The sequence below is a fragment of the Rhinolophus sinicus genome, chromosome 17 (genome assembly GCF_057876585.1).
Source record: "Rhinolophus sinicus isolate RSI-liver-muscle chromosome 17, RSI-T2T, whole genome shotgun sequence".
Taxonomy (NCBI): domain Eukaryota; kingdom Metazoa; phylum Chordata; class Mammalia; order Chiroptera; family Rhinolophidae; genus Rhinolophus; species Rhinolophus sinicus.
The window spans coordinates 197,053,870-197,123,932 of record NC_142517.1 but is presented as its reverse complement, the minus strand read 5'-3'; the positions used below and the strand labels follow the sequence as shown (position 1 = coordinate 197,123,932).

The 70,063-nt window shown below is 47.3% G+C and overlaps 3 protein-coding genes and 1 long non-coding RNA gene across 10 annotated transcripts in view; 1 reads left to right on the top strand and 3 right to left on the bottom strand.

Annotated features, from left to right (window-relative positions):
- The window catches only part of WNT6 (Wnt family member 6), a 13,128-nt gene extending 9,216 nt beyond the window's left edge, over positions 1 to 3,912 (bottom strand). The window contains exon 1 of one of the 2 annotated variants that reach the window (XM_074313451.2): positions 3,586 to 3,912. In XM_074313451.2, the coding sequence (XP_074169552.2) occupies positions 3,586 to 3,665 (80 nt within the window). In that variant the 5' untranslated portion in view covers positions 3,666 to 3,912. The remainder of the gene's footprint in view (positions 1 to 3,585) is intronic. The other variant, XM_074313441.2, reaches the window with a different exon arrangement.
- Positions 3,913 to 18,133: 14,221 nt separating this feature from the next.
- Positions 18,134 to 25,811, bottom strand: LOC109452652 (uncharacterized). The gene is made up of 4 exons (XR_016019829.1): positions 24,979 to 25,811; positions 24,263 to 24,351; positions 23,844 to 23,953; positions 18,134 to 23,721 (listed from the first exon to the last, which is right to left on the bottom strand). It is a non-coding gene; the product is annotated as an uncharacterized LOC109452652 (long non-coding RNA).
- Positions 25,812 to 25,892: 81 nt separating this feature from the next.
- PRKAG3 (protein kinase AMP-activated non-catalytic subunit gamma 3) lies at positions 25,893 to 34,716 on the top strand. Of its 5 annotated transcripts, none has more exons than XM_088794530.1 (14): positions 25,893 to 25,952; positions 26,344 to 26,383; positions 26,832 to 27,009; positions 27,407 to 27,810; positions 28,819 to 28,900; positions 29,302 to 29,360; positions 29,478 to 29,523; positions 29,700 to 29,754; positions 29,891 to 30,017; positions 30,156 to 30,321; positions 31,657 to 31,694; positions 31,869 to 32,015; positions 32,358 to 32,589; positions 33,173 to 33,820. In XM_088794530.1, the coding sequence occupies exons 3-13, from the start codon at positions 26,853 to 26,855 to the stop codon at positions 32,472 to 32,474; spliced, it is 1,398 nt and encodes a 465-aa protein (XP_088650656.1). In that variant the 5' UTR covers positions 25,893 to 25,952; positions 26,344 to 26,383; positions 26,832 to 26,852; the 3' UTR covers positions 32,475 to 32,589; positions 33,173 to 33,820. The 5 variants fall into 5 exon arrangements, with proteins under 5 accessions (XP_088650656.1, XP_019597351.3, XP_088650655.1 ...); XM_019741792.3 differs by having other exon boundaries at positions 25,896 to 25,952; positions 26,851 to 27,009; positions 33,173 to 34,716; XM_088794529.1 differs by having other exon boundaries at positions 25,918 to 26,021; positions 26,851 to 27,009; positions 33,173 to 33,846.
- Positions 34,717 to 38,614: 3,898 nt separating this feature from the next.
- On the bottom strand, positions 38,615 to 68,851 carry CYP27A1 (cytochrome P450 family 27 subfamily A member 1). Of its 2 annotated transcripts, XM_088794526.1 has the most exons (10): positions 68,007 to 68,146; positions 61,329 to 61,466; positions 44,529 to 44,719; positions 41,469 to 41,668; positions 41,146 to 41,343; positions 40,807 to 40,979; positions 39,717 to 39,883; positions 39,442 to 39,523; positions 39,149 to 39,361; positions 38,615 to 38,995 (listed from the first exon to the last, which is right to left on the bottom strand). In XM_088794526.1, the coding sequence occupies exons 3-10, from the start codon at positions 44,621 to 44,623 to the stop codon at positions 38,876 to 38,878; spliced, it is 1,248 nt and encodes a 415-aa protein (XP_088650652.1). In that variant the 5' UTR covers positions 44,624 to 44,719; positions 61,329 to 61,466; positions 68,007 to 68,146; the 3' UTR covers positions 38,615 to 38,875. The 2 variants fall into 2 exon arrangements, with proteins under 2 accessions (XP_088650652.1, XP_019597352.1); XM_019741793.3 differs by lacking the exon at positions 61,329 to 61,466 and having other exon boundaries at positions 68,007 to 68,851.
- Between the last annotated feature and the right edge of the window lie 1,212 nt (positions 68,852 to 70,063).

Here is a 70,063-nt window from a genome sequence, read left to right as displayed (position 1 = left end):
CCAGAGGCCTGGAGGGTGGGACGGCATGGACGCCCCACCCCCACCCCCACTCCACCCCAAGCCTGGCCAGGGCCGTCAACAGGACTGCCCACGAAGGGTCAGGGGCCCCAGATAAAAATGGGATGGGAAGGGTGGACAGGCCCAGCCTGGGGTGGGGGTCACAGCTGGAAAGCTTGGGTATCAGAAAGAAGTCTGGTCCTTTCTCTGACTCCCTGTGGGGCCAGAGATGAGGCTGTCCTAGGCCTCTGGCTCCTGTTTCTATAAGGGAAGGTAGGGTGGGGGTGGGGGTGAAAATCAAAATGAGATGGGGGAAGAGAGAGAGCCTGGGTGGTGTTTTTCCGAGTGGAACATTGGGAGGGTTAGTTCCCTTCATAGAAAATACAAAACAGAAAGAGGAACATGGAAGAAGGGAGATTGATTTGGCTATGCTGTGAGTGTGAGCTATTTCCTCCATCCAGTAATTGAAGGTATAAAGATGGGTCAGACATTGAGAAGAACTTCCTGGAGGAGGGCAGGGAGCAGGTAGAAGGGGTGGAGCTGGTGACCAGGAAGCCATAGCCTTTCCCTTTCTGTCTCATTCTTAAGATGGGATCTGTCCGGGCCAGAGGTAGGCTAGACGGCCTGAAGGCAGTGGGCTAGACAAGATGGACTCAAGACTGCCTGGCCAATGTCCTGGAATCTGGAATTCTGCGATTCACAAGGCTAGGGTTACAGATGGCAGAAAGAGAGGCTGGAGGCAGAGTTTAGAAAGCACAAACTGCAACAGGGGAAGGAGGAAGAGTGGGAAAGGAGTGAAAAGGAAACTTCTGGAACCTGGAGTCAGGTTCTTGAGACTATTCCAGGGCCCCAGGCCACTGCCCTCCAGGACCGTCCTTTCCTACCAGGACAGGCCTGTCACTCAGAGTTCCTGGGGTCCTCTTGGGCTCCCAGACTGGCTGCTGCCAGGATGTCAGAGGAGACTGCAGTGAATTGCAGGTCTTGCTGCTTTCCTGTCTGCCCCGGAGCCCTGACCTGGCCAGCATTCTCTGGGGAGCAGAGAAGAGGGCCAGCAAGCAGGTCCTAGACATCAGGGAACAGCCTGGAAGTTCCTGGCCTGAAAAAGCTCCTAGCTGAAGTGAAGCGGGGTGGGGTGGGTTGGGGTGGGGGAGTGACGATGGGGGGTGGGAGAGTGGGACAAAGAGTGGCAGGAGCCTCAGGCCACCTGGGATGTTGGGTCTGGCCCACCCGCCCAAACCTGATCTTGCAGGGCAATGATGGGGTATGGAGGGGCCAGGAGTGTAAGCAAGCAGAATCAGAGTTTCTGAGAAAGGGAATGTGGGCTCAGACCAAAGGAATGAAGTATCAGAAACAGGCAGAGGAAAGTGAGGGGGCCGAGGCAGGGGGGAGAGGCAGGTTCTCTCTGAGAAGCATCTGAGAGAGGCAGTCTCTAGACACCTTATCACCCCAGCCCCTCACTCTTCACCCTGCTCACCCTGCAGCTGTGGCCATGAAGGCCTTTGTGTTCTCCCACACCTGCCCTCCTCACCTCCTCCCCCACTCCTTGCTCCCCAGCTTCAGGGTCAGTCTCCACTGGACCAGGTCTCCCTCCCTCAGGTTTGGCTCTCACCCAGCAGCCCTTCCTGAACAAAGGAACCCCCCACAGATACAAACCCCAGAAAGATGAATCAACAAATTCAGCAATACTCCACAGAACTGTCCCCAGCACCTTTAGCCTCCAGGGCCCCAAAGACCAAGGCTCTGCCTTCCAGGAGCAGGGAAGAAAGACCCAAGAGGAGATGGTTGTCAGTGAAATGCAGTAACTGGCACAGCTCCGCAATGCATGGGCTGCATTGGGAGCTCAGAGAAGGCAAGGGAGGGAAGACAGAGGGACAGCTTCATGGAGAAAGTATCATTTTAACTGGAAGGAGGAGAATATTTTGGACAAATGGAGGAGGGGAGGGAAGGCGATGACCATCAGGGAGAGAGAGAGAACCTTGTCCACATACCTTGAGAAAGGGCAAAGTTAGGAAAGGTGTGTTTTGCTTGAGACCCTGGACTTTAAATTTAAATGAATCCCCCTTTGCACCCATGAGGTCTCTGGCCAGGAAAACCTGGGATGTGGGGGAGGGGACTTACTTTTATGGAACACCTCCCAATGTCAGATCATTTTGTAAATCATCCCACCGAATCCTCCTATCAGACTGCCAGGTAGGGGGGCTGTTTGACTATTTTACAGTTGAGACGTTGGGGGGCAATGAGAAGTGACTTGCCCAAGGTCACAGACTTAACAAGTGGCCAAGATTAGATCTCAGGTCTATGTCAAAGCTGCTACTGCATTATGCTAAGCCATGATCAAAGAACGCATGTTCCCTAGCCCGGACCTGGGTCGTCCTCGATTTGCCCCCTCACTGACACCCCCAAGGGACGTCTCTCCCTCATCTCGGAAGAGGGATCTCGGCCAGCAGCTCCCTGTGTGGGCATCCAGCTCTTTTTCTCTCTGGAAGAGAGGGATCTATCTGCCTGCTCCACCCCTCCTTCCAAATCCGGCAGTGGGGGAGGAGTGGAGTGTAGAGAATCCAGCCAATGACAAGGCGATATGTAAATAGCAAGGCCCTGCCTTCTTAGGATTGGCTGATACATCAGCGGTATTGTCCAAATCCCTCCTCTCTAAACACTGAACTATTCCGGGCGGGTCTTTGCAGCTCAGGAGACTGGGAAGGGAAAAAAGTCTGCGGGATCCAGATATCCTGGCGGTCCCGACTGGGCACCCACTTTCTCAGCCCCTGCCCAGTCCCACCAAACTCAAAGTTTCAGCAACCTTCACTGCCTTGGTGTCTGCTCTTAGTTAGGGCCAGTTCCGGAAAGACATCCTCATCTCTTGGCTGTCCAGGCCTCCCTCCCTTTCACGAGTACTCCCCCCGGTTCCCAGTACCTCCTGAGCTGCACATTTACTTTATCTTTGACCCCACATCTGGAAGGCCTAGGTGCCTGGGTCCCTTTCCTGCCTTCCCTCCTCTTCTTTGCTCAGGGAGGAGGAAATAAAGAAAGCCAAGGTCCTGACTCAGTTTCCCCTTTCCATCCCTTCCCCGCCACTGCCGCCCGCTCTGAAGGAACCCAGAGAGAAGCTGGTGGATTGGGGGGCAAAGTGGGGCGGGGAAGAGGCAGCTGTTTGACTCTACCTGACTGTGGCTTCCCACCTTGTTCCTCTCTTTTCCCCAAATCCAGCCCTCCTCGCACACTCTCTTCTTCGGATCTCTGACTACAGATCTTTCCCCCTGTCTCCCCCGTAGCTCTTTCCTACCCACCCGCCAATTCCTCGGTGACCTGGATTGAGCGCATAACCAAGGAGGGAGATGGTATGTAGGACACGGGAGGAAGAAATACAGTAGAATGTTCGGGGGTGGGGGTAGGTTAGAGCCGCCCAAGTGGCAGTTCAAAAGTGCCCCTGGCGGAGGCCGGCAGGAGAGCGGTACGCACCTCCCCCGCACCTCCCCTGCGCGCAGGTAGAGCCCGGAGGCAGCGGGACCACGGTTCGGTGCAATCTGTCGCGAGGTCCCCACCCTCCAGCGTCCGGAGCCGCACCGGGACAGCCGATGCAGCACTCACCACCACAGTCCGCCGACGTGCGCCGGACACAGGAGCAGCAGCAGCAGCAGCCCGAGGCGGGAGGGCACCGGCGGCAGCATCGTGACCGCTCTACTGCCGGCCGGTGCGGGCAGGGGGCGAGGCTGCGGAGCCAGCCGGTGGGCGCCGGGGCCCGGGCTTCAGGGCGAGCGCGGCGACGGCGGCGGCGGCCTGGAGGCGATGGCTCTGGCGGCGGTGGGGGGGCCCATCTCGGGCGAGGAGGGCGCGGCGGAGGCGGAGAGCGGACCGGGCAGCCAGCGCCTGTGTCTCCTGCCGAGCTCGCTCGGGAAAAGAAATCAGAGCTGGGGGCGGGGGTGGGAGGGGAGCGGGGCCGGGGCGGGGGCGGGGGGCAGGGAGGCCGTGGGGGTGGCAGTTGCGACAGTCAGGCGGCGGGACTCTCGGGAGGGAGCCGCGCGCCCCGGGGCGGCAGGCGCAGAGCTCGGCGGAAGGCGGGAGCTCGGGCCCGGGGCGGGGCCCGAGCGCGCTCGTGGCTGCGGGACCCGCCTGCCTCGCCCCCTCACCTCGCCTCTCCGGGAATGGGAGCCCCCCGCCGCCGCGCGGAGTCGGGGGCAAGGAGGGGCGGGAAAGTAGGGTGGAGCGGGGTGAAGGGGGAAGGAAGAAGAGCTGAGGAATGGGGGACGGGCTGGAAGGGAGACGTTTGACAGGTTTGTTGACTGTAAAGAGAGAAAACTTCCCAGGAATGAGGGAGTTGGGGGGGTAGCGGTGCGGAGGGCGATGCTGGAGCGGGGGCCAAGAGAGGAAGTCCGCCTGGGGCGCTGGGTGCTCCCGGGAGTGGTGTCTGTCGAACTCTATGGTCGTACGGGCGGACTCTGGAGGGGGTCACCTCTTACCGGGCCCCGCCTCCGCGCCGCACGCCCCTGTCTCAGTCTTTCCTTGAGAAAAGGAGGAAGCCCTAGGCCTCCACTCTTGCTCCCCAGCCACCCCGCCTCTTCAAGCCCGTGTTGAGCGGAGGCGGGTGCGGAGGGGAGATTAGGCAGCAAGAGAAACCTCTTGATGGCCTGCGCTCAAGCGCTCACACGTGTAAACGAGAGATAGAGTCGAGGCTGCAGACTTACAAGAGATTGAGGGGTGAGAACTCGCTGCAGCCGGGCCTCACGTATCCGTGGGTACCTGCCTCACCTTGCTTCCCCAACTTGGCGGGGCCAGAACGGGTGGGAGAGCCAGCTGCAGGTGAGATGGCGTTTATCTGATTCTCTAATGCCACAAAAATGTCTTTGATGCCCCTGGCGCCCTCCCCACGGGGCGGGGGGAGATCAAAGGCTCCGTGGGAAGGAGGGACAGCTCCATTCATCACCGCAAGCGGACTGGCAGTCCCTGCTCCTTCCCTCCAGCCTCACTTGACCCAGGGGTGCTGAGGGACAGGTGGCGTAGGACATTTCACAGCAAGGGCCTGTCTCTGCAGCATCATCATCTAGAGGGGCCATCAACCTTTAGGGTGTACTGGGCTGGGGAGGACAGATCGAGGGACTCACGCCGGAGGTGCAGATACCTCAGGCTCCCAGAGGAAAACTCCTGGTGGTTTGAATGGGGGAGCCCCTTAACTTGGGGAGTAAGGCCATTTCCAAGAAAGATAACCTCTCCTGGTGAGCAGAGAGAAGGCAAGATTCTGATTCCCCCAGAGAGTAGAGACGAGTGGATCAGGATGAGACTGGGGAGCAAGGGGAGGTGAGAAAAGACCATGGGTATCTACCCCACAGGAGGAGGCAGATTGGGAAAGGAAGGGTGAGCAAGCGGAGAAGAGAAAAGAAGTGCAGATATGTTAGTCTGGGCGCTTAGGGAAGCCCCCGGGTTTTCTGGGAGCCCCACACCAGGGCTTTGGTGTCCAAGATGTGTCAGTCTAATCCCTGGGTACAGAGGGGTCTGGTGAGGGGCTGGGATGCTCTAGAGAAGCGGAAGGGACTGTGGGATGGGGTGCTGGTGGCTGAAGGAGATAGTGAGGAGAGCAAGTGATGGCCCAAGTGCTGTCCCTTTTAGTTCTAACTATTCATAGCATCAAGATGCCACCCATATCCTGGCACCTATTAATTTTGTACACAGTTGCTATTTCTGCAGGGCAATGTCAACTCCAGGCACTGCACAAAGACATGCCCAGGGTGGGCACACACTCAGGCCAGATGGTGCTGAACAGGAGGCTGGGGGCTCTGTGGGGGTCCCTGGAGGCTGCAGGTGGCTAATGACCAGCCCCTCCTCCCAGCCACTGCCTGGGTTCCGAACCCCCTGCCCCCACCCTGCTACTGTTATTGCAGATTATGAAATGCTCTCCCTATCCTGCATTCTTCTCCGAGGCAAGAATTTTAATGTATTTGTCTTTGTCATCAGGGGACCAGGGCTCTGGGACCGCCCTGCCTTTGCCTGAGGAGGGAGCGCCCCAAGTCTAGTCCTGGCTGCCTCCAGACCCCAGCCTCTCTCCATTACCACCCCCTCATGCCCTGGCCCTACCCCTCACCTCCCCCTCCTAAGACATAGTCTCTCGGTGGGGTGAATAAAAATGATGTTATTGAAACAACAGAATTGGGAGCAGTGGCAGGGAGCAGGGATCAGCTCAGGAAACTGGGGAGTTTGCCAAGAAGCCTTCTCCCCCGCAGGCGGCCTTTCTGCCCCCACCCCCCACCTTTCCTAAAAACACACACAGATGGCCCCACCCCTCCCACAGTACTCTCTCTGGTCAGATCTTGCAGAATATTTGGCCATCCCTGGACTCCCCAATTCCTTGTTCTCTCCTCCCATCCCAGAGTCCCGTTCCAGAATCAGTTAGCCCAGTGGTGCCTGCAGAAGCTCTGGGGCAGGGGAGGTGTGGCCTGTCATCTGTGATAGACAGGCCTCCTGAACCTTCCATTCCCAGGGCCTGGGTTCCAAGGGCAACGTTGCCTCTGTTCACTCCCCTTTGCCTTCTCTGCACCCCCATCTAGGAGTTGGCTGGCATCTGGGCAGAGCCAGAGCAATGACTTCTGCCCTTATGCCCTCTGAACCTTCAGAGAGATGAGTTTAGAAATTCCTGAGGACTCAGTGCACCGCTATCACCTTAGAAAACTCTGCAAGGAGCAGGACTGCGGGACCAGGAGAGAGACAGAGGCACACAAAGACAGTCCAAGGTACATGCACACACATGCACACTCACCCCTCCACACACACACAGCTTGGCACAGGCTTCCAATTAACCCCACAGAAACCACAGGACACCCTCCCCTCCTCCAACAATGCTGAAGAACCTTCACCCACAGGTATGGATGGACACACAGATGGGGTGGCTCAGGATGAGACTCATGCCTGCCTCCGTGCAGACCCAACGCACACACATGCACACCACCTCTGCATAGGCGCGCATGTAGAGGAACAGTCACAGAAGACTGGAACGGAAACACTGCCGCCCAGACAGAGGCATCGTGAATGGAGGGGTGCCACTCTGATCCCTAGCTCTCTGTTCTCTGGGCACTGAGCCCCCTCCACTCTTCCCCCATCTCTCTGCCTTAAGTCCCGAGAACCTGTTAACTCCACTTCTAGGCCCTGGCTCAAAAGAGAGGTGAGAAGCAGAGACATGGGTGTCTGGCTGTGGGGTTGGAGAGGAAGGAGGGGCAGAGATGGGGACTGCGGAGGGGGAGAGAGAGGCAGCTGGAGAAAGATAACATCAGAATCGCTGCAGGCACAAGCAGAGCCCTCTGTTTCTGTCGGATTCTCTCTCTCTCTCTCTCTCTCTCTCTCTCTCTCTCTCTCTTTCTGTCTCTGTCTCTCTGTCTCTCTCTCTCTGTCTCTCTCTCTCTCCAAGTCTTTCCCATGTCTTTTCCTGTCTCTCTATAATTTGTTCTCTATTTGTGTCTGTCTCTAAATCAATTTCTCTGTTTCTTTGCTTCTCAGAATGACTGAAACTGCAGGAGCCCAGGAATTTGGGCCTGTGACCCTTTCCGTCCCTCTCTCCCTCCCTCCCCACTGCCCTCCCACCCTCCTTCCCCAGCAATGGAACCTAATTCTTAGTCCTTTAGGATGGTGACAGGACTTGAGAATTCCTAAGGGCCTTGGGTCTCTGGGTCCCAGTAGAACAGAGGAAAGGCCAACCCTCTAGAGCAGGGGTGTCCAAACTTTTTTCAACGTTTTTTACCAAGGGCCATATGTGGTAACATACACAAACAGCCAGGCCACTCACTCGAGGTGAAGTACGTATTGCCTCACCTGGTTTATTTAAGTAAACTAAATATATTTTTGGAATTTGCTGCAGGCCAATAAAAAATGGATTGCAGGTCGCAGTTGGCCCATGGGCCGCAGTTTGGAAACCCCTGCTCTAGAGAGATGGAGGGGAGGAAAAAAAGAAAAAAGAGAAAACTCACTTTCCTCTCCCTTCTGTACCCCAGATGCCTCTACTTCAGCTTTGCCCCGGCCCACCTGAAGTCATGAGACTGTGCCTTCCCAGCTGAGACAGTGGGAACTCCAATGTCCCAGTTTCAGCCAGCCTAGTCCCTGCCTCACAGGCCAAATTTTCTGAGACTCCCTCTGGGCTTTTGTCTAAGGGAACCCCCACCCATGCCCCAGTTCCCTACAGAGCCCACCTGCCTCCCATCTTCCAATCAACCTTCTCCATGCCCCCAATGTTCCAATCACCCCATCAGTCAAAGGGAGAAAGAACGGGGGTGCAGGGAGAGCTCAAATGAGGGCATGGGGAAGAAGGGGCTGAGAGGGTGGGGCTGCTGGCCCACTAGGACTGGGCTGGAAAAAGCCAGCGAACATTTGTTTTCACTTAGCTCAGCCCCAGTGGCCCCAAATGGAAATGGTAGGGCCCAGGAGCCTCTCCAGCTTTCCCAGTCCGGGCCCAGCTCCTGCCTTATGGATGGTATGTGGGCAGAAGGACCCTGCCATGTCCTTGGCTGTTCTGGGCGGAGCCCCTACCCTCTTCTCACCGCTCCATTTATGATACCACCTCTCCCTGCTGTGTCGTCTCTCACCTCGGAGGGATCCGGACTCAGACTCTCTCCTAATCATGTTGGTGCTGCTGGCTATCTCTCCCGGAGTAACAGTCAGCACATTTTTAATCAAACACCTACTACATGCCCGGCACCCTGCTAGATAGTGGAGAAAAAACCGTGGTGAGCAAAAGCAGACATAACTTTTATCCTCATGGAGCTGACGGTCATTAATCATGTCATCTCACAAACAAATGGAAAACCACAACCTTGACCTGTGCTGTGGACAAGGGATGGAGGGCACAATGAAAGCCTCTGGTGGGGGGACTGGCCAAGTCAGGAAAAGTGAGAAGTCTTCTCTGAGAAGGGAATGTTCCAACTGAGGTACAAAAATAAGTTGGGGTTAACTGGGAGACACAAGGCAGGGAAGAGCATTATCAGGCAGAGGGAACGGCCTTGGTGAAAGCCCTGTGGGCATATGGAGAAGGTGTGTGGGCACCAAATCAGTATTGGCACGGGGTTGAAAAGAGAGTGAAAAGCAGCTTGGTTGGAGCTGAGGTAGGAGGTATTTGGGTGATAGTCCAAGTAAAGCCTTACAGGCATGGAAGGAAATTTTTTTCTTATTTTGAAAGCAATGGGAATTCTACAAGACAAGTATATTGCAAGAGGGAAGAAAAAGAGATGGAAGGGGACTTCTTGATTAAAGGAGAACTAACAGACATATAAATAAAAAACAAATGCAGGCAAAGGTGAATTATAGTATTTAGAGATGCATGCTTGGATGACAAAAATAACTAGACGCTTACCATGAAAGTCAGAACGGTACGTGATCTGGAGGTGACGGGAGGAGGCAGCTCTATTTTGAGGGGTGCATGAGTGGGACGGCTGGCAAGTTTCTGTCGCCTTTCATGGCAGTTAATTTCCAGGCTCTTCAACAGTACATTTGTTCTGTTCTCTTTTCTATATTAATCAAAGGGTTTTTTAAAAAAAGCAATAGGAAGTCACTGTGGAGATTTTATTGGGACAGTGAGTGACACGGTCAGTTTTACATTTTGAAAAGATGGTTCTGATCACAGTGTGAAGGGTGGATTGGAAAGGAGCCAGCGTGGAAGCAGGAAGACCAGTTAGGAGGCTCCACAGTGGCCCAGGCGAAAAGCCATTGTAGCTTCAGTCTGGGTGAATGGTGGAGGAGATGGAAAGCAGCAGACAGTTCTGACTGGTGTGGAGGAAGTAGGGTCGAGTGGACTTGGGCAGAGGCTGGAAATAGGAATCAGGAAGAAGGAGGTGGCAAATCCTTGGGAGGTGGATGCCTCTGAGATTTTTAACTGGCATAACAGGATGAATGGTGGCATGTCTACTCAGCTAAGGAACACCGGAAGAAGACAAGCATAGGTGAGGTTGGATGGGGGTGTTTGGGACATGAATTAAAGACGCTTCTGAAATATTAACAAGAGCTGTCGAGTAGGCAGTTGGATATATGGGACTGGAGCTCAGAGGGGAGGCCTGGGTGAGTCATCTCGGTGGAGGGTGTAATTAAGCCAAGAGCATGGCTGAGCTCAGCCAGGGAGAGTGCAGTGAGAGGAGCTTTGATGAAGTACAGTGTTTAATGGCTGCATGAAGGGGAAGAGCCTGCAAAAGAGACTGAGGAGGGGCTCCAGAGGCAGGAGGGTACAAAGAGCATTGTGGCTTCACAGGAGCCAAGGAAAGACAACATTTGGAGAAGAGGGCAGTGGGCAGCCATATCAACCACTTCTGAGAGGCAGATGAGGAGGAAAGCGTGTTCGTAGAACACACAAGGGAAATCACTGAATCAGTTAAATCTCAGGCTAATTTTCCCAAAGCACAAATACGACTCTGTGATTTTCTTTCTTCGGCACACCTTCACTTACAAAATCATGCTTCTTAGCTTGGCATTCACATCCCGCCCCAATTTGTCTCTTTGTCTGTCATCCCAGCCTCAACTTCCCTATTGTCTCCACCTGAGCTCCAGGCTCACAGTGGCTCTTGGTCAGGCCTCCAAACTCTGGCGGTCACTCCTTCCCCCTCCACGTTCTGCTCACACTCCACTCCCCAGCAGGCCTAGCTCAGCTCCCACTGCCTCCAAGATCCCGCATACCTAGAGTTGGAAGAAATCTCTCCAATTCCCAATAACTCACAGCATTTTTTTTTAAAACTTTTACTTATTTAAGTGTGTTTTTCCAAGTCCAGTAGTTGTTTCAACCTAGTTGGGGAGGGCGCAGCTCTCACTGGCCCATGCAGGCATCAAACCGGCAACCCTGGTGTTATGAGCATTGTGCTCTAACCAACTGAGCTAACCAGCCACCCCATAACTCGTAGCATTTTTAAACTTCTCTTATAGGAAATACTGCCTTTAGAGTTGATTTTGTTTGTATATTTTTCCTCCACTTGCTTATGAGTTTTCGGAGGGGGTGAACTATGTCTGGCCTGCCGTGGACACTTCATAAACTTGTCTTGTGTTGAACTTCAGGAGAATGGAAGATATGTTGCTGGGCAGGAAAAGGCTAACTCAGCAGGTATGGTGTCTCCTCGTCACCAAAACCAGGTCTTTTGAACTCAGGTGGGAAATTGGGGTCCTGAGATTTCTTAACATCCCCTCTCCTGGTGCAAACACCGCGCACAGCTAACAGCATGGCTCCTTCTAGGGGAGCCTAGCACAGAGTCACAGCGCCATCTTCTGGCAAGACGGGACACTGTGCGGTGAGAGAAAACACTTTCTGAAAGGTTGTCTGGGTAACAGAGAAACACAAATTAAAAATGAGAACCTGGAAGAACAACCTGTTAAATTAACAACAAAATTTTAGAAGGTGTAAAACTCAAAACTGGCAGAGGTGGGGAGAAACCCTTGGGCATTGCTGGTGGCGCTATAAATTTGACCACACTTTCTAGAGGGCATGCCAATAAAATTGGCCATATACTTAGCGTGATTTTACTTTGGGGGTGATACACAGTGTAAGTTACTTAAGAGAAACAAAAGAACCTACTCTATGCATGCACATATAAGTACATTTTCTTTATTAGTGAAGAGCTAGAAACTTATGCAATGCCTAGCTAGCAGTAGGGTATGGTTAAACCTGGTGTGATTTGACCACACAACAGAATTTTGTGCAGCCATCAAAATGACAAACATGTTCATTGTATTGAAACAAGGAACAGTCTCCATAAAATAATTCCAGGTGGCAAAAAGCACACCCCAAAATGTTATTTTTATAATAAAGGCCTGGAAATAGAAACGGTGCATGCAGCAGTAAGGATCAGGAGAGGATTACAAATTTTAGAAATAGTTGATGTCCTTCAAGGGCACAGAAGCACTTGGAGTTTTTTGCTTATTTATTTACTGTTTGGTTAAAGTTTGTTTTTATGATCAAGGCTTCAGCTCTTCAGTGAAAATAAATCAAATAAGGAGGGAACTGATTGGGAAAATGTCCAAAGCTCATGAGGCTGAGGAATGTCCCTTGGGGACAGTCAGGATCAGAGACATTCCCTGAGGCTTTTCTCCAAAACTTTCTTTCTTGTAGCACAAGGTCTCGCACGTAACATGTTCAATAAATGTCTGTGGAGCCGCTAAATGAAAATGATGCGGTGCCTGAAATATCACCCATCTTCCTTGGTGCCGTTCTTCTCTCAAGAAGCCTCCCTCAATTGTCCCCCAGCTCTTGTGTCTTCAAGTTGTTTGCCCTGGTTCTATGAGGACCAGATCATGCAGAGAAGCTGTCACTGAACCCCACAGCCTGACCTTCCTATTGCCTTCAATGCTTCCATTAAAAAAAAAAAAAAAAAAGAATCTAGGACTGGCCAGAAGGTAGGTCCCAAGGAGCTGGATACTTCTCACATTTTGGATTTGTACCCAGCATCATTTCATCAAAATTGATGGCATGCTTCCTTTGTCCTGGGCACATAACACGGATATGCCACAGATTGGGTTCTCCTGAAGCAGATGCTGAGATAGAGTCTGGGGTACAAGGGGTTTGTTTGGAATCAGCACCCATGAAAGGAAGGGGAAGGGAGCAGGACTGGGCAGAGCCAAAAGTGGGGCTGCAATGCAGGCTTGACAAAGCTTCCGTCAACATAGGCGTCTTGAGCTCTGGAGGGAGTTTGCCCACCAGAGCTCACCAGAGTGTTCCTTTCTGGGTTGAAATGGCCGGGCCTTTACACTCCTACCTCACTTGGTCACCAGATACGTGGGCAGCCCCCAGAAGGGCAGAGTGTGTTCTCTGAAGCTAATCCTGAAGGAACTGACAGCTGGAGACTGTCTGCTGACCCCACTCCCTGGAGTTGGACAGCAAGGCCGTTCATGAAGGGGAACCTAGGCGGTCCATCTCAGTATTTACTATGGGATATTTGGCAGATGAGGAAACTGAGGCCAAGGTCAGAGTCACTGAGTGGTGAGGATAGGAGTCCAGTTTCTGCCTGCACCCTTGCCCCCGTCCTCCTCCACCCGTTCCACTGTGGCCCCGCTCTACCCCAGAAGAAGGTCCCAGGCAGGGCCAGCTCCTCAAAAAGAGATCCCATGGAGCGAATGTTAATGGATGGCATGTAAATAATCAGAAGGGGACACAGGGTGCCCAGCGGGGTCAACAACATTCCCCAGGGTATCAGAAAAGGAGGACTCGGAATGCCCCTCTTATCCACCCCATCTTCTCCTTCAGTCCCCACTCCCCTGGACTTACGGCCCACACGTTCTCTGATTTTCCTGTCTTCCCATATGCCAGAATATGTCACCTTGCTCATGCCTCTATCATAACACGGCCTACTCCACTGTACTCTTCTGTCCGCTGTCTGCCTTCCCCCTGCACAATGAGTCCTTCCATAGCACATATGCTGCCCCAGTCATTAGCTCTTAACTATAGCTTTGCATCATTTTACTTTTAATTTCAAAAGACAAACAAGATCACATAAATCGGCTTTGGAAATAGAGTGGGATGAAATTCAGCTGAACCATTTACCAACTGTGGGAACTTGGGCAAGTAACTAGCCTGTTGTCCATGTCTCAATTTCCTATAAGGATGGGAATACCCACCCACAGAGCTGTAATAAGGATTGGATAACATCATGAAGACACACCAGATCAGTACCTGAACGATACCAACTTCTCGTTCCTCAGTAATTGTTTTTTCTAAGTGAAGAACTCAGGGTGAGGATCACGTCTTCTTGCCTAAATGAAGACAACAAGGACTCCAAGACAATTCCCAGGATCCAGATGCATCTATACATCATCACCTAGGGGAAAGGGATGCATTTCCTTGGACCTTTAAGGTTAAAATGAGACATCTAAAGAAAAGTATCAGGTAAACTAGTTTTGGTGATACATGGATATGGCAAAATCCATGAAGGGGCCTGCAGACGATGGTGTTTGGGGAAGACGGTCTACCCGTGTGCCGAGGGCAGTATTACACCCACCCATGCTCTAAAGGGAAACATGAGACATCCCAGAAAGGGCAATAGGACCACTCCCCCAGAGCACAGCAGTGGACGAGACAAGCTAAGCAGTCATTCCTTCCAATCCAGCGGTCGCCAGCCTGACAGGGAGCTCCAGAGAACCCCTGGGGATATGTGTGGAAGGCAGACTCTCCTAGCCTGGGAGTCCAGTCAGACATCTGTCTTCATTCCTTCCAACGATGCTGTGCTGGAAATGGTCCTGGAAGAAGGGTCAGAAGGCCTAAGTTGTGGTCTGAGGAACTGGTTTGCTTTGTGTTCTTAAGCAAGTCACTTCCCCACTTGCTGCCTCAGTTTCCCCATATGACAGTGGGGTGGAAATGGATGAGCTCTAAGTTAAGTGTAGGTCAGGCAGTCCTTTAAAGATTGTGGTGAATCCTCAGGGCCAGCAGAGGGCGCTAGACCCTAAGGAGCAGATTCAAAGCACCCTTCAGACCACCCAGAAAGAGTCAAAGTTGAGACAGAAAAAGTGACAGCTTCAAACAGTGGTGGGATAATCCTAGGGACCGACTGAAGGGACAGGGCTGCTCAAGAGAAAGAGCTCTGCATAGGGACAGGGCAAGTGGTGTCCCGGCCTATGGGAGCTCTGGGCAGGGCACTTTAGCTCTGTGGGCTAATTGCCATTAGAGACACTGGCTAGTATTCAAAAGCAACACTTCATTCCAGCACCATCTTCCTGTGGGTTGGGGGTTGAAGATAAGACTAATTCATATTCTCTCTCTTCATCCATCTCTCTCCCTCTCTCTCTTCCTCTCTCTCTCTCTCTCTCTCTCTCTCTCTAACAAAAAAATGTTTTTAAATACTCGGGGAAAAGAAATGCAGCACCATGGAAAACTCTCATGTTCTGCAGAAGACTCAAATGCCTTACTTTTACTTCATCTAAGTTCAAAATGAATTTGTCATTTCAAGATGTCTAAACAAGCAGCTCATTAGCACAGTAATGGTAATAGTAAAAAAACCAAATAAACAAAACCCTAGAAACAACCTAAATGTCCATCAATAGGGAAAAAATTAGCTACATTATAGCAATTCCTTACCATAAAACATAAACTCCCTACACATAGTGATGGAGTCAAGACATACTGTGCATGAAGAAAATAAGAACAGTGCACCAGGGTAAATCCTATAAATGGGTACATTTCTGGAAGGAAACACAAGAAATTGTTAACAGGAGCTACCTTTGGGACAATGGGAAAGGGAGATTTACTTTTCAATTTTATTCCTCTGTATGCTGCTTTGGAATTTTCTAATAATGCGAGTGTATTCTTATTTTTAAATGTCAACAGGGATTAACTGGTGGGATGATCAGGCATCATTTTTGTTTTTATCTTTAAACTTTACAGTTTTTAAAACAAAAAATATTTTGTTATTTTGAATGGGTAGCACATTATAAGGTTCAAAAAATCAGGGCAATATAACAAAATGTGCACGGAAATCTTGCTTCCACCTTGTTCCAATCTACCCCACTGTCTTACCTTCCCATCCTGCAGCTCATCTTCAGTCAATCTGCTATCAGTGTGCCCCATGCTTTGAAAGGCCAAAACTCAAAACGTCAGAGATTGGAGTAAGGAAAGACTTATCGATTGAGCAGACACCAACTGACAAGATGAGAACCCTAGTGGTACCTTAAATCCTTCTTAAGAAAGTTCAGAGTTCAGGCTTCTTTTACGTCAAGGGAAGAGGAAATGGGAGGGGCAAGAGACATCTGGGCTCCGGCAGGGGTCCAAGGAAGACTGTGCTAGTTGATGTGTGTCCAGTCACAGAGTTCCTGCAAATCTTTGATAAACAATATATTATTTCTTTATCTCCTTAAGCCACAAGTAGAATTCCTCTGATGGTTAGCATGCAAGACTAAGCAGAAGCTATTAGCCTGAAGGCTTGGGGAACAAAGCAGGCTTGAACAAGATGGAGTCAGAGAAGTCAAGCACTTCTGTGACACGAATCTTCTGAAACCACTTCTATTGTTTTATGTACCTGCCTGTGTTTCTCTGTGCAGAATTGAGCCACACAGATTCATATTCTAATCCCCTTTTCTTATACAAAAGGTAGTATATTACATCCACTGCTGTGTATCTTTCTTTTTCTATTTAACAATGTGTCCTAGATATCGTTCTATATCACTAAAAAAAAAAATCTTTCCCATCTTCCTCTTCACCCCTTTTCTAATGTAAGTATTTAGTGCTATAAACTTCCCTTTCAGCACGGATTTAGACATTTTAGGGATGTAGAAATCAAGCCTCACAAAAAGCAAATAATTTGCTGAAAGTCACACAGCTAGTGTGGCAACATCCCTTGGGTGGGCAGAGCAGGAGCTCTCTTGAGGCCCAGACTCTTCTCAAAGGTCCTCTGTGGCCTCCAGGTAAAGTAGGACTTCTTAGGACTGAGGTCCACTCAAATTTGCATGCTATCCAGCAGCTCTGAAGGAGAAAACTTGAATTTGGCCTATTCTTGGCATTTAAACGTGCAGCTGGTGGAATGGAATTTTCTGAGAAAGGTAGATTGGGGAGGAGAAGAAGGAGGGAGGGAAGAGGAGAGAGAGGAGAGAGAGAGAGAAAAGAGAGAGAGAGGAGAGAGACCTAATGGTAGTGCTCCAATGGGCCTATGAGACAAATCTGTGTGTGAAGGAAATCTGGCCGAGGCCCCTGTACTGGGTAGCAGGGTTAGGATGTTGGTGGATGCTGTGAGCCCAGTGGCAAGTGACACTGCACTTGACAATAATCCAGGCCCCACACCACACCCTGAGACCCTGGGAAGGAGAAAGCTTGATACAGGGGAAGGAAGGGTATTACTAGGGGCCAGCAGCTCGATTGTGGGAACAACTGTTGAAATAGCTGATCTGAAATAGGTGGGAAGTTTCTGTTGGCCAAAGAGGGAGACAGAAGCCACAGAGCTCTGTGATCAGAGGAGTAAGAAAATGGCACAGGCAGTGGCGTGGGTAGGAGGGTGGCCTCAGCCAACAGAGAGGATGGCAAAGGCAGAGGACAGCAGGGCAATGGGACAACAGCCTAGCATGATAGCTCTCACCATGTGTGGAACATACCCAAGTTCCTAGAAGGAATTGGGGTAGGTGAGGGGTTAGTCCCAGGGGAAAATTACAAGGCTTTCCACTAATTAAAGGGGTATCACTTCGAGCTCTAGGAATTTGGCATATCAGCTGCAAGTGCGGTACATCTATTAGGGTCATCAGGTGAGATATGAATATCCACAGTTCTCATTGGTTCATTTTTGTCATGATTTAATTTTAAATCAGGATCACAACCTGCGTAGAAGACATTATTATTCTCATTTAATACACGAGGACACTGAGGCTCGGAGTTTTTCCAAGCTCACATAACGAGAAACAATGACCTCACACCCTACCTGGTTTCTTGTAAACCCAGGTGCACATCACTGACTTGATAGGCGGGTCTGCACGTCTCCCAGAGATGCTGGGTTTGCACCTGGATAGAGAGCTGGGTGAAGTTTGGCACTTTTTTTTAGAAGGGCCTGAGTGCATTTTATTAGGCATGTGTGACACAGCTTGGAGGTTACATATGAATACTGGACAACTAAAGGACAGGACTATAGTTGTGGGTGTTCTGTAATACCGTGTTGCCCCGAAAATAAGACCTACCTCAAAAATAAGCCCCAGTTAAGATCGTCAGCCAGACGGACGCATTTAGTACATTATGACAATGTTCCAGAAGAAGATGACATGATTGTATTTGAATAAATGTAGATGGTTGTATATGAAAAAATAAGACGTCCCCTGAAAATATGCCCAAATGCATCTTTTGGAGCAAAAATTAATATAAGACCCGGTCTTATTTTCAGGGAAATACGGTATCGACTCCGTTCCTCCTAATTTTGTAGTAGCCGTGCAATTGGGAGAAGTGACCTCAGTCGAGGATGAGCCCTGTTAGTCTAAGTCAAGCATATTCTCCTGGTAAGGGTTCTGGAATGAGCATGTGGCTTCCATTGGGCTAATGAGATACAAAGATAAATTTGCCATGGGCTTTTGGAAGATGTTTCCTTCTCTGGGAAGAAAGTACAGGAAAAGATGGTCTCTTTTCTTCTGAATCTTGTTGGGCATCAATAAGGGACCCAGATCTGCTGCTGCCACCTCAGTACTTGAAGCTAGCACTCGTGGAAAGCTGAGCAAAGAGAATCAAGAGAAAATACATCAGAACCACTGGACTAAATTAACTGGAAGCCCAGCCTTCCCCTGGCTGCCCTGTTAAATGAACCAATAAACCTGCATCTTGTTGAAACCAATTTGAATTGTTTTCTATTACGTGTGCCTGAAATCACCCCGACGGATACAGCCTGTCCTCTGAGAAATTCAGTCTCACTTAATTCAGGATCTCAGCTCACCTGGGATTCTAAGTTCTCAAGTACTTACCATGTAAGGCTGAGGTTCAGAGTGTGAGAGGACATATTTTGTCCTGCTGTCTTTTCTGGTAGCTCTTGCTCATGATTCCTAGTTTCCTCGTGTATCTAATTATTTCCAAATCTGTGCTGTATATTGTTGGGAAAATTGGTGGCTTCGCAAGAGGTCACTTTCTCCAGAGAACATTTATGCGTGCTTCAGCCAGGCACCTGCAGTCATTACTGACTGAGGACCACGTTAAGCTAAGGTCAAGGTTTGACCCTCTCTGAACCATTCAGATGAGGAAAACCTTGACTGTAAATTGATCTGAGAGCTAGTTTGCCTCTGGATTGCACTTACTCTGAGGGTGTGGTTCTTTGAGTGCCCAGCTTTTTGTAGGTGAGATTTTCTATTGTACTCCCAATTTGTGTGGATCCTGAGCCCCTGCCATCCCATGTGGCTCTTGTTTGAACCGGCAGATACCCTAGAGCAAAGCCACTTATTTTCTCACTAACTTCACTGTGTGCCTGTTTCTCTTTCAGTTGGAGCTAGTAAGTCATTACTCCCTTCTCTTTTCAGTGCCTTTAAGAGGCTGCTCTTTATATTTTATCTGGTATTTTTAGTAGAATATGTTTTCTGAATAACCTAGCCTGCCAAAACTTCCAAATCTCTTGTTTAAGCCAAATATATTCATTTTCCTCCCAGGAGGCCTTACTTTTGAAACTCAAAACCAGACGATGCTGTCATGCAGGGTGTCATGCGGGGTCTCCTGTCCTGCTCCCCGCATAAGAACGCAGGACACGGTGAGGCCAAAAAGGAACACCCACGGAGCCATAGATAGGGGAGTCATATCCCTATAGCAGGGGTGTCCAAACTGCGGCCCGCGGGCCAACTGTGGTCTGCCATCCATTTTTAATTGGCCCGCAGCAAATTCCAAAAACATATTTAGTTTACTTAAATAAACCAGGTGAGGCAATACGTACTTCACCTCGAGTGAGTGGCCCGGCTGTTTCTGTATTTTACCACATATGGCCCTTGGTAAAAAACATTGAAAAAAGTTTGGATACCTCTGCACTATAGTCTTGCTGGTGGCTGGGTTGGAGACACAGGAAACAGGATCCACATGACCTGCAACCTGCCGACCGCTTCTCTGCCAACCAACCCCACTTGCTAACCGCAATCCGTGCTTGCTAGCTCAGCCACCATCCACTGCTAGCATAGCCACGGCAGTTATATTAGTGGCCAATGGCTCACTGGTTACAGCTGACAGCTGACTAGCCACAGCTGATGGCCATCTACTACCCGAGCCAGCACCTTTCCACGTGAGGCCAAGAGCCTGGAAACTGCACTCCTTGCTCTGTCCCCACAATGCTTTTCCTTCTTTACATGTATCATTTCTTCCCTAAAGCAATAAACAAGAAATTGTCAAACTTGAGTGAGAAAAGAGCTATAGGGAAGAAGGAAGTACCTCTCAATTTGGTTAATATTTCAAAATATTATCCCAACACATATGTAAACTGCTTAACCCAGCACATAGTTGGGCTCAGTAAATAGTTGCTGTTGCCATGATTATTATTTCTATATCCAACTCACCTTCTCTAGGAAGCTTTCCTTCAGTAACCTTGTCTCCTTCCAATTTATCTTTTACTATATTTTCTCCAAGTACCTTTCTACCCCTGTTGACACCCTGTTCATTTACTCTAATTGCTTTTTCAAATGTGCACTTTTTCTTTGTAAAGTGCAGTGATGGAACACCACCCCCAGAAACATTTGAAGGTGTCTTCTTTCTTTAACTCTCATGTCAGAACTCTTTCAACTGCAGGTGACAGAAGACTCATTTCAAACTGCACTCAACAAACGAAAATTCTATTGGTTAATGTAACTGAAAAACCCAGAGGTAGGTCTTCAGGTACAGTTTGATCTGAAGCTCAGTGAATGGCATGAGAACCTGGTCTTTCTCATCATGTTGTGGTCCTTTGCCCTCTGTTTTGTCTTCATTCTCAGGCAGCTCCACTCTGCATGGTAGCAGAATAGTCACACTTACATCATCACAGCTCCAAATCCAGTGGGAAAGGATTCCCACTAGCTCCCATAAAAAGTCCCAGCATTCACCTCTATTGGACTAATTAGGTCAATGCCCCCCTCACTGTGGCCAGGGATTCCCTGATTGGCTAAGTCTGAATCAGAGGTATACTTCCTGGAATCCACAGTTAAGCCTTTCTGAAAACTGTGTGCTCTGAGATTGGAGGAACTGTGGTTCCCTGAAGGAAACTTGGGGGTTGCCAAAAGTGGGTAAAATGGATACTGGGTAGATAAAAACACCATCTGTCCACTTCAGTCTCAAACAGTCCACAGAAAAGGGCTCAGTAATCTGGGGCAGACTAAATTACATTGACAACTGGCTGGGTCTGTCCAGGTCCTTAGGACACTGGCATAGAAGCTGCTTCGTTTCAGCCACACACAGGATGAAAGCTAGAGTGTCTGCGTGTCACAGTCTCCCAAGCACTCTGGCCTTGAGGATCCCATCAGTAATGGGTCCCATCCAGGCTATGCCCTTGGCCTCCTCAAGCTGTTTTTCCTTTTCTGATATAAAAATAACACTTAAACAGGATCCCGACCCCATGTCTTAGAAAAATAAGCTATCCAGAGATGATAGCCAAATTCACCCTAGGGTCAGAGTCCATTGTCCTTATTACACCCAGTTTTGAGAGCAAGCCAAGAAATAGGGTTTCAAAGAAATATGATACCATGATAAGAGATTAAAACCAAACACCCAAGAGTATTTGTTTCCCAACTAAAGCCAGTACCTTCTGCTGATTTGCTCTGCCAAAGAGAATGGGTGGGGCTGGGATGGCAGCAGGAGCAGGTGTGGGAGCTCTGAGAGGCAAAGGGCTGAGGCAGGGCAGAGAGCTTCTTTTTTACAACTGGAAAAGTGCTATAGTGTTAGTGTGAAGCAGTGCTGGTGTACCCCCAGCTGGAGCCTTTCTCTATCTGACCCTTAATGCTACCATGAAATGACTGGTAAAGAGTCCCCGCCCCCAAGCCCCATGCCTGCCTGCTTTCAGAGTCTCGTAGCTGAAGGTCTAAGGGGACAAACAGATGGTGAGGTCATAATTTTAGTAAACACTTACTGAGCGTATATCACACGTCAGGCCTGTGCTTTATTTACATTAAGCTTAATGGTTAAGAGTGACGCTAGAGTCTAGAAACACAGTTTTAATTCGGCTCCATCTTACTAGCTTTGAGATTTTGATCAAGTTACCTAATCTCTTTGTGACCTGATTTTCTCATCTGTAAAATTATAATAATAAAAGTGTTTACCACATAGGGTGGTGAGGGATCCCATGGGATACTGCACACGATGTGCTTTGCAGTGTCTGGTAGATATTAAGCACTGCACAAATGTGACACATCCTGGTACGTGCAAACACTTGTCATAGCTAACCCTACCCCAATCCCGCAATGTAAATGCATTAGTTAGAGAGGGGCTTGGCTGCTGTAACAAAGGTTCCATTTGTGAGTGGCTTAAACAAGATAGAGGTTTATTTCTCCTTATAACATAACAGTCCAGAGGTAGACAGGTCAGCATGGGATTGGGGAGGGTCTATCATATTCAACCTTCATCTTCCACCATTAGGTTCCAATGGCTACTGCAGCTCCCACCATCATATCATAATTCCAGTCAACAGGAAGGCAGTAATCAACCCTTTCTTTCTAAGTCACCCTTAAAGCATGCGTATAACATTGCTGCTCAGATCCCATTGGCCAAGCTTAGTCGGAAAGCCACCCTATCTGCAAAGGAAGCTGGGAAACATAACCTTGCCCTTAGCTAAAATTGTTGGGATTCACTAGTAGAAGAAGAGGAGAGTAGATACTGTGCTGCTAGAGCCCAACATCTGTCCACCCCTTCCTTACAAAGGGCACAGTTAGCACCCGTCAAAGGGAAGCAAGGCAGTATTCTATCCAGACCAAGTGTGGGTGAAGTCTTCGTGGTCTAGTATTTGTAAACCAAAAGGCAGGTAATCTGGCCCTCTTATTCCCCATAGACAACAGTGGGGGAGGAACAGGATAAACTCAGTTAAAACAACTACTCAGGAAAGAATGGCAAACACCTGGCAGTCACTAGAATGGCAAACACCTGGCAGTCACTAAATCCACTTGGGCAGGGATTGCAAAGCCTCTTCCCCACAGTGGGGTAAGTTCTTGGGCAGTGCATCTGGCCACCCCTGCTTCTGCTCTCTGGGAGGATCTCCCTTTTCTCCTCTCCTCTGTGGCCTCTGGGAAGTTTTTCCTTACCCAGTATCCTCTGCGGCTACCCTGAGAACACATCTGCCTTCTTGTAGACCTTAAAACTTTCACAGCCCTCTTCCTGCTATGGCAGATTTGGGGCAGTGAGAATAACTTTGGGGGGATGGGGTGGGGTGTCAAACCAGGCCTTGCTGACCAGATTTATGGTTTCTTTGCCAATACAATTCCCTCAACAATCTTAGAAGGCTTCTGACCGGTTCCATATTTGAGTTGCCACAGACAATGGTGTCATTATTTTCATGCTTGAATGTTCTGGATTTGATGGACTTTCTATTATTTCTCTAACACTGGTAGCTACCTTGAGGTCATCTAAATAAAAATGTGCTTGGTGGTGAAGAGAACTTCTTTATTCTGCCCACTGGGCCGGCTTCCACTGTTTGCTGAACAGGGTGTGCTTGAGAAAGGTTTGGGACCACAGGCTCAGCCCTTGCTAAGCCTGCCTCTCCAAAACTGCCTCTTATGACTAGCCTGAGTACATCTCTCTTATAGGACTTTGCCAACAGCAGCAAGCAGCAGCCAATGTATATCAATAATCTGAGTGTTTCCATGAGTGTTTCCAGGCTCTATTAGCATATGCTTTACTTTCCAAGGTATCATGGATGACAGACATGCCACATGTTTTGCTGTACTATAACTATGGTCACCAGCTTAGCAGCATATAATATTTTTCTTTGCTATCTACTCTCCAGTCTCTAAACTGATGCCATTTGTTAGGATACATGTTTGATTTTTGTAGCAAAGACCCAATTTAAGAATGACTTAAAAAATAAAGTTTATATCTCTCTCTCTTATAGTAGTCTATAGACATTCCAAACCTGGTAGGGTGACGCTGAAACCCTTAATAAGCATCTTATATCTTGGGTACAAGATAGCTGCACTTGCTCCTGCCATCACATTAGCATTCCAGTAAGCAGAAGGGGAGAAGGAAGAGAGGAACTCATGCTTCTTTCTTTTAAGGCCTGACCTGGAAGTTGCTCACATCACTTCTTTTGGCCATCACATTGGCCAAATTTAGTCAGAAGGCCATCTTTAGCTGCAAGGAAGGTTGGGAATTTGTCTTTATGATAGGCAGACATTCCAGCTAAAATTCAAGTGATTCTATTATTAAAGGAAGAAGAGAAAAATAGATACTGAGACAACTGGCAGTCTCTGCCATCAAATGTTTTTATCTTCATTTTACATTTGTGGAAACAGGTTCAGAGAAAACAAACAATGCTTACCAAGATCATATGGCAAACGAACAGTACAGCATACATCTTAACAGATCCTCTGACTCCAAAATGGGCTTTCCATCACATCCAGTCAACAAATTTGGTCATCAGTGTGCCCACTGTTTATTTAAAAAATATTCACACATGAATAGATAGATAAATGCCAGCCCAATGTACATTGAGATGTGTACACAGAACACTGGCTATCAGCCCAATGCAGTGAGGGTGATGCAATCAGGGCGGGCCTTCTCAAAAGGAGCCCCTGTTACTGGCCCTGTAGGTGGACCATGTCTGAGGAGGAGGGGAGCATGAAGTTCTGCAGGAGAAGGCAATGGTATGAGCTGAGCCTGTTCTGTTTCTGGCTTAGCTGTGAAGGTGGCCCTGAGCATAAGGGGGTGGGGGTTTTCCAGGTCCAATGCATCGCTCACCTCCAGAGATGGTCCACTTGAGGTGTCCCATTAGCTATGCCTTAGAAGTTCCGTTCTCTGAGACCAGACAGGAAGAGGCCATGGGGATCCTGTGGAAGGAGACCTGCACTCACCCCCTGTACTACCCAAGCAAGACACACATGGATGGGTAAAGTCTCTTCTCTGCTCTCTTCTCCTCCACCCTCCCCACAGGCAGGACAGGGGTTTTGAGGGATGACAGGAAGTATGTTCAATAATTTCAGAAAGAGGGCCGGCCCGGTGGCTCAGGGGGTTAGAGCTCCATGCTCCTAATTCCGAAGGCTGCCGGTTCAATTCCCACATGGGTCAGTGGGCTCTCAACCACAAGGTTGCCAGTTCGATTCCTCGAGTCCCGCAAGGGATGGTGGGCAGCGCCCCCTGCAACTATGATTGAACACGGCACCTTGAGCTGAGCTGCCGCTGAGCTCCCGGATGGCTCAGTTGGTTGGAGTGCGTCCTCTCAACCACAAGGTTGCTCGTTCGACTCCCGCAAGGGATGGTGGGCTGTGCCCCCTGCAACTAGCAAGGCAACTGGACCTGGAGCTGAGCTGCACCCTCCACAACTAAGATTGAAAGGACAACAACTTGACTTGGAAAAAGGCCCTGGAAGTACACACTGTTCCCCAATAAAGTCCTGTTCCCCTTCCCCAATAAAATCTTAAATAATAATTTCAGAAAGAAATCCAGTAATCCATTACCGAGTGTCTGTTCCATTCTCATTCCAAGGCCAGAGACTGAGATGGAAAAAGCTGAAAGGAGGAGAGGAAGGGAAGGGCGGAGAGAGAGGAACTAGAGCAGCTGGGTCAGCATTCCTGATCCGGACACTGACTCAGGCCCCAGGAATGCCAAAGAAGGAGGGGTGGGCAGCCGCCAGAGCTGGGCTGGGATCCTGTTGGCACCAGATGTAGGGACAGCACACACACAGCAGGATTGGGGATCTGGGGCTCCTGCATACCTGGACCTACCTCCAAACGACAGGTAGAAACAGGTGTCTCTCACTCTGTGGACAAGTGCAGGCCCGGATCCCTCAAGCCCACCACACACATTCAAGGTGATCATCACAGCTCCCCAACTGCCTGAAACAACCCACTCCTCCATCAGAGAGAGGGACAGGCTCCTGGGACTCAAATGGGGACATTGCCATATATTGGTCCATCTCCTGGGACCACCCTCAAACCCTTATCCCCAGCCTCCCAGCTGGCTGCGACTTGCCCTAACTCCAGCACCACCCATGACTGAAATTTGTACAAGGAGGAAAGTTAAGCTCAACCTGCCTCCATTTTATCCTCATTTGGCGTCTGACAAAGATGAGAGAGGCCCTCGGAGAAAGCCAGGACTCCAACCAAGCCCAGCTCCTCCTGGCCCCAGTGCCCCCACAGTGTTCCAAGTCACCTCCCTGGCCAGAGGGAGAGTTCTTCCCGCTTGTCTGCAGAGACCCAGGAGGCAGCCCAGGACCAGACGTCAAGATCCGAGGTTGCCCCTTTCCTCCCCACCCTGCCCCCAGGCTGCTGAGTGGGTGGATTCCTCCCTCCCCACTGCCTGACACCCAGTGAGAATCTGATCCCGGAGGGCAGGGTGCCAGGGGCCGGGCCCAGAATAGTGCAGCCCAGCCAGTGTCGCACACTTGCTCTCTGTTGGTCCGGTTGGCCGCATGGAGCCCGAACTGCGCAGGGTACAGGGGGTCTGGGGACGCAGTGAGCTGAGACCGCTGAGGCCAGGGGACTGAGAGCAACCACACTGTGTGCGTGTGTGTGCGTGTGTGTCTGACCTGGATTTTCTCTGTGTACATGAGCACATGGGTGTCTGTGTGTATACATTCTTTGTGGACGTGAGTGTATGTGGTTTTTTGTCTGGGAATGGTTTGAATGTGTGTCAATGTTTGGGTAAGGGGGCGTGTGTTTACATGTGTTTGTGGAGTGGGTGTTTATGTGTTTCTATATGTATGTGTGTGTTTGTGAGGTGTGTGTGTGTATGTGCTCTTGTCACGCGGTGGCAAGGGAAGGGTCTGTGTTTCAGAATGGAGGGCATTTTCCCCACTACTTCAGACCCTCTTCTCCCCACAGAACCCATCCTGGAGCAGCCCTCTGGGACCCAAGCACCAAGGTAGGTGGGGCGGCCCCTCCCCCCATGGGCCCAACCTTTTTTCTCACTTCCTTTGTCCCCCACCTCTCTGGACCCCCAACTTCACCCACTCCACTAGCCTGACTTTTGTCTTCCTCCCCTTTTATTGCTTTGTTCCTCTTTGTTTCTTCTTTCTCTTTTTCCTCACCTCCTCCTTCCTCTTTCAAAAGAAGAGAAAGAGGACTTAGACCCTAGTTCTGACTTTATCACTTAATGGCTGTGTGATCTGTGGGAAATTGCTTAACCTCTCTGAGCTCAGGTCCCTCGTTAGTAAACTAGGGATAGTAGTAATACCTCCTTTATAAAATTGTTATGAGGTTTGAATAAGAAAAATATTGGAAAAAAAATGTTGGAAGCTTGCAAATATTAAATATTATTATTAATTACATTGTCATTGATTTTGTTATGTTACTCCCTATTAACCAAACAGGCCCCATTCCCCCTTCCAGAGATGAGCTTCCTAGAGCAAGGAAATAGTTCATGGTCATCACTGGCCATGACCACCAGCTCAAAAAGGAGCCGTGGGAAACGGGGGGCCAAGGCCTCAAGATGGACAAGGCAGGAGGCTGTGGAGGAAGAGGAGCTGCCAGGCCCAGGGGAAGATGAAGGTGAGGCCAAGGCCAGTTCTGATGAGACAGGAGGGGGAAGGGGTGGGAAGTAAGGGGGTGGGCAGGGGCGGGGGTGGGGGCATTGGGGAGTCCCAGAGCCTGGGGCCCGGGCTCTGCCCTTGATCCCTTCATTACACAATGTTAGACCCCAACCCTCATCTTGTAGCCTCAGTCTCCCCACATTGGAAAGGACAACTGCATTGAAGACTCAGGAATCCAATAAGGGTTACTCAGGACAGAACCATTGTCTTGTGTGACTCCCTGAGACTCAGCTTTCTCATCTACAAAATGGGGCCCACAAGATCCAGGCGTTCTGAAGCTGCTGTGAGGCTAAACTGAGACAGCAGATGAGACAGTGCTTTGGAAGATGGAATTACTATCCTCTCCCCCCAAACAGGTCCCCAATCCAGGCCAGCTACTGAGTCCATTGGGCTGGAGGCCACATTCCCCAAGGAAACAGCCTTGGCCCAGGCTGCTCCTTTGGCTGGGGTGGACAACCCACTAACAGAGTGGGATAGCCCCCCCACTGAGTGTACAGCCTCAGCTGCTAGCTCCAGCACAGACCATCTGGAGCTGGGCAAAGAGTTCTCAGTCCCAGAGGCCTGCAGGTACGAGCTTGGCCTGGTGGAGGAGAGGCCGGCTCCATGCCCGTCCCCTCAGGCCCCGTTACCTAGGCAGGGCTGGGACGACGAGCTGCAGAAGCCGGAAGCCCAGGTCTACCTGCACTTCATGCAGAAGCATACCTGCTACGATGCCATGGCAACCAGCTCCAAGCTCGTCATCTTCGACACCACGCTGGAGGTGAGGCCACAGCTTTGCTCACCTGCATCCTCGCGGGGCTGCAACCACTGCTCACACCCTCCAGGACACCCTGGTAGGCCAGGCTCCCCTACAAGTCCCCTTCCAGAATTCCTTCTTAGCACCACGGAGACCAGTGCGGGAGGGCTGCTGTTCTCTGTGAGGACTCCCCAGCTGTCATCACAGTTCTGACACTTAGCATCTGTGAGATCTTGGGTCCAGCACTTTACTTCTCTCATCTCTAAAATGGGGATAGGGATGCCTGCTTTGCCCTGCAAGTTTCGGAGGATTCCTGGGACAGCCCAGGATAGATGGGAGCACTTTGTGAGCCCTGAACTACGTGGAAGACATTGCAGAATGGCTTAGGACAAAGCACAGGGGACTCTCGGTACTAGATAAATAGGATGAGCTCTGGGCCCTGCTCTTCCATTAGGCTGAGCTACAAAATGCCTATGATTCCATCCCTTTCATCATGTATAGTAGAGCAATGCTTCCCAAAGCATAATATGTGTGTCGTCCACAGGACATGACTTGATTCTAGTGACATATGAACGCATATATTTATGTTACTAGCTTTGCATTTATTTTGACATGTATTAGAAAAATACAACCAGCATGTTTAGATAGCATTGCTTAGGATGAGGCCAAAATGAGTCAATGCAAGATGTATTTAGAGAAAAATATTTTGTAAATGTTATGTAAATAATTATACCTCTGGTACTTAGATGAGCAAAATTATACTATGTGTGTCTGTACATATACGACTTCTGAATAGAAACACTGAGTTACATCCTGCTGTGCCTGGTGAGGGGGTCAGCTCAGTGCCTCTGGCCACCAGCAGCCTTATCTCTGTAGCAAATGTCCCAACAGGGTCACGTCTGGTGTGTGCACGGCATGGGAAAGGCAGGCTACTCGTGTGGAGGAAAGCACCATCGAGAGACCCTGGCTGGTACAGGGGACCAGTGAAGGGCCGCGAGGGACTTACCTGTCCACTGTTCTCCCTGGTCCTAGATCAAAAAGGCCTTCTTTGCCCTGGTGTCCAATGGTGTCCGTGCAGCCCCTCTGTGGGACAGCAAGAAGCAGAGCTTTGTGGGTAAGGAGGAGCTGGGAGGCAGAGGTGGTGGGGAAGGGAAAGGAGGGACCTTGTGAGGTGGTTCTGTGTTCAATTTCCCCGTCTGTGAAAGAGTTGTGACCAGCTGACCCCCACCCCCAGCCCTACTGCCCCGTGGTCTCAGGTCATAGATGCTAGTAGGAAAAGAGGAAAGGGAACGGAAGAAATTAGAATAGAAATGGGTGTGTAGAGGGGGAGGAGAGGAATTAGAGGGAGAAGGGAGTACCCCATGTCTCAGGCACAGAAGAGGCTGCGCTACTCCCCTCTTCCCACAATGCCTCTTTAGGACTCTCGCGGGGTGGGGGAGGGGAGTCTGACCCCTCAACCTGCCTCCCACCTCAAGGCCCCAGGCCGACACTCCTGTACCCCCCTCAACTCTGCAGGGATGCTGACCATCACAGACTTCATTCTGGTGCTGCATCGCTATTACAGGTCCCCCCTGGTGAGGAGTGGGCGGGGAGCCCCGAGGGCACCCCTCTGGGCTGGGGGGAGGGAGTTCAGGGAGCCTGGTGCCCGAGGGGCCCCGCTTTGACTTCTGGAGTCCTGTCTATGTCTCTAGGTGCAGATCTATGAGATTGAAGAACATAAGATTGAGACGTGGAGGGGTGAGCGGGCAGAAGGGACTGGAAAGGGACGGAGGGTGTGTGGGTGAGCATGAGGCCAAGGACCAGGGGGAGAGAATGGGGGGCGGAGGAAGGATAACAGGGAGGCCCAGGGCCTGCGGGACCGCAGGGGGAGGCAAGGCGGCAGCTCCCTTGGCCTGACTCCGCTTTCCCTGCAGAGATCTACCTTCAGGGCTCCTTCAAGCCTCTGGTCTCCATCTCTCCTAACGACAGGTAAGCTTCCCCACCCACCCACCTGGTCACCACGGCCCACGAGGCAGCCTTGGCTCCCTGTCCTCCCTTCTAGGGGGCTGGGGTGAAGGGTGTCTGTCCCCAGGCTGCCTCAGGCTCACTGCTCCCACCTCCGCAGCCTGTTTGAAGCCGTCTACACCCTCATCAAGAACCGGATCCACCGCCTGCCTGTCCTGGACCCGGTCTCAGGCGACGTGCTCCATATCATCACACACAAGCGGCTCCTCAAGTTCCTGCACATCTTTGTGAGACTAGGACAGCTAGGGGTGGGGGGTGATCTGAGGGGCTAAGAAGTCTTCAACCCTAGGGATCAAGGAGGGGGCAGTTGGGAGCCCTGGGGGCTGCACCATCCTGATCGCACCACCTGTTGCCAACCCAACCAGGGCGCCCTGCTGCCACGGCCTTCCTTCCTCTCCCGAACCATCCAAGATTTGGGCATCGGCACATTCCGAGACGTGGCTGTGGTGCTGGAAACGGCACCTATCCTGACTGCACTGGAAATCTTTGTGGACCGGCGGGTGTCTGCTCTGCCTGTGCTCAACGAAGCTGGTATCCATACCCAGGACGGGGCTCAGGCTGGGGCGGGACAGTGAGGGCGGGGTCTCTGTGGCATCAGCTCCCTGCCCAGGGTGGAGTCAGGGTTAGAAGTCTCTGTCTGCTTTGAGCCTTGGGCCCGTTACTTAGCCTCTCTGTGCCTCAGTTTCCTCATGTGAAAAGTGGGAATCTTAACAATACCCATCCTCTGACTTCCTAGGATGATTTAAAAGGATCGTGTGCAATGCAATGAGCATGGTGAGAGGAACCAGTAAAGGAGGGTTTTTCATTTTAATTCATCCTAAAATGGGCCACGCACACGACCCAGCCAGACCTCAATTTCTTGCTCTGGAAAAGGGTCAAAGGAATTACATGATCATTTCTTGGGTAAACCATGGTTGTAAATGATTTCAAGGTTAAAATTGTCACAATGAAGCTAGAGATCAAGAAGTATTTTAACTTATTTTTTATTATGAAAAATTTCAAAAGTATAAAAATGGTAGAAAAAACTATGTAATGAATCCCACATGACCATCGCCTGAATTAACTACTGTTAATATAGTGCCATTACCAGTTCTTTTCCTTTCCTTTTTTTTGAAGTAATTTAAACTATAGACCTTGTCATTTCACCCCTAAACACGTCAGTCTATATCTCTTAAAATAAGTGTATCTCCTATGTCATCTAACAAAACTATAATTTATTCATATTATCTAATATCCAATCCTAATCCTTGTGTCCCAGTTTTCCCCAATAATATACTTTTTAACAGTTGATTTGTTCAGACCAGGTTCAGTTAAGGTCTATACCTCGCATCCGCTTCTTTTGACCCTTAAGTCTCTTAATCTGGAACAGTTCACTCCCCACTCAATGTTCATGACACCGAGGATGAAAAGCCTGGGTCAGTTGTCCCATAGAATGTCCCACCTCCAGATTTGTCTGTCTGCTTTCTACAGGTGGCTCTTACGTTGTTCCTCTAGTCCTGTTTCCCATAAACCAGAAATGAGGTTTAAGTCTTGGTAAGGTTCAGGCTATACATTTGAGGCTAGACTACTTCATAGGTGATGCCATGTACTCATATTGTCACATCAGGAGACATGACGTCAGGTTCTCTCTCTCTCTCTCTCTCTCTCTCTCTCTCTCTCTCTCTCTCTCTCTCTGTAATGCTGTTTGGTCTGTGGGTTCTGATAGTAGCAGCCTGATGCTTCATTATAAGCCAGTAGTCTGGGGGTGGGGGTGGGGAATGTCAAGTTCATTCATTCCAAAAACACACCCCAGGGCTTGCCCAGCATCCCCGCTCTGATCTGAACCTCTTCCCTGTCTTTCTCTCATCCCACCCGCCACCCCTGCAGGTCAGGTCGTGGGCCTGTACTCCCGCTTTGATGTGGTGGTAAGTGTCTGTGGGGAAAGTAGGGGAGCTGGGGGTGCCGCAGGGAGGCTGTGGGTGAGCATCACAGGCATTGGTGGACCAGGGGCAACTTGACAGGTGTGTAGGAGACGACATCCGTGGGGCTGGCGCTGGGTGGCGGGGGTGAATGAGAGCGGTCCTTCCCTCCCTACACAGCACCTGGCTGCCCAGCAAACCTACAACCACCTGGACATGAGCGTGGGAGAAGCGCTGAGGCAGAGGACACTGTGTCTGGAGGGCGTCCTTTCCTGCCTGCCTGAGGAGAGCTTGGGAGAAATCATCGACCGCATTGTCCGCGAGCAGGTAGCCTGTGCCCGTCATACATGCTCCCAACCCCACGGTCCTTCTCATGAGGGGCTCCAGCTCTCCCCGTACGTCAGGCACCTGCCCGGTCCTCCCATCTCACGGCCAGGCTCTTGGTGTCCACATGGGCCTGCAACGGGTCCTGTCCGTGGGGTCCTTGTGCCATGGGCTGCAGCCAGCTAGTCACCCCAGAGAAATCAGAACCACCCCTACCTGGTTTCTACGAGACACTCCCTTGCTCCCCCAGTTATGTCACGCTGTGGCCCTCATTCTTGGTGCCCACCTCGTTGCTGCCGTAGCCGTATGGCTCTGCGCTCTTACTGAACCCCTGTGGACCCGCAGGTACACCGGTTGGTGCTAGTGGATGAGACGCAGCATCTCCTGGGCGTGGTGTCCCTGTCCGACATTCTTCAGGCGCTGGTACTCAGCCCCGCTGGCCTGGACACCCTCAGTGCCTGAGAAGATCCGATCCTCACGCCTGGGCCACCTTCCACACCCGCAGTCAATGAAGGGAGCCAGGGGACTTGGCCTTCATCTTTCCCCACACCCTTTAGCTGGTGCAGCTCTGGTTCAGGTAGGCTCTGCCCTGGGCCATTGGCCACAACGCCAGCCCCTTGGTCTCACTGGGCTCTCAGATCTCAGATTGGGGCACCCTGAGGATGGGCTGGCCCAGCTCATAATGCAGCAGCTCCATGAAAACTACAAGTGTCGGGATTCACTGTGGGGGCACCACTTTGTTCCATTCTCAGTGGAGGTCCTGGAGGCCTCCATAAGGAGGGGTGCACAGAGGCCAGGGTAAAGGCAGGGGCAGTGTGATGTGACTTTAGCTGTTCTGGGGAGACTGACCTGTGGTCTCACAATTCAATTCCCACCTGCTTGGAATTCCCCTACTGGAAGGAAGCAAGTTAATAAACCTTTGTCGAAAGAAATTTCCCTGCTCAGTAAGAACTAAGGCTAAAAGGAGGGAGCTTCTACCTAAGCCTTCATCTCGGGATATTTCACATGACCTCAGACGTTTCCCTGGTAGTGCATTTGCAGCAGGGTGGGGGCACGGATTCCACCTACTTGGCAGTGGGTAACAAGGCTGAGGATTCCCTATTGGAAAGGCAACCATCCCTCCCCATTTAGTCACTGCCTTCCTTGTCTTTTCTTCACAGGTTTCTCCAGCCCTCCCTAATTGCCTTTGCCCTGCCTATGCTCCCAGAAGCCCTCGGGAATGCCCAGTGCATTATGGGATGATGAAATTAAGGACGACAGCTGAGTCAAGCCTAGAGGTCCCTGAACCAGAGGCACTGGATTACCCCAGGGCCGACTGTTCCATGTCCACCCACATCACTTTCCCCCACCTGGGTCGTGACTGGCCCCAGTGGGGTGGCGAGCCCTCGGCCCATGGGTTTAGTCTCTGGATTCCTCAGCTTCTGGACTACCTGCCACTCGTGTCCCAGCTCCTGGAAGTCCCAGCTGTTCTTCCTCCATAGGAACCGCCGGAGTGGTTCTCACAACTTTGCCACTGCCCTCCTACTCTCCCTGCGCGGTCATTCCCTGCGGGGCGCACCCTGGAGTAGCAGTTTTTTGTGGAGCTGCCCGTTGGAGAAGGGTTCTTCCTCCATTCTTGTCCTCAGCTCTCACCAGCAGTGTTCTCAGTCCCCAGTGATGGCCCTGTACTGAGAAAACTAAGGATGATCGATCGAGAAAACAAAAAGAAAAAGAACAACCCACGAACTTACATTTTATACGTTTCACTCAGAAAATGCTAGTCATTTGACCTGAACTTGTGGCAAGATCCCTGCACTTTCTGAATTCAAAGACAAGAAGGAAAATCTGTAATTGGCAAGCGCTGCAAGTGGCGTTCCTTTTGCGCCTTTCTTTTGTGCGTTTCTTTTTCATCCTTTATAACAAAAGCCTAAAGAAAATATTAGCTACTTACATAGTAGGTACAACTCACTCCATAAACTCTAATCTGCGAGAAATCACTATATTTTTCTAACACTGAATGTAATTTCTATTATGAAGCCCATTTTACTAAGTGATAGAAATTAATTTCAGTGAGTTTGGGGTTCCACTGTCATCTTTTCCAGGGGTTAAGTTCTGTGAGGAGGGGGAGGCTTTCAGTAGTGTAAGGCTTTGTTCCTCAGTTAGCATCATTCATCCACGCCAGCACCTGCTAAAACATCCCTGCTCCATCTGGTTATCACTTGGTTGGTTATTGGTGGGCATGGCCCCTGATAGGAGGTCCCTCACTCCTTACCACAAAGCCCCTTTGGACCTGCCTGCTCTTGGGGCATGAGGATATTCTAGCTCCTGGCCCTGTACCCTTCTGGGCTTCAGGAAGATCTGGGGGGCTGTCCCAAGCCCGTCTGCTGAGATGGACAGCAAGTGGCCTATTCTGCTCTGGGCCTTGCTGTTTTCCCAGCCTCTACCCAGGAAACATGGGGCCCAGGGTTCTACTATCCTTATCACCTCTGGGGTATTTGTCATTCTCTCCTCTCCTTCGGACACAGCTCCTTCTCAGGGACCCCAGAAATGTCTGCACTCTACTTACCCAACTCCCACCAGCCTGTGGAATCTTTATTCAGAGGGAAAAGAGGGGTCTGTTTTCTTTAACCCATCATATATGCTCCCAAATCCACCGTGTGTGTCTTGAGTTCTTGCTACCCACCTTGAGGGTCAGGCTTTTGAAATTCCACAGCCAAGACCGAGCTTCTGCTGCCACCCCTCCTCCGTGGCCACGGACACCGCAGGTCTAGCTGTCCAGTGGGGAGAGGGAGGCTAAAATGTTTCGAGTATGCTCTGACCCCACTGACCTCACAGAGCAGCAGCGTGGAGACACTCGTGCTTGATGGGTCAGGCAGTAAATGAAGGCATTTTCTCCTAGAGTCTCAGCTTCCATGTCAGGTTTTGCTCTAACCCACCGGTCAGGTGCTGGCTCGGCTCTGGCCCTACGTGGGAAAGTCCCCCGTCTTTGGCTCAAGTGGGAGGATGGGATGGGGGTGCTTGCTCACTCAAGTGACAGTGTCCTTGGGGAGCCTGGGGCAGGCTGCCTGTAGCTGCGCTGGCTCTAGGGAAAGTGCAGCAGGGTCATCTTTGGGGTGCGGTGCCCTGTTGCTGTGTATGACCCGATCACCAGAGGTCAGAGCACAGGCTTCAGGTGAAAGGGCAGCCCGAGGAAAGCGACCTCCCCTCCTGGGCCCACCATCCTGAGGATCCAGCAGTGCTTCCCCCAGGAAGAACTTTCAGTCAAAGGTGTATCTTCCGTGCTGAATTAATGTTTACTCTTCTGCAGTTATGCTAGGTCCTACTGTTCTTCTTTCCTTATAGAGCCAGGGTGGGGTGGGTTATCCTGTGACGTCCCTTCACTGTGGGAGCAGCCCAGAGTCTCTGAGACCCCAGACCCTGGACGTGTGCCCTGTCACCAGCCACTGCTGGGCTTTGTGCCAACCCTCAAATGAGAGCTGATGCTTTTCACCCACCAGGGAGAAAGTTGCAAGGGAAAAAGCCCAGCTATTCCATCACATCCATCCTATAGCTATCATATGTGTTTGAAGGAGTCACTGTCAAAGAAAGTAATTTTTTTCATTTACATTAAATAAGTCTTGTCCAGGCATTGTGATGGAATCTAAACTGACTGAGACAGTTTTCAATCCCCAAGATAAGCAAAAGAACTTCATGTACATTTATGGTATATGCATTTTTCTTCAGGAATATTCTATTTCAATAAAAAATATTTTATAAATTAAAAAAAAAAAAAAAAAAGAGTCTCTAGGATCAAGAGAAAACCTCTTTGGCCATGCTGTGTTTTGTTTTTCTCTGTTCAGGATAGAAGTCTTTGATTCCATTCTTCTTCCCAGAGCTGTGTCTATGAGCAAAATTTCGTAGCTGTGTTAATAGCTCTTTGGCTCTGACATCTTCTACAATGCAATGTCCACTTGTCACTGATGGCACAAACTTTTGGGGGGCAGCCTCTGAGGCTGTGCCTACACCCCACCAAAGTGTGAGGGAATACAGGCTGCTCTTTCATGGAACCTCCCAAGGACATCATTACGTCACCAAATGGCTTAGGTCTTGTTTGGGCTCTGCATTTCTGATCTCTGTTGGAGGTTGGGTTTTCGGCCCTATAGATGGCCAGCAGGACAGAGCTGCCTCAGACCTTCTGTGGTGCCTCCAGAGGGATTGCTTATATCAGCAGCTATTTCTACGAACTCACCTTCATAGATTTTTATTTTTCAATTGAGATGTAATTCACATAGCATTTAAATTCACTCTTACACAATGTGATATATAGATGATGTATTACAGAATTGTACTCCTCAAATCTATGTAACTTTACTAACAATTGTCACCCCAATAAACTTTAATTTTAAAAAAAATTCACTCTTTCAAAGTGTACAATTCAGAGGTACTTACTATATTCAGACTTGTGCAACCATCACCGCTACCTAATTCCAGAACATATTTATCATCCAAAAGAAACGCCATATCCATGAACAATCACTCCCCATTTTCCTTTCCCCTCAGCTTCTGGCAACCACAAATCTACTTTCTGTCCCTACGGATTTGCCTATTCTGGACCTTTCAGGTCAATGGAATCATACAAGCTGTGATCTTTTGTGTCTGGTTTCCTTCATTAGCATAATGTTTTCAAGGTTCATCCATGACGTAGCATGAATCAGTACCTCATTGCTTTTTTACAGCTGAATAATATTCTATCCGATATACGAGACCTTCATAGATTTGAATGGGAAATTAGCCTACACATTCCTTAACTGAGCTGCAGATCATGAACGCTGACACTCTTGGACAGATGCCACAAAACCCAACCCCAAGCCACATCACACCACCCAGCTTCCCCTAACCCAGGCGCCAGCACTAAGGGGTTCACGTGGCTTGGACAGCTCAGCCCTTGTGGTCTGTAGGAGCAGTACACTGGGAAAGGCAGATTTCTGCTTTGTTTCACCTGGTGGCAGAGATCCTGGTACCCTCTGCACCCAACCCCCACCCTCTACATTTATAAGGAGCTCTCACAGGGGAACCCCTACACAGGTAGGGTCGAGACCCATGCCTTTATCATCAGGAATTCCTTCCAATTCTCTCCAGGATTTCTTCTCAATATGGAAAGCTCAGTATCCTCTCCCTCTCCTTCCCTTTCCTGCAATCCCAGTCTCTTTTCTCTCAACAAACATTGACTGATCACCTCCTCAGGGCTAGACACAGAGTGAGACATTGGGGTCCAAACTGAAAGGAGCTGGATTTGTGCCCTCCAGTTGGTTTCCAGCTGGTTGGGGAGACAAGTCAGGTCTATAACAAGATGAACAGCTGAGTGCTCAGTTCCGGAGGGGGAACAGGAAAAAGTCCAAGCTTTTTTCTCATGCTCACCCAGAGAGGTCAAGGAAGGCTTTGCAGAGGCAGTGACATTTGAGCTGAGTCCTAAGGAAAAGTAAGGTCTCTGGGACGACATGACAGTTGGTGAAGAAGATGTTCCAAGGCAGGGGTATCAAGTACAAAGTAAGGAGGCCACAAAGAGCATAATGTGCTCGGGGAAACACAAGGAATTTGGGCTCAGCCATGGAAAGAGTATCTGGGTAGGGAGGGTGAAGGGGGAGTGTGGAGGTCAGGGTGCCAGAACATGAGTCTTCTAAGCCCCAGAAAGGACTTTGGACGTTGCCTGTGTGCTAGGGGAGCCGCTGAAGGATTTTAATCAGGATAATTACATGCTTTTTTTTTAATGGGCTCAAACTCAAATCCCCACAGACATAAGAAACTTGACCAGTTTTCTATGAGTCAGCAGAAATTTACAACTGGGACAGGGATTTATGAACTTGGGACTCACTGATTTCTCACGCTTGTGATATGGTACCCGGATCTCAATGCCAACGCACTTTTCTGCTAGTTGGCTTTTGGTATTAAAGAGGTTTGGAAACTGAAAACTACAATCCCTGACTCTCTTGCAGCTAGAGTTTCAGGTGGAACCTAGGTTCCACCTCTCAGATGTACGTGAGAAAGATTTGGGAGGTGGTAGTGAAGCAGAGGCCATGCTTTTGCTGTTTCTGCTCTTTCTGTGTCAGGGGCAGTCTGGAGCCATTAGCAGAGATCCAAGCCCAGGGACCACTGGTTTCGTGGGTATTAAGAGGCAGGAGCAGGGAGGGCATCCTTTTTTCTTTTTTTTTTTTTTTTTCCCAGCACAGACCCGGGAGACGTGGAGTAGCTCCCTACCCATCCTCCTGAGTGTGGGCTATCTGGTGCTCCCCAGGCTGGGTGCTCTGGTGGTGTCCTAGGAGTCATTCCTGTAGGCCTCGCCTAGCGCTCTTCCAACAATTTGGGCAGCACCTCACTGCTTCCATCTAAGCACTCTCTGTTCAAAAGAGGGTGCTGCTCTCAGTGCCCCCGCGGGAGTCGCTGCAGCTCCTACGTGGGCGGGGTCTCAGCCAATGCCAGGTGAAGCCAAGGCCTCTCCAAGAGGTCTGGGAAAGCATATGGTGTTCTCGGTCGCCATGGAGGGAGGAGACTCTGCCTCCCACCAAGATTCCTAAGTGGGGAGAGTCTGCTCCTCCAACACAGAAAGGGGGTTGGCTTCTGGGTTGTCAAAAAGAATGACAAAGGTCTCCAATTATCAACAAAAGTCCCTTTATTCTATATTTTCCCCAAGGATAGTAATGTGACAAGGGCGTGGCCTTTTATGCAAAGGGAAGATATGAAAAATGATAAAAGTGGCAAAAGCTCAGGGTTCTGTGGGAGATGCACGGAGCTTCTCCAGCCTTTGGCATCTGGGAGCACCCATTTTGCCCTCCTCATCTGAGACCCAGCAGTGGCCAGGAACTACTTACTATGCCAGGGCCGGGCCTCTGGGGCGGCAGGGGCCCCATTCAGCCCTGTCTCTGCAGGAAACGCAGGCCCACCTTCTTATGGGGAACGAGGACAATGCGGGCCACACTCTTCACCTCCCCTGTCTCAGGGGCCAGGGCCACCTCATACTGCTGGATCAGCTGGGAGGCAAACGCATACGGGACAGTTACAGTCTGTGATTTCCATCCACTGCCCGCCTCTGCACGCTCCCACCCTGTACCTCCCTTCCTTTCCTCTCCACGACTTCCTTTCCCGCTCTCTGGCCCACACATCTCCTGCCTCTCCCCACTCACCCTTGCCAACAGCAGCTGCATCTCCAGCTCTGCAATCCTACGGCCCAGGCAACTCCGAATGCCATAGCCGAAGGGCACAGAGCCGAACGGGTGTTGGACCCCGAGGGTATCAGGCTGACTTTTCTTCAGCCAGCGGTGGGGCTGGAAGCTCTCTGGCTCAGGGAAGACGCTGGGGTCCCGGGATACCACATAGTGGCAGAACACAAACTGGGTCTGCAGAGAAAGAAGGGGCAGCGTATCAGCTTAGGGCTATGGGGTACCCCTGGGAACCCCGGCTTTCTCACCCCACTCACGTTCTTGGGGAAGAGGAAACCACCAACTTCAATTTCTTTTTCCGTAATGACCCGGGAGTTGATGGGGACCACAGGGTAGAGACTGCAGGGAAAAGGAGGTGCAGGCCTGCCTCTGGATCCAAGGAGGGGCAGAGCACCCGCCCCTGCGATCCCCTTTCGCTGGTGCCCCAGGCCCCTCTTCCCATCTCAGCCCTCCCTCAGCCCACCACCTCCACTTCCCACGCCTGTGTCCTCCCACACACACAGACCCTGTGCTCCCGGGAACTGCAGCCTACCGCAGGGTCTCCTTCAGCACAGCTTTGAGGAGGGGCATGTGGGCAAAGTCCTTGTGCTGCGGGACCTGCCCGGCTGGCACCACGCCCACTATCTCCTTATGCAAGGCTGCCTGGATGTCCGGGCTTTTTGAAAGATGGTACAGGGCCCACGTCAGTGTGTTGGACGTCTGGGAGGCAGAGTGAGAGAGGAGTGAGGAGGGAGTTCTAGGAAAGAGCCAGGTGAATGGGTGCGTGCAACACGTGGGAGAAACACGAACTTGCACAAGTATGTCAGACTAAGACGGGAGTGCATGGGCCTCCATGCTAAACGCGACTCCACAGTGGGCCGAGGACCAACGATGGAGAATCGCATTCTAACAACAGAGGAGACTGTAACAGAGAGAAAGCCAACATGACAAAAGAGACTGGAAAGAGATCCTCCAAGAAGATGCTTGTGGATAAGCTCTTCAACTCTCCACTTAAAGTACAGCATGAGAGAGTTGGATTAGATGTGAGATGAAACTTCCCAGCTGTCCGAGAGACTCCAGGAGGTGACAGATTGAATCCCTCTTACAAAAAGACAATCCCTGCCTATCTCTGTTGGACTGAATGACCCTGTGGGGACAGAGTCCCAGAGAGCAGTTTCCAGGCTCTCGGCCTCACGTGGACAGGTGCTGGCTCGGGTAGTAGATGGCCATCAGCTGTAACCAGTTAGCCATTGGCCACTGATATAGCTGCCGTAGCTATGCTGGCAAGGGAGTTGGTTGGTTGGCAGAGAAGCGGACGGCAGAGTGCGGATCATGTGGCTCCTGCTTCCTGTGTCTCCAACCCAGCCGGCAGCGAGAATATAGCGGTATGACTCCCCTATCCACGGCTCCGTCGGTGCTCCTTTTTGGCCTCACCATATCCTGCGTTCTTGTGCGGGGAGCGGGAGCTGAGTCCCTGCATTACAGACCCCCTTTCAATTTTCCTTCTAGATCTACATTCATGTTACATAAAGAGAGGTAGGGACCTGGAGGGAAGCAGGTCAGGTTCAGGTGGGGGATACTGGGGAACTGGTTCAGGATGGGAGCTTGGAGCCCTGGTCTCCTCGCCGGCCCTCCCCACGCACCGTGTCTACTCCAGCCATGAGCAGCTCGGGGAGGCTGCCCATGGCCTCATTAGGACTGAGCTGTCCGCTGGTCAGCAAGAAGTGCAGGTAGCCAGATATCTGGACCCCATCTGGACCCCTTGTCTGTAGCTGGGTCTCTATCTCCTTGAGTTTCTCATCAATTAGCTTCTTCCCTACAGGGACAATGGAGAGCAGGGGAAGACAAGGTTAAAAGTCCTGATCTCCAAGAACCAAGAGCCATTCTGACAACCGGTAGCATGAGGGTAAAGGTTTTGGGAGAGACTATTAGTGTATCGACCCTGGGACTTATCCCCCAACTTCCTTCCTTGGAATCCTCACCAAAAGAGAAGATGGTGTTCCAGCCATCCAGGTATCGCCCCCAGAAGGGCAGCACAGGACGGGTCCACTTGGGGAGGAAGGTGGCATAGAGTGAGTTCTGGAACATGAGCCCAACAGATCTGACGAAGATCGCGGTGTCCTGGGGGATGGAGGGTTCCAGGCAGCCAATACGTTTCTCAAACAGGATGTAGCAAATAGCTGGCAGGGCACAGAAGCCATCACAGAAGGCAGTGCCATGGCACACAGAACCCAGGGGGCTTTGAGGAGGGTGAACACAACCTACCTCCAACCCCTGCCCACCCAGCCCCTCTCCCAACAGGTACCTTCCAAGGCAAAGTAATAGAAAGAGTGAGCCATGTCAGGCACCAGGTCCCCAGAAGCGCTCTCCGCCCGCTGCTGTTTCAGTCTCGTCATGAAGCTGTCAATCACCTCATTTAGAACATCTGTGTAGAGCGCAGCCTCCGCTGGCTTTAGCATCCGCTGGTTCAGAACCTGGCGCAGCTGGTACCAGCGCTGTCCTTCCCTGCAGGGAATGAAGGGGCAGCACAAATGTAAATATCTGAAGGGAGTTAGAGTAGAGGGCACCTTCCCACCCTGAGACCCCCACAGAGTCTAGGAAAATCTCAAACTCCTAGATCTTAAATCATTGACCCAACTTTCAAATGATAGAATCTTTGAATCACAACTTCAGAATCTCACTACCGCAGAGTATGAGTGGTCAAGGCGGGCATCTAGACTCAGATTTCCTAGGGGCAAATCACAGGCATGATGAATACTGGCTGAACTCCCCAGTGCCTCGGTTTCCCCTTCTGTAGACTAGGAATAATAAGAGTGCCTATCACGGTAGGGTTGTTCAGGTAATTAAAATGCTTCGATCAGTGCCTGGCATGTGATGAAGGCTTAATGAATGTTGACTATGGTTCTCTAAGAATGCTATCACTTCAGGATCTTCTGTATGTGGAATGAGAAGGGGCTGCAGTAGTTCCAGTCCCTCTGTGTGGAGGATGAGGAATAAAAGGGGTGAAAGTTAGGGTTCCTGGGGTGCTCAGATCCCTGACCTTCATGCTCTTCTTAGCTCAGCGGGGCCAAAGGGGACAGGGAGCGCCTGGCTGATGCCCCAGACCTCTCGCCACAGCCATCCAGTAGGCGGCTTGGTCCCCATTTTGGTTAGACAGGGAAGCTCACGTCAGTGGGTGCACGCTTTCCATGGAAGGGGCTTAATGTTCAGGGGCTGCCCCCACGCTCAACTGTCCCCCAAACCTGTTACCTTTCCTAAGCAAGCTGGGGACAGGTCCAGTTTTTATAAGCTAGTTACAGAATAACAGGTACAATGTGGTCAGGATTTAAGAGGAAGAGAGGAAACCCTATACATCCATACGCATATTTGCATGTTTCTACACGAAGTAGGGAAGAATACATATCAAACTGTCAGGATTACTTAGAAGGGAGTGGGATGGGAGTGGTAAGTAGGGAGACAATATTTTATTATTGGAACTTTTACAGTAAATATTACTTTCGGATTTTAAAAACCAATCAAGTATTTTTAAAAGAAAAATATTAAAAAGTCTTAAGTCAAGAATCAGATTTTTTATTTTTATAAATTATTTATTTAAAGGAACCTCAAACCCCAGAAGTTTTCTTTATTATACTGGGGGAAACCTGCAAAAAGATAAACTAAAAGTGTTGCTGAAAAAGAAATGAAAACTAGAATAGACCCATTTATCGGAACCAGGTTATTGGTACTTCTCCAGGAGTAAAACTCTCCAACAGTAGGAATCAGATTTGAAGAACTTAAATGAGAGCATTTCTGTGGTTGATAAAATATTTCTTGGGGAAACAAGGCTCCATAAAATGAGATTTAAAAATATGTATGTAAAACAAAAAAAAAACCTTATTATCATAGTCTAGCAAAATAGATTTTCAATACATATGTTCAATATATGGTATAATATATTCAGGAAATTGGCTTTAGAGTGAAAAAGTATAAGTAGATGACACAGAGATGTACATAATATTCAGCTCCAAATCTAAACCTGAGCTTTCAAGTCTAGAGGTGACCTGACTGGTGAAAGGCCTGAGACCCAAATCTTGCCTTCAGGGTCTGACATCGAGTTAAAGAGCTCTTGAAGAAAAGTCATTCTCTAGTCTCTTCCCAGAACTTTGAATAAAGGGCCCAGGAATTGTTAAGTTCTGAAACTGTCCACCTGTGAAGGAACCAGAAAGGAAGAAAGAAAACCATGCAATGGGAGAATGAGTGTATAGGCATCAAAGACAGATGAAATGAAAGAGTTTGTTTCCTTTCCCCAAGTGTCAAGACAGTTAAGTGCTTGAATTCCAGAATCAGAGATCTATTCCACCACTCTCTCATTGTGTCACCTCTGGCAAGTGATGCAAAAACCTCTCTAGGCCTCAGTTTCTTCATCTATAAAATGGGAATAATAATACTATATCTCCTTCATTGGTGTGTTGTGAGGATAAAATAAAGTAATGAATATACTAACGAGACTAGCCTGATGTCTGGCATGTCATAAACACATACTAACTTATTATCATTGTTGCTGCTACTACTGCCACCATCAGGATCCACTTTAATCCCTTAAGAAACAACTATGACATGGACATCAAGCAACTAGGGAAAAGAAAAAGCTATTCATTGTTCTTGGAGCTCTGTTAACATACTATAGAAAAAAAAAAAAAGTCCGTCATATATCCAATCACAACCTGTGGCATTGGGAATAGTTTATCACCAGTGATTCTCAATTATTTACCTCAATTGGCATATGGGTATATAACAGACTCAGCCCATCCTTCAATTTGTCACGGTCAAAATAATCTTAACTGTTCTATGTACGAGATATAACTTGAAGACTGACACCTACACCTACCTCTGTATGTGGAGAGCATCCATGAAACTTATACCCAACACAACTATACAATATATAATTTGGGAACTACTTAAAAAATTTAATTGAGCCCTCCCAACTAATATGGTGATGATGTTTTTTTTCAACTATAAACAGATATGTCCCCTCATGACTTGAGCCAGTATATTTTCAACCATCATGTAGAATAATGGAGCTGGAAAGGCCCTAGAGTCACGTTGGAGATACTCTAGTCCAAACTTCCCATTGTACCTATGAGAAACGTAAGGTTTCTCATATGTAAAGGGAAATTATTCATTTGTCCAAAGTCATACAATACGTGTTTATTAGTGGAAAAGCCAATGAATGCTCCCTGGGTTTCGGCCCATCCCAACCACTGCTTTCTAGACTGAGTACCAGGTTCAGAGAATGCAGGGAGATCCTACCCTGCCCGTTATCTACCAGCTGCCCAGTGCCACTGTCCTTGGGACCCTGCTCCAATCCCTTCAGGCCCCAGCTCACATGGTGAAGGGGCCATATTCCAGGCCCTCCTGGTCCCGGTGCTCCTTCCATAGATCCATGTCGTTCCGTATTGGGTACTTGCCCTCTTGTCGCATCACTTTCTCCAGGAGTGGGGCACTGGCCAGGTTCACATGGGTCTTGGGCCCTACGCGGGTTATCCATATTGGACCATACTTGGCCTTGCTCTGCACCTGTGGGGTTCAACCAAAGCTGAATAACCATGGCCCAGCCACGCAGGCACTTCCTGGAGAGGAGACAGGGTGGAGGTGTCTGACGGCCACCCTCCAGAAAATGGGCTGGGCAAAAGCACACTGTGTAGGAGGCAGGCCCTGGGATGGCCTATAGCTCCAAAAGGAGAATACTGGGGGAAAAAAGGGAGGCGGGCACACAGGAGTTAGAATGTTGAGTAATATAGCTGGTGGAACTGGGGGGAATTGAGGTCGTTGGAGGAATGGGATTTTGGAAAAATGGGATATCTGGCAAACTGGGGTATATTGAGGTGTAAATATTTGGGGTCCAGGGTTTTAGAAAACTGAGCCCTTTGGTAGGTATGCGTATGGCTCCTTCATAGAAGCATTTAAATCTATTACAGCTTGCTGTCATCTACAAGCTGACAATAAAATATAACAAACAAATGAGATGAAGATAATTACATGAAATGAAGATAAATATCTCATGTAATCAACAAGGAAAAAGGAACACAATTAGAAACTCTGGGAAAAACAAGAAGTTGAATGAGAAAGTCAGAATCCAAATATGAAGTCAACTTTGTGGTGTGAATTTTTTTAAACAAAAATTATTAGTTGTGTTAAGTAGCGTAATTCGCAAATATTTTATCTTAGAATTGCTAAAGCATTTGAAAATTGATACCCATAACACCTATGAAATTGACATTGCTATGATGTTTTTATACTTGTGGAAAATGAAGGAGAAAATAAACATATTGTGGTTTGGGGGAGGTAAAACTTAAAAAGAATCCACAAATATTGAGATTAATTTACTGGCTTATTTACACCTACAAACTAAAAGAAAATGAAACACAGTGGTATCCCAGGTACTTCATCTTTCACAACCTGTTACTAAAGAGATTTTAAGAGGATCAGAAGCTGCTCTAATAGAGACATTAGGCCAAAGGACTTCTGTAAAAGAGACATCAAAATTATAGAGATCTATCGTTCTAACTACAGAAGGATATTTCACCCAACTCACAGTCTAGAAAAACACGTCTTCCTGGGTCTTACTATTGGCATTAACAACTGGATTCTCCTAGGATCAATGCAGCATGATTGCCGTCATGTTACCCAATCGTCCAAAGTCCACCCCGAACTAACGGCTCATTCTTCCAGTTCATAGGAAGGCAGCCTTGACAAGCCCCCAGTGTCCATTTAGGCTTGTTTCCACTTCTACCTCCCAGTAATGCCTGCCAGTGTGATATGATTTTTGAATAGTTGATTGTAAACTACAGTGATTCCTGGAGAGAAACAGGCATATTCATACATTACCGGTGGGCGTCTAAAACAACACAAACCTACATGGAGGCTAACTTGTTAATATCTGTAAACACTACAAACAGATTTATAAGCGAAGTATGGAATATCTACATAATGGAATACTGTATCACCTTAAAAGAGAATAAAGCAGCTCCTTGTGTACTAATTAATGCAAAGGAAGACTGTAATATGGAAAGATAGCCAAGATAGATTGCTAAATGGAAAAGTATGATATCGTTTGTCTAAGAAAGAGGGGCTAAATAACAATACATAGCATTTGCATTTGCTTTTATAGAGAAACAGTGGTTTGTTGCGTCAGAAACTAAAGTGATTACTTCGGGGAGGGGACACCCATGGGAGTGAGACTGTGCGATGCAGACCTCATTTTATGGTTTTGAGTTTTGAACTGTAAGAATGCGTTCAAATTTCTTAAATCTAAAGGGGGAAAAAAGAAAGTGTTTTCTGAAATGATAAGTCACCCACCATTGATGAGGTAATTCCAGAAAACAGGAAAGCTTTGCTGAACCTCTGAATTCATGTATATACTCCTTAGATTTAGAAGTGTCTTAGAGTCATTTCATTTATTTTTCTTAAAGTTTCCATTTAAAAAAAATACTTATATGTCTATTTTTTAAAAACTTTTATGTATTTTAAGTGTGTTTTTCCAGGACCCATCAGCTCCAAGTCAAGCAGTTGTTTCAATCTAGTTGTGGAGAGCGCAGTTCACAGTGGCCCATGGGGGATCGAACCGGCAACCTTGTTGTTAAGAGCAACGTGCTCTAATTAACTGAGCTAACTGGTTGCCCTATTATATGTCTATTTTTGTCTACTGGATTCCTTAGGAGGATTATACTAAAAGGAAGCTTAATTTGTGTTTTCTGATTGGTTTATTTAAAGTATTAATATCAAGTATTATTAACAATAATTGCAAATATTTCCATGTAGCTTAGCGTAAACCAGGCAGTGTTTTAAGCATTTTATTTATTATATTATCTCATTCAGTCCTCACTACAGCAGCATGATATACGAAGTTTAACATTACTGCAATTTCGTAGATGAGGAAACTGAGGCCCAAAGAGATTGCACAAGGTCACTTTACTGGGAAGTGGCAAGAGTCAGAGTTCAAACTCAGACCACCTGACTGGAGGCCATACTTTCTACCACTTACTCTGCGGATCCCCGAGAAAAGTGACCATGTCTTACTAGAAACAAACTCGGGCCTTTTGAATCTATGTTCTATTTAAATACAACTGTGCAAGAACTCAGGGTTTTTCATGGCACTGTTGATTTTGGGGGCTGGATAATTCTTTGTTGTGGGGAATGTCCTATGCATAGTAGGATGTTTAGCAGCCTCCCTGGTCTTTACCCACTAGCACCTCACTCCCTCCCCACGAGTTGTGACAACCACAAATTTATCCAGCTATTTCCAAAATATCCCCATGGGGGTAAAATCACCCCAGGCTGAGAACCTCTGCAATAAGCCTAACCTCTTAATATGTCTCTTAATTATGTAATTTTAGAGGACTCTTTTTAAGAAACAATATCTCATTTTGAAGAAACATTTATCTGCAGTTTGGTTTCTTTTCCTTCTGTTAAGTTCAAGTAAAATTAATTACATGTCACATTTTTTATAAAAATGCTAACAGGGGTTATCTCTGAGTCACAGTTTACAAATAGTTTATTTTCTTCTTTATACTATGATTTGTTTTTCAAAATTTCTACCATGATCTTGTAATCAAAAAACAAAAATGTCATGTTTCAAAAGACTAGATCAATAACCATTTACTCGGGTACTAGCTTCTTGCCTGGAATCCAAAGTCTCTGGGACCACTTCCTGCCTGTCAGCTTGGAGGTTTCTGGGACATTTCCTTCCCCCTTTGCCTAGATCACGCTTTCTTCCCTTTTCCTTTGTATTCCTCTTCTCAGTTAGTTTACTCGGTGGAACCTAACAAGGATCTATTTATGTAAGAACTTATTTTAGAAAGACACTGGGATACTTGCTGAGAGATACGTGCTGTGTCTGTACGCCTACCATCAGGCCGTAACCTGAGCCGGTTAGTAAGCCCTAAGGTCCTCAGATAGGTCTTGTCTAAGCACCACTTCGCAGAACACAGTTCCCTAAGGATACTCTCCAGGATGAATAGGAGAGCTGGCCTTAGTCAGGTGAAGCGCCAGCGAGGGAGAGAGTTGAATTCATTCATTAAAAAATATGATGGACGTGTTTACTGATACAGAAAAAAAATCATATTTGTTTTTTAGTAAATGGCCAGTTACAAAAGAGAATATATGGCATGCTTTCATTTTTAAAAACATATATATGTAGATGACACACGGAGAGTGTGGAAATCTATTCCCCAAGGACAAGCCCGCAGGGACGATGCTTCCTTACCCCAAGACCATGTGTATCTTTATGGATTCATTTCACAAATGCGTATCAAGCAACTATGTATACAAGGCATTTTGACATGGGCAGGATGTTAGGAGTATGGAAGATCTAGATTTTCTTTTTGTGTCTTTACATTTTCTGATTTCTCAACAATAAACACGTATGACTTCTGCAAGTTATTTCAACTAAGTCAAAATGACACTTTCTCATAAATGTGGTATGTAAGCACAAATAATTAGCATGTAACTCATATTTATGTAATTTTTTAAAAACAAGGGTATTTTAATAGAAAAAAAAGGTGTCTGTCTCCTTGTCATATGTTTTTATCTCAGCTCAGTCATCCACAGCTGGCAGTTCAGTTGAGGGGTCAGGGAATAGTTGGCAGTAGATTTTGTTCTAGGTCCAGCCCAACACTAACAGCCTTTGTCACTCTGTTGGGTAATAGCTCTGCCATGGCACCTTCCCAACCTGCATGTATCCATGTCCACAAAGGCTTGAAGCCAGCCGTCCCTGAGTCTGCAGGCTTAACGCCTCAGATCCTCCCTAGAACACTACAGGACTGGATGCCTGCACGGAGCTGCCTTGAAGCCACCTTGCACTCGCCTCCCTATGTCCCCTAGGAGGTTGTCATGCATCAATTTCTCATGCTTTGTGGGTTCTGATGGAACGTGGGTTTTCTGCCCCAACCCCATCAGAAAAGAGCTGCAGAATATAAAACGGACTCACTGCAGTCTAGAAAGGGCTCTCAACAATGGAGTACCCCACAACTTGCATTGCAGTTATCTGGCCCTTTTTGTTTCGGGTTGTCCTTTTGCGTGGGTGGGACAAAGAGCCTGTGGAACTGGCACCTTTGGCTTGTTCTTCTTCCAATCTCTATATACATAATCAACTGTCTAAATCTAAACATGGCCATTGTGGCTTTTCGGGAAGAATCCGTTAGCCCTTGACTTTGCCTTGTCTAATGGGTGAACTTGACACATGTGGTGTTCATCAAGGGGACTGGTAAAGTTCCAATGCTCTTTTAGAGACCTGGGCCATGTGGCCGGGTAGGAGATAAATCAATTCCCGTGATCTAGTAGCACATGATGTGGCTAAGTGTGTGTGTGGAGGGGGGGGGAAGGTCTTCCCACTGGGGGTGGTGCAGGTCAGGTTAGGAGCAACACGACTGGCAGTGCAGTGGGGTCGGGGTCTTCCTACAGTCCTATCTATTTTGTCAATAAGTGGCCACTGAAAACTGAAAGTGCAAAACTGTGCTTTCTGGTGGCGCTCCCCTGCCTCCCCCTCCCCAACCCTGGAGTCCCTGAGCTTCCAGGCAACACGGAATTCCTGAAGTGCCTGTGTTAAACCGTTTGGTCTATGTTTGGGGCAAGAATTGCAGTGAGGAAAGAACAAAAGGAAAAGTGATTCTGGGAGTGAGAAGCCTGAGTCCATCTCTCCTACATATTGTTGCCAAAATGTGAACCCAGTAATGAAATGTTTAATTGTGCGCATTCCTAAAGTGTTAGGAAAATTCCTCTGATGTCCACAGTTTTCACTGTACAATGATGTGTTGATTAGCCAGGAGTGACTGGTAAGCCCCAAGGTGGTCAGCTGGTCGAGTGGTTTCTAGAGACAATGTTGGTGGAGTGACAACACTGAACCCTCTGGCAGGCAAAGAAAAACTGCTGTCTTTTACCAGTTACAAAGCAGTATGTTCCTGACATAAATGTTGCTCCCTGCTCCTGAAGACTGACTCCATGGGGTTTTTAACTCCTTCCTCCCCAAAACTGATAAGGTCACAAGATCCTTTTGGAAAAGACAACAAGACCCCACAAGCGACTATCGAGGTAAGGAACAGAATCCTGGCAGGCAGTAGCAGACGGGGTTGCTGATGTGTTTAGTGCCAAGGGGAAAAGGGTCTTTGATCATTTTTCCTGAGAACCCTGCTGAGTTAGTTGTATTGGTGTTTAGAGTCAAAGAGGAGAGGGTCCCATAACATTTTTAAAAAATGTTTCGTGGTTGTTCCTTACCCTTCTGTATCACCAGGAAATTGAAAGCACTTTGCTTGGACCGGTGGCTGTGACCATAGATAAAATATTTCCTGGTCATCAAGGGCAGTCAGTTCCTTGGAGATATACTGAGGTTCCTTCTTATAAGGAGCAGGAAAGGAGACATTAGAGATAAGTTTGGGCAAAAACCTAACGAGACACTAGCAGTGAGGCTGCACGAGCTGGCTGATGAGAAAGCCACACCAGCTCTGCTGGATGAGAACGAATGGAAATCAGTTCGTTACCAAAAGACCAGCCACGAACAGCTTAGCCGATGAACGAGCTCGGAGGAAGAACAGACCTGGAACCGACCCTCCCCTGACAGCCCTCATAAGAAACCAACCTTCCCACACCTTGATTTGGGGCCTCCAGTACTGTGACAGAATGCATGTCTGTTGCTTAAGCCACTTAGTTTGTGGCACTTTGTTATGGCAGCCCTGGCACACTAACACAGGGACAGAGTGTAGGAATATAGGCGTCCAGAATGTAGGACCATATGGACCTGGTTAGTATGCCAGGGAGTCTCCAAATTGGAGATTGATGGTTTGCCCGTGAGGGACATTCTCTCTCGCTAGCAGGCATGAGAGGGCCACAAAACTGAAAGATCCAGGTTGTAATGAAGAATCCCCAGTCAGCTTTGGCATTTACTGTGGACAAACAGGAGAGCCAAGAGGAGTTAGACCCCCTTGCTGGGGTCTGGCAGTTGGGATGGTGTTGATTCAATGCCTTCACACCACCCAGCTTTCACCCCTTCAAGAATGCACAGGATGAGGGGACGCCCAAGTCCCTCTTGCCCTAAGGAGGGCCAGGAAGCTTACGCACTGGCCAAAGAGTGCTGGGGACTTGATGGCAACCAAGGTTGTCAAACCTTTTCAACATCGTTTCATTGCAACGTTGATTAACTCTTGTTAATATCAATCAGCCCATAGTAAAATTGGTTTCATTATAAGTTATTTCGCTTAAAATCTGAGAACCTGGCAGCACATTTAGTGGGGACTTACTGTACGTATATAGACAGATTTATTTTAAGGAATTGGTTTGTGCAATTGTGGGGGCTGGCAAGTCTGAAATTTGTAGGGAAATTCCAGCAGGAGTCAATGTTGTACTCTTGAGTCTGAAGGCCATCTAGGCAATTCCTTTTTCTTCTGAAGACTTTCGGCTTTTCACTTAAAGCCTTCAACTGATTGGATGAGGCCCACCCACATTATGGAGGGTAAACTGTTTTACTCAACGTCTGCCTTCACAATAACATCTCAGCTGATGTTTGACCGAACGTCGTTGCCTAGCCAAGTTGACATATAAAAGGTTCACAGTGGATGAGCCTTCTCGAGCCAATACACACTCAAGTGGTTGTAATGGATACTGCTGAATGTATTGTGGGAATAGATGTGCTAAGTACATGTAATTCTTGATTGTAAAGGACGTTCCCAATGCAGAAATGCCACATTTAGAACGGTGGTAGTGGGTTGAGTCGACCACCAGGAGTCTACCCTGTTCTGTCAGCTCAGCCACTGGCTATCAGTAAAGTAGTAAAGAGTTGAGGGAAAGGGAAGGGGCAGAAGGGAAGAACACTGTCTTAATCAAAGAACTAGTACAGACAGATGTGCTTAAGAAAACTATCCAACAGGGAGGATCCAAGATGGCAGAGTTAGATAAACCCTGTGCTTGCCTCTTCCCAAGACCACATTAAAATTACAACTAAATTATAGAACAATCAACCTGGAGAACCACCTGAAGTCTAGCTGAACAGAAGTTTTATAACTAAAGATATAAAGAAGAAGCCACATGAAGACTGAAAGAAAAATTTAAAAAAAGAAAAAAGAAAACTATCTGACGGTACAGACTTTCCTTCTGCTTGGGCCAATCAGCGCTCACGAGGCTTTTGAGCTACTATCCATGACTAACAATTCTGCAGACTGGAGCCTGTGGCAAAAATATGCAGCCATTTAGATAATGGTTCTCTAGTTTTTTGGGTATGACGTGTACCTGATATCACCCCCCAGAATTCTCCATTTGAGAGAGCTGGTGGACCCTGGGAGACTGCCGAACAAAATGTTACCATACTGTTATGTCCCTATCACGAGATGGGTCATAAACGAGAACATTAACAAAGTGGGATTTGCCTAATAGGCAATATGTGGAAGTGGTATTTCCAGGAAAAGAAGCAAACTAAGCATGAAGGTGTTGGCTGTCCTCCAGAAGTGCTGAGTCACATGCAGGGTCTATGCCACCACCTCACGTTACTTGGGAGGTTCGGTACACTGAGGTTCTCGACAAAGCTAGGGTACACTGAGGACTTGGTGCATGCATTAATCAGCTAAATTCAAGGCCATGGGTGCACTGAACTGCTGCTGTGCAACCCCAAAGAAAACTATCTACACTGTGCATGGAAAAGAGAAGTCTGTCCAATAGGCAGAGATGGGAGCTGTGAACTGCAGTCCTTGCCCTGGAAAAGACCTCCCAAGTTGCCCCTTGTTGCATTTTTACTGATTCATGGTGGTATGGGCTGGTGCCTGGCAGCAGGATGCCTAGATGGTCAACTCTTAGCCTCTTTAGGGATGAACATTATGGCAGCAGATCACAAAAGAGCCACACCCCATTTGTGACCCAGGTGGATGCTCATGGAAAAGGTCTCCTTGGATGAATGTCAATGGAAACAACGAGTTGAGGAGACCTGTGGTGGCCACGTAAGGACCATGGCCACCTGGATACACCATTTCACAGGGCATGGTAATCCATCCATAGTTCAAGACTGGGCCCCCGAAACGAATGACTACAGCACATGAAGCCAAGGAAGCCTGGCGAATATGCCCGACTGCCAGCTACACAGTCCAGTGGTAAAGGAAACTTTGAGGCACACAGTGAGGGATACCAGACCTGGCCCGTCCTGGCAAATAGACTATATAGGTCTCCACCATCCTTTCAAGGGTACGTATTGACTGCAGCAGACAGCTTTTTAAGGTATGGCACTGCCACCTCCATCCACACAGCAGATGGGAGGGAGCTCACTATTCAAAGACCCTTCCTCAAATGAACTGTGCTACATGTTCCGATTCCCTAAAAGCATCCAATCAGACAGTGGTGCTACCTTTGCAGTAAAAGGTACCCAGCAGTGGGCAGCTCCCTGGGACATTCACTGGCCCTTTCATACCCTGGATCATCCACAGGCAGCAGGTGCCACTGAAAGACGGAACGGACTTTTAAAGGAGAAACTGAAAAAGATAAGTGGACAACCAAGGCTCAGCTCCCAGTAGAGCACACTCTTCAGAAAGTTAGTTTGGACTACAAATGTGGCAATTCACCAGAAGGGCAATTCACCGTTTAAACAGAATTTTTCATTGTGAGTTGGGGAGGTGAGAAGAAGCCCAGATAGGCTGTAAGAGAACCAAACTACTTCATTAACTCTTCTCATTCTATCACACCTACCTCTTCCTCCCACAGCTACCCCTTGGGAAAGAGGCAGCTGGAATTTGCAAGTAGCAAGAAGAATCAGGGCGTGAACTACTTTGATGTGGTGCTTCTTTTGCCACTGGCTATGCTTGCTGCTCTGGGGCAATCATGGATATGGATGATCATGAATATGAGGTGACAACTCCTCAAATAGTCCTGGTGTGGCCCACATGTCAGGGGGTGGGAGATATACCAGCACGGCACGAGGCATACAAGGAAGAAACCACTGAGACACCTCAGGAAACCTAGGCTCCTAGGAGGGTAAGACACAGGAGGACTGGGACATGGAGTGAAGTAGTCACTGGCCGGACAGAGGTTACATTTCTACATGGTTGTGGAAAGAGAGGGACACCTCTGGCTTATGGGACATCAGCGGTCAACACTGATTGGGTGTGATAGCGGTGAAGGGAGGGACTATTAATCTCTTTCTCAGCGCTTGTCTACAGAGCATCTGGCCGATTTGACACAGACTGCTACCACCCTCCCTCAACGTGACTGCTGGCCAAAGAGAATGTGAATCTAAAAACTCTTAGCAACTTCCCAAGAGCCACTGACTTCAGAAAGGATCAGCCTCCACTAAAGATGACAGAACAAGATGAACATTCTGAACGGTTGTTCAGTCTCTTTAGCCTCACCCTGTCCCTGTTGGCCTTTTTTGTTCATTTGTCACAGGTTGTTCTAAATTCTTCAGCACGGGTGGGTACAAGCATTCATACTGCCAGGACTTCTGGGGGCCAGTTAAGGGGAGGTATGTGTGGCACCTCTAGTTGCCCTCCCAAAGGGGGGCATGGCTGCAGCCTAAACTCCAAACAGGTCTAATCAACCTACAATGGATCATGGTTATGGTGACTCATGTGTTGTTGCCTAAGACCGACAGAACAGATTTGGCATGAGATCCTATCATTAAAATATGAATATCGATTTGATGGGCCCCTGAGAATTTTGAGCTGGATACGTGAAAGGTCAGGGTGGAGCTGCAGGGCAACGTTGCACAAAGATTCGAGCCACACCTCCAGAGCTCAAAACTTAAGAGTTTTGGTAAACCAGGGCAGCCACTATGGAAAACAGTATAGAGGTTCCTCAAAAATTAAAAATAGAACCACCATATAACTCAGAAATTTCAGTTCCAGGTATTTATCTGAAGAAAATGAAAACACTAATTTGAAAAGATATCTGTACCCCTATATTCACTGCAGCATCGTTTACAACAGCCAAGATATGGAAGCAACCTGAGTGCCCATCCATAGATGAATGGATAAGGAAGATGTGGTTCATAGTTACAATAGATTATTACTCAGCACTAACTAGGAATGACATCTTGCTATTTGCAACAATATGGATGGACCTAGAGAATATTATGCAAAATGAAATAAGTCGGACAGAGAAGACAAATACTGTATGACTTCACTTACATACAAAATCTAGAAAAACAAAACAAATGAACAAACAAAATGAAACAGAAACAAATTCACAGATACAGAGAACCAACTGATGGTTGCCAGAGGGTGAGGGGAATGGGCGGAAAAGGGGAAGGGAATTAGAAGTACAAACTACCGGTTATAAAATGAATCACAGGAATGTAACGTACAGCATAGGGAATATAGCCGTTAATATTGTAATAATTATGTACGGTGCCAGGTGGTTGCTTGACTTATTGGCAGTCACTTCGTAAGGTCTATAAGTGTTGACTCACAAGATAATTATACTATTAGTTGATCCCAAAGGCTCACTGTGGCTAGCCCACGCCAAGGTCGATAACCCAAGGTAGCCCATTAGGGTCATTACCTAAACTCTAGCTATATTGCCTGGAGCACACTAGTCTACCTCCAAGGCAAGGGGTGGTAACCTAGGGTGTGCAGACAGGCTGGGGGTGGCGTGGGGTGGAGAGCTGAAATCCCATGCAATAGATTGTGCATAAACTCATATTTTGCTGTAGCGAAGTGCCATAGCTTTCAGATTTTCAAAAGGTTGGGAACCCAAACAAATTTAGGCAACTTAGCTTTGGGTTGTGATAAAGATTCTCTCCTGAACTACATTCTAGCCAGGATCCTCTCAGCCCTCTTCCCCACTAGGCTTCCACCTTGACCTGTAGACTTGAACACTAACCGTTTCTAACAGCTCCGGGTCACCTCCCCAGGATGACCTTCACTCCTAGCATGAAGCCCCCTTTAAAGGGCCTGCCTGAGGAAACTCAAGGCTGCCAAGAGAATTTCCTGTCTGTTCCAGACAACACCTGAAGATTGGGCCCCCGTTTCCCAGTCTCTGTGGGAGGGGAGGGGCCTAACTTCAATAAGATTAGCACCATTTAGCAAACACAAATGAGTGTCACATGGACCAACCCCCCACTTCCTGCTTTTTGTAATTTTTCACTTCCCTGACTCTCCCCCAGCTGCTCCCCTTCCCCATTCCCTCATGCTCCGTTGAAAACGTCCAGTCACCTCTGCACAAATTGGAATGGAGTTCATCTCTTTGCCCTGCTGCCACTCGTTACTGAATAAAATCTGTTTTCACCACTTTAACTAATGTCCAGCTGTACTTATCTTTGATAGTTGTGTGTACCTTGAAAACTCAGAAAGTAATACTAAGCCCCAAAATGGAAACAACCCACATATCTATCAACAGATGAGTGAATGAACAAAGCGTGGTGTATGCCCACAACGGAACAGTATTCAGCCATAAAAAGGAGCACAGTAGTGATACGTGCTACAACATGGGTGCACCTTGCAAACATCAGGCTCAGTGAAAGAAGTCTTTCCCAGCAGACCACATATTGAATGAGTCCATTTATATGAAATGTCCATAACAGGCACATCCATCGAGACAGAAAGTAGATTAGTGGTTGCCAAGGGGCTGATAAGGGAGGTCAACGGCATCGGGAATATAGTCATCACACAGGGAGGGGCGGTGGGGGCGGCGACTGTTAAAAGAGTACAAGGTTTCTTTCTGGGGTGATGAAAATAGTCTAAGATTGACGTGGTGATGGTTGCATAATTCTGTGACTCTACTGAAAACCATTTAATTGTTCAATGGGTGAATTGTATAGTATGTAACTATATCTCAATAAAACTGTTACGAGAAAAAAAGAAGAACATTAAAATTCTCCAAAATCTCCCCCTGACACTGCCTTGCACTGTTACATTCTCCTACATAGTGACCTGTTTAGTTTACTGGTAGTGGGCTCCTTCAGCAGACTGTCAGCACAGCAAAACAACAGTAAAACCGCACGTCAGCTGCCCTGAGGACAAAAGTGAACTCACAAATACCAAGTACTGTTTTGCCAGTGTCAACAAATCTGTCCCTAAAAGCTGGCAGCCATCAGTGGGATAAACAGGAGAGATGCAACTGCCGGCATAGGCCACTCTTTTGCCTACATTGGCAGATGCCAGAAAGAAGGCCCATTCAGGGTCAAAGGTGAAGAGAAGTCCAGCTGGGACAGCCGTATCTTGGTGCTGTCAAAGTGCTGTCAGAGGTTTAGCCTCAACCCCTCATACAAGTGGAATTCACATTTCCAAGTGACAGAAGGTGCTAAATAATTAACAGCATTCTCAGGTTTTCCTTGCTCTAAATTTTGCCTTGAATGATCTCCTCCAAGATCAGACCATGCCAGCGGCACCATTTGGACTCAACGTGAACAAAATTACTTGTATTTTTATTATTTTAATATGAATCATTATATTTTAATCTGAATAATTAAAGATAACATTATAAACACCCAGGTACACACCCTCCAAAATTAACGTTTGTCGTATTTGCTTCGTATCTTTTTAAAAATGAAAACATTTCAAACACAAATTTCCCTTCTTATGCTATTCTTTGCCCTCCCTCCACAAAGCAACTACTATCCTGAATTTGAAGTGTATCCTTTCTGTCAATGTTTATGTATTTTACTACATATATGCATCCAGATAGCTTATAGAATTTTTGTGTGGTTTTCATTTTATAGAAATAGTATTCTACCATACATACCATTCTATATTCAACTTTGTTTCTGAGTTTTATATTGATACATAAAAGGCTTGTGCATTCATTATGACTGTTGTATAGTGTTCCATTATATATCCTGTTGATGGGCATTTAACAGGTTTCTGAATTTTTTATTTTACAGAGCTGCAAAAAACATGTTTGTGCATGAGTGCAGCCATTACTTCAATAATTAAAGAATGTCTGTTTTTGTACAAGAAGGCAGAACTGTCGTAAGTTTCCAGATAGTTGGACACCAAGAATTTCCTTCTGATTTTGCACTCTAGAGAAACAATGGGCTGAAGGTAGAGAAAGATCCAAGAGTGATCCAAGAATAGTCTTTGCCTGGGATGCGCTAGTATCCTGAGCATCCCTTTGCCTACAACATGGTCTGGGCTGGAGTAGAACAATGAGGGTATCCCAGGACAAGGAGTGGATGATCAGAACAGATGCAGAGCTGAAAAGAGGATATAGACACAGAGATGAACGTGAAAAGTAAGGACCCAGAGCCAGACAGAAGTATAAGAGGAAGGGCCCTCAGAAGACCTCAACATATTATGTTGGGCCAGGAGGCACTTGGTCAGACATCTTTTCGTCTCTTGTTCTCCATTCTTTTGCTGTTGAATATGCCCAGGCAGGGTGAAGCCAGAAGAAAATCTGGTGGAGGGCCATAGCAGTCCTGCAACAAAAAGTGAGGCTTGCTCCTAATGCTCAACTCCAGACTCCAAAACCCTTACACAGAGGCATCATTACCAATTTCTTGTGTGTCCTCCAGAGATATTTTATGGACATACAAACACATAAATGCATATATACCTCACACTCTTTTTTATCCACAAATGATGGCATATTGTATAGTTTTGCACCTCACTTTCTTCCCATCTCTTGGCAAGCGATTTATATTGAAACATATAGATCTGCCCTTATTCTTTTTAATGGTTACATAAAATTCCATTATAGAAATGTATTATAATTGATTCAATTAGTCTTCTACTAGGCCATGTAAGTCATTCTAATCTTTCCCAATCAGAAATATTGCTACCTTAAATAAGCTGGAGTATCTCTTTATCTGTAAGATAAAAATTCTGGTAGTACAGTTGATAAATTAGTATGATTCACTTTTTTGACTGTAACACTTAGTTTCTAATTTCCCATCCCTGAGGCTTAAAGGCAGTACACCTAATTCTGCTCTAGCCTCAAGGCTACAATGTCTGCCAGATGAGACTGAAAAACACTTAAGCCAAGTCAGGGTAACTGGAGAATAATCTCTGGAAGGCTTGATGGTAATGTGAGTACTGGGTAAGAAAACCCATCTAATCAATGGTATTAGCCAAACTGAAGAAAGAATGTATTAACAGAATATGAGCGGCCACTACAAAATCCAGAAGAGAGGAGCCAAACAGCAAGAATTTGGCAGCATTTATCTCTCAAGAGAGAGACACTTAATCTAATGGACAGGCACCAGAGAAGCATTTTCAACCAGGTTTCTCCAAGGCCTGGATGAAATTTCCTCCCATACAATTATATTCCTTAAGTTCTGGGGTCCCTGCACACCAGCAGTCCACTAAGGTAGTTACTGATGGATTAAAGATAGCCACAGATTCTTGACACCACCTTCATTAAGAGATGAGGTCTACCTCTTCTCCTTCAGAATCTGGGTGGGCTCTGTAACCGCTTTGATGGCTAGAATACCGTGGAAAAGATGCTGTGCCAGTTTCCAGGCCTGGGCCTTAAGCAACGCACAACGTCTACTTTCTGTCTCTTGGAACATTCACTCTGGGGGAAGCTGCCACTTCTGGAAGTCTATCCAGAGACCACCAGGCTGTGAGGAAGCCCAAGAGAGCCACATGGAGAGAGCAAGAGAGATACTCAGCTGTTCTGGTCAAACCAGCGTAGGCACTAAACATGAAATTAAAGGAGCCATCTTGGAAATTCCAGGCCTGGCAGAGGTGACATGAAGAAAAACTGAGGAAGCCAGCCAAAAGCCAGCCCCAAGGCCCTGACGTGTGGCCCCAATTGAGCCATCCTAACAATATTCAGCTATTTGAACGGAAACCCCACTCCATTGTGAAGCAGAGAAGAGCCATTTCTGATGAGCACAGCCCAAATTCTTGACCCACAAAATTATAAGTATAACACAATGTTGTTTTAAGCCACTATATTTTGGGCTAGTTCGTTATGCAGAAATAGATATAACTAGAATAGGGAGTTTCTATGTGATGGAATATTATGATCCCTGGGAGGACTAACTTCTTCAGCAAAGAAACACATGGGCACTCCAGTCTCTGTGGGTTTGGCCAGGGTGGGTCAGTCCCCAATAGTCTCTCCATGTGGAATGTGCCAACAACATTTAGTTTCTGAACTTGGAAAGCTAAGACCTGAAGGGTTAGGTTTCATCAATCTGCCCACCTCCCTCACTGTCTCTTTTTTCCTCTATCTTCTGTCAAACCACCCAGATGAGGGACTTGAGAAGAGTCTCACGAAGAAGGTTACCACCAGATAGAGCCACTGCTCAGTGCCATTCACAGCCCTTTGGCTGCTATGTGGAATGTATTCACTTATCAAACAGTACTGAGCACCTCCTCTGTGCCCAGGGCTGTGCCTGTCACTGGGGAGGGCACAGAGGTGGGAGAGACACAGGCCCAGCCCTCACAGCTTCTAAGCCATGTAAACAGATGATGGTAAGAAACACGTGCACCTAAATATATAAAGCAAATCTTAACAGACACAAAGGGAGAAATAGATGGCCATACAATGATAGTAGGAGACTTTAATACTCCACTTTCATGAATGACTAGATCACCCAGGCAGAAAATCAATAAAGAAACATTGGCCTTAAAGAACACATTGGACCAGATGGACTTAAGAGATAGATAGAGATAGATAGAGATAATCTATAGATCTAGATCTCTATATATTGAACATTCCCAAAGCAACAGAATACACATACCTCTCATGTGCACATGGAATATTCTGCACGACAGATCATAAATAGATTTAAGAAGACTGAAAATCATAACAAGCATCTATTTCCCCCCACAATGGTATGAAGCTAGACATCAATTAGAAGAAGAAAACTGGAACATTCACAATATGTGGGGATGAAACAACATGCTACTGAACAACCACTTGGTCAAAGAAGAAATTAAAAGAGACATCAAAACAATACCTAGAGACAAATGAAAATGGAAATACAACAGACCAAAACTTAAAGGGAGGAGCGCTTGGGAAAGGAGGCTGGGGCCTTGAACGTCCACGTGAGTGGAACGCTGATTCCGCAGGCCCTGTGGAGATTCCTGAGCAGGGGAGCAGTAGAATCAAACATGCCTGTAGGGACGCTGACATGGCAGTAGCGCATGAGTAACCGTAGGGCAGATGGCGCAGCAAGGGAGACCAAGCAGGAGAGTGCCCAGCCATCATTCCTTCCGAGGGCCACGATGGGGCTGTGCATGCTGCCAGCCGGCTGCAGAAAAGCAAGGAGGCTGACCTGGCCATGGAGCTGCTGGAGCTGCTGGAGCTGGAAACGATGTCCTCTGCGTTGGGCAGAACAAAGCCTGCCAGGTTCAGAAGGTCACGGATCATCTGGCCTTTGATGCTGATGTCCAGTGGAGAGTTGGAATGGAGGCTTTGGGGAAAGGATGCAGAGTGGTAAAAGCCAAAACTTATGGGGTGCAGCAAAGCAGTCCTACGAGGGAAGTTCATAGCAGTAAGTGCCTACATTAAGACACAAGAATGATTTCAAATAAACAACCCAAGTTTATATCTCAAGGAACTAGACAAAAGGAGAGCTAACCCAAAAGTTAGTAGAAGGAAAGACATAACGGAGATCAAAGTGGAAACAATTGAAATTGAGAATGAAAAGACAATAGAAAAGATCAATGAAACTAGGAGCTGGTTTTAAAAAAAAATAAAAAATAGATAAACAAAATCTACACACCTTTAGTTAGATTCACCAAGAAAAAAAGATAAGAGGACCCTTATAAATAAAATCAGAAATGAAAGAGATGTTACAACTGGTATCACAGAAACACAAAGCATCATCAGAGACTGCTACGAACAAGTACACACCAACAAACTGGACAACCTACAAGAAATGGGTAAATTCATAGAAATATACAAACTACCAAGACTAAATAATGAAGAAGAGAAAATTTGAACAGACCAATTACTAAGAAGGAGATTTAAGCAGTAATCAAAGACCTCCCAACAAACAAAAGCTGAGGGCCAGATGGCTTCCCTGGTGAACTCTACCAAACATTTAAAGAAGGATTAATATCAATCCTTCTCAAATTCTTCCAAAAAGTAGAAGAGGAGGGAACACTTCCAAACTCATTTTACAAGGCAAGCATTTTCCTGATACTAAAACCAAACAAGGACACTACTAGAAAAACACAACAAAAAAATTATAGGCCAGTATTCCTGACAAATGTAGATGCGAAAATCCTCAATAAAATATTAGCAAACCAAATTCAGCAATGCATTAAAAGGATCCTATACCACGGTCAAGTGGGATTTATTCCAGGGATGTCAGGATAGTTGAACATTTGCAAATCATCAATCAATGTTATACAATACATTAACAAAATGAAGGCTAAAAATCACACGATCATCTCAATAAAAAGCATTTGAGAAAGTTCAACATGCATTTATGATAAGACTCTCATAAAAGCGGCTATAGAGGGAGCCTACCTCAACATAATAAAGGCCATATATGACAAACCCCCAGCTAACATCACAGTCTACAATGAAAAGCTGAAACCTTTCCACAAAGATCAGGAACAAAACAAGGGTGCCAACTCTCACCACTTTTATTCAACATCGTATTGGAAATCCTAGCCAGAACAATTAGGCAAGAAAAAGAAATGGATGGCATCCAAATCAGAAAGGAAATAGTAAAACTGTCACTATTTGCAGATGACATGATATTATATATAGAAAACTTGAAAGATTCCACCAAAAAAACTATTAAAAGAAATTAATTCAGTAAAGTTGCAGGATATAAAATCAATATGTAAAAATCAGTTGTGTTTCTATACACTAATAATGATCTATCACAAAGAGTAATTGAGAAAACAATCACATTTACAATTGCATAAAAGAATAAAATATCTAGGAATAAATTTAACCAAGGAGGTGAAAGACCTGTGCACTAAAAACTATGACATTGAAGAAAAAGATTGAAGAAAACACAAATAAAAGGAAAGATATTCCATGTTGATGGATTGGAAGAATTAATATGATTAAAATGTTCATACTGTCCAAAGCAACCTACAGATTCAATGCAAACCCTATTAAAATGCCAATAGCATTTTTCACAGAACTAGAACAAACAATTCTAAAATTTGTATGGAACTACAAAAGACCCTGAATAGCCAAAGCAATCTTGAGAAAGAAGAACAAAGCTGGAGGCATCATGCTTCCTTATTTTAAACTATATCACAAAGCTATAGTAATCAAAGCAGCACGGTATTGGCATAAAAACAGACACATAGATCAATGGAGCAGAATAGAGAGCCCAGAAATAAACCCAGGCATAAATAGTCAATTAATTTACAACAAAGGAACCAAGAACAGACAATGGGAAAAGCACAGTCTCTTCAATACACGGTGTTGGGAAAACTGGACAGCCACATGCAAAAGAACCACTAGCATATACCATATACAAAAATTAACTCAAAATGGATTAAAGACTTGAACATAAGACCTGAAACCATAAAACTTCTAGAAGAAAACAGAGGTGGTAAGCTTCTTGATAATCATTCTTGGCTATGATTTTTTTGAATTTGACACCAAAAGCAAGGGCAACAAAAGCAAAAATAAACAAGTGGGACCACATCAAACTAAAAAGCTTCTGCACAGCAAAAGAAACCATCAACAAAGTGAAAAGGCAACCTACTGAATGGGAATGGGAGAAAATATTTGCAAATCAAATATCTGACAAGGATTAATGTCCAAAATACATAAAGTAGTCATACGACACAATAGAAGAAAAAAAAAAGTCTGATTAAAAAAGGGCAGAGGCTCTGAATAGACATTTCCCCAAAGATACACAGATGGCCAACAGGTACATGAAAAGGTGCTCAACATCACTGATCATCAGAGAAGCACAAATCAAAACCATGATGAGGTATCACCTCACACCTGTTAGAATGGCCATCATCAAAAAGACAAGAAATAAGAAGTGTTGACAACAGAGTGGAGAAAAGGGAACCTTATGCACTGTTGGTGGGACTAAATTGGTATAGTCTCTATGGAAAACAGTATGGAGGTTCCCTCAAAAATTAAAAATAGAACTACGATATGATCCAGCAACCTACTTCTGGGTACGTATTCAAAGAAAACAAAAGCACTAACTAGAAAGATACCTGCACTCCCATGTTCACTGCAGCATTATTTACAATAGCCAAGATATGGAAGTAACCTAAGTGTCCATCAACAGATGACTGGATGAATAAAATGTCATATATATATATATATATATATATATATATATATATATATATATATATATATATATAGTGATCACACAATACAGTGAATATTTAAATAAAAAAATTTGTTACAGTAAAAGACATATGGCCATTAATCCCCCTCAAAATACTCCCCCTCGCTTTGAACACACTTATCCCATCATTCTTGCCACTTTCTGAAGCAGTTCTGGACGTCCTCTTTCGTGAGCGTTTTTACTTCATCCTCCATCATGACAACACTCTGTGTCACACATCGCTTCTGGTATATGGCAATTTCTGTCAAATAAAAACATTACAGTGCGTCCTCATCCACCTTATTCACCAGATTTAGCACTGTGCGACTTCTGGCTCTTCCCCAAAGTCAAAATGACCATGAAAGGTAAACATTTCGAATCAATCCAGGACATCGAGGCAGCCACGACAGCACAACTAAAAATATGAATAAAGACTTCTAGAACTGTTTCAGAAAGTGGCAAGAACTATGGGATAAGTGTTTGAAGTGAGAGGGAGTATTTTGAGGGGGATTAATGGCAATGTGTCTTTTACTGTAATAAGTTTTTTAAATTTAAACATTCACCGTATTGTTTGATCATTCTATATATATATATATATATATATATATATATATATATATATATATATGCACAATGGAATATTATTCAGCCATAAAAATAAGGAGATCTTGCCCTTTACAACCACATGGATTGACCTTGAGAGCATTATGCTAATTGAAAGAAGCTACACAGAGAAAGACAAATACCAAATGATCTCACTTCTATGTGAAATCTAAAAACAAAACAAACAAACAAATAAAACTGAACTCAGATGCATAGAACAGAGTGGTAGTTGCCAGAGGCAGGGGGTGGGTGGTAGGCAAAATGAGTGAAGGTGGTCAAAAGGTACAAAATTCCAGTTATAAAATAAATAAGTCCTGGGGATGTAATGTACAGCATGGTGACTATAATTAATCATACTGTATTATATATTTGAAAGATGCTAAGAGAGATCTTAAAAATTCTATCACAAGTGAAACAATTTGTAACTATGAAAAAAAAAAGAAACATGATACATGAAATGACAAATATGTGCATAGGGCATTAGGGGGGGCCCAAGAGGGGCCACCAATCCAGGCAGTCTACAGATAGCTACAGATTAGATAGCTGATCTCATCATTCATAGGGTTGACATCTCTGAAAGATATCAATTTAGTATCAATTTGCGTATAAATTTAACATAGATTCACATTTAATTTTTCCAGCTCTCTTGACATTATTTTGGTTAGGAAATAGAAGGGAACTGGCATTTATGGGCCAGCATGATTTTCACATGTCCCAGTTCCCACTCTACCCTTTTAAGTCCTACAATGCTTCCCTAAGCTGATTTGATTATTTTTATGTGGGACATGCCGTTTTGGACAACTGAGAATGCAGGGAGCATTATGGTCAGCTGCCTTTATATCAATTCCACTCCTCCCCTTTGTGCAGTAGCCACTTGGTTTGGGGGGGGTGGGCCCAACCCCAGCTTTAAAGGTGAGCCTGCATGGGACTAAGCTGATTAGCATATGCCTGTGGCCATGATGATGGGTTCAGGGACAGGCACTTAACCCAGGCCAGTCAACTAACTTCCACAAGACAGCAGAGCCGAGCGAACTGTAGAAAAACAAAACTGTGGCTTTGATGAGCTCATGACTCTCTAGAGCAAACTACACCCAAAGGGCACCAACAATTAGACTCTTTGGTTATATGAACCAATAAAGCTGCTTTATAATTTAAGCCAGTGTGAGTGGCAACCAAATGAGTCTGAACTGACAAAAAGTGGGTCACTGGAATGCATCCTCTTCCTCAGTGGGGGTGTTAGCAGGGTTTTAAAGATGTGCAGCACTCCACCCTTCAGTAACATCCCAGCAACATGTAGTGGGTGGGAAGGGTAACAGATTTCCCATGGGACAGCCCAGGTTCATGTGACTCCAGATCTTTGGGATATAAGGGCTGGGGTCAGGGGCTCTCCTAAATCCTAGCCTTGGCCTCTCCTTTAAAGGTCACATACTCTTGGCTTTCTCCTGCTTCTTCCTCCCCGTCCTAGGGCCATCTAAAATTTCTTTGGTAGTTACTGCGCTAGAGAAAATCTCGAGCAAAACCTTCCAGTAAACTCCCCCTGAGAAATGATGAGAAATCCTTAGTCCCCACCCTTAGAGCATTCACGGGGCCTCTGAAATTTCTACAGGTCAAATAAAGCAGAGCAAGTTTACAGGACTCTGGTTTCTTAGCTTACTTAGCTTCTTAGAGCTGAGCCCAAAGGGAGTAATTTTTTTAACCATCTCTGGGTGCCTTGGGATCTGTCCACCCAGTCTTGGAAACATGAGCTCAACAGGGAAGTTCCCAGGGGATATGGCGTCCATCTGGGCAGGTGAAGAGAAACTGTGGTCAGTTTAGACCTTCAAACCCTCAGTCATTTTCTCCCTCATCCTCAACTCCCACTCCAGCTTTCTCTGGAGGGTGGCGCAGATACTGCCACACCTGAGCCTTCATCACCTGCGGCGCTCTCGCCCTGTCCTGTCCAATCTGCCCGACTGCATACATCAGCACTTGGATAGTTCTTGGAAGCCATCTTCAGTCCACGCCTGCTCAAAAGCCCATCATGGCCCCTCCGCGGAGCCGGGGTTCCTGGTCTGGCCTTCAAAGTCCCAGGCGCTCCTGCTTCTGGACTACTGCCCAGCACAGCCACTGGTAACCAGTCTGTTCACCAGCCCTGGCCAGGACTTGGAAAAAAGGATGACCAAATAGGAGATAGACTGACTCCATAAAACAAGCCACAGGGCTACAGGCAGGTGTGTACAGGAGCTGAGCAGGACTGTGAGGACATTGTATAGGGTCACCAGGAGTTGACGCCAACTCAATGGCATGTAACACACACATCCCTCTTTCCCAAAGGAGTATATAAACCCTGTGAGGCTGTTGGCCTCATCTCACTGAATCCCAACACTTGGAAAAATGTCTGGGGCACAGTGAGTGCATTCACTTGCTTCATTTCCTAAAACCTCTCCAGTTTAACCAACGTTGGGTTTTCCAGTCTCTGCGAATTGACGGTGGGCTATCATCCATTCATCCCTGCCTCACAGGTGTTCCACTGGATACACCCTTCTTACTGGAAATTGATTTCTTAATAACAAAAATCTACATTTTCCTTAATGTCTATGATTTTGCCTTTACTTCCTGAGAAGTGACACCTTTTTTCCCCTAAGAGAATACTTAACTTGCTAATCGCTAAACCTCTTTAATCCTCCCGAAGCCATTTCCTTTGTAAGAAGTCTACAGTAGCCAATAACACCACAGAAGTAAATAGTGGTTTTATAACATCTGGCAGTTGACACATGTGCCATTCTGTTACCAAGACAGTTTCCCCTTCTCTCAAGCTCTGTTCACGTTAAACCCAGCCTCCCAAGTCACCTCCTCCCTGAGGCCCTCCCGATTCTTACCACTCCTCAATCTGCTCATTTCAGTTCAAAGGGCTGTGCCTACCCGTTGCACACAACCTCTACAGACTTCCAGTTTATGACCATAGCCCCAGTCGGTCCTGAGCTAAGTTCCCATGTTCTTCACTTTTTGTCCATCACCTCCCCACCCCCAGCTTCTCTGACCCGGTGTTCACCCCCATTCTCCAGTCGCGAGACATCCCCGACCCCCAAGCTCGATTACCTGGAGCTGGTGCAGGTGCAGGACGTAACCTTGCACTAACAGCTGGAATAAGAAGCGCAGCTGCCCTGGTCCGGGAAGCTCTTCCAGGCTCCGCAGCCTCCGGTCGCCAGGCCCGGTTCCGGGAGCCTCGGCTGCCTCGGCCGCCGGGAGGGCGCTGGGGATGGAGGCCTTGGCTCTGGCCGCGTGGGGGCCGAGGCCAAGACGGGTCGCCCGCGTCCCCAGCAGCGCCCACCGCAGCCTCGCGCAGCCCAGCGCGGCCATGCGATCCATATGGCTCGCGCAGCTGAGCCTTTGGATCCGGGGAGCAGAGCCTGGAAGCCGCCCAGAGATAGATCAGGAGGGGCGGGTTCAAGGGCTCCGGCAGCCCGGGGTGGGCCGGGCGAAGGACGGCCAGGCCCCTCACGGTTCTTTTTTCTCGCGGTCGTTACTCCTTCCAAACAGGACCTACGGACACACAGAAGCCACCTTCCAACTGTATGCCTTCCGGCCGGGGAACTGACCAGCCAACGCAAAGGCAGAAGATGCACAAGAGGACTTAGGGGGCCTCAGAGAGCTCTGACGATGGCCGCCTCTTCCGCGACGCCCCACCTCGCACTTCCGAGAACTCTCAAGAACTTAAAGTTCGCTTGGTCCGAACTCTGGGTAGAGTGCACAAAGGTTCTCGGAAGTCCAGGAGGGTTCCAAGGTCAGGAGGCCCTACCCAGTGAGATCAGCCCTCGCTTGACCTGCGGGTTCGCCACCCCAGGAATCCGCTGCCGAGATTAAACTGGCCGCAGGTTTTTCCTAAAACCTCCCCCGCTCCGCCCCCCCCCCCCCCCAGCCTGAGTGCTGAGAGAAGAGGGAGAGAAACAAAACAAAACAAAACAAAAACAAAAACAAAAGGCTCAGTGTCCAAGGTCATCTGATTCCTGGAGGGGGAAGCCAAACAAATGTAAATATCAGCGTTTTCTAATGCAATTCCACCAGCTTCCGCTCCCCCTCCCCACCCTCCCACCGCCCCAGTCCCAAGTATGCTAAGGCAAGGCTTTTCAAACTGCAAGTTGAGACCAGATTTAGTAAGTGCGACCACAATTTTTTTTTTTTATAAGATGAAAAAGAATAAAATAGTACAGAAAATATTGCAAGAAAAGAAAATATTGCGAGAATTATTTCATGAATTCTTTGTTTCATGTATATATTCAAAGTATACTTTTCAAAAAGTTAAAAACATGACTCACACAAATATAAAATAAACACAGGGTCAAAATTTATTCAACCCATTAATGATAGAACCAGTAGGACAGTAAAGCTTGTTCTAAGAGCATTGGAAGAATTTGGTTTATAGGCAGCCAGAGCAGAGAAAGGGCATATTAAGTTCAAAGAAACAACAATTAAACTGACAGCTGATACCAATAGGTGTGGATTTCGTTTTACTTATCCTGTTAGGGGTCATAGAGTTTCTTGAATCTGTGACTGAATGTCTTTCATCAGTTTAGGGAGCTTTTCAGACATTATCTGTTCAAACATTGCTTACACCCCATTCCTGTTTCTTCTCTCCTTGCAGGACTTCGAACTATACATACAGACCTGGCTGTATCCTTCTTGTCTCTTACTTTCTCTTTTGTATTTTTTAATCCCTTGGTTTCTTCTAGTTGATTAATTCTCTATTCACCTTTGTCTAATCTGCTGTTAAATCTATCCATTGAATTCTTAATTTCTATTATTTTATTTTCCAGTTTTCAATTTTGATTAGTTTTTTCAAATCTATGTCCTTAAGTATATTCTAGTTTTATGCCAAGTTCTATCTTTAATTATCCCCTTTAATTTTGTAAGCATAGTTGTTTTAAGGATTATAACCAATAACTCCAATCTCTGGAACCTATATGGGACAATTTCTAGTGTCTATTGTTTCTAGTGGTTTTTGTTCATGTTGCCATAGTTCTTCCTGTGTCTGGTTACTTTTGATTATGTGCCAGAAAATGTATTCTCTAAGTTTCTGGTGGAACTAATTTGAGGTTTAGGATGATTTCATTTCCTTCAGGGAAGATTTACTTTTGTTTTTTACAGTTGCCTGAAGG

Coding starts and splice junctions, on each gene's coding strand:
- PRKAG3 (XM_088794527.1), top strand. CDS start 26,207: ATGTGTTTCTATATGTATGTGTGTGTTTGTGAGGTGTGTGTGTGTATG. Junction 29,361..29,477: donor GCTATTACAGGTCCCCCCTG/GTGAGGAGTGGG, acceptor CTATGTCTCTAG/GTGCAGATCTATGAGATTGA. Junction 32,016..32,357: donor ACCGCATTGTCCGCGAGCAG/GTAGCCTGTGCC, acceptor GTGGACCCGCAG/GTACACCGGTTGGTGCTAGT.
- CYP27A1 (XM_019741793.3), bottom strand. CDS start 68,276: ATGGATCGCATGGCCGCGCTGGGCTGCGCGAGGCTGCGGTGGGCGCTG. Junction 39,884..40,806: donor TCATGGCTGGAGTAGACACG/GTGCGTGGGGAG, acceptor TCTGCCTCCCAG/ACGTCCAACACACTGACGTG. Junction 38,996..39,148: donor TGCAGCTGCTGTTGGCAAGG/GTGAGTGGGGAG, acceptor TTTGCCTCCCAG/CTGATCCAGCAGTATGAGGT.